General features: G+C 35.3%; 1 protein-coding gene across 1 annotated transcript; it reads right to left on the reverse strand.

The window, feature by feature from the left end:
- Positions 1 to 16,285: 16,285 nt before the first annotated feature.
- On the reverse strand, positions 16,286 to 53,299 carry LOC144436832 (CUB and sushi domain-containing protein 3-like). Its single transcript, XM_078125691.1, has 24 exons — positions 53,262 to 53,299; positions 51,909 to 51,983; positions 51,427 to 51,612; positions 50,073 to 50,252; positions 41,272 to 41,451; positions 39,886 to 40,065; positions 38,497 to 38,676; positions 37,241 to 37,420; positions 34,780 to 34,959; positions 33,616 to 33,795; positions 28,306 to 28,485; positions 27,786 to 27,965; positions 26,386 to 26,565; positions 25,166 to 25,348; positions 24,718 to 24,837; positions 23,923 to 24,035; positions 23,151 to 23,370; positions 21,408 to 21,519; positions 20,402 to 20,569; positions 19,654 to 19,849; positions 19,130 to 19,193; positions 18,194 to 18,293; positions 17,977 to 18,008; positions 16,286 to 17,220 (listed from the first exon to the last, which is right to left on the reverse strand). The coding sequence occupies exons 2-24, from the start codon at positions 51,979 to 51,981 to the stop codon at positions 17,033 to 17,035; spliced, it is 3,555 nt and encodes a 1,184-aa protein (XP_077981817.1). The 5' UTR covers positions 51,982 to 51,983; positions 53,262 to 53,299; the 3' UTR covers positions 16,286 to 17,032.
- Between the last annotated feature and the right edge of the window lie 1,957 nt (positions 53,300 to 55,256).

Consider the following 55,256-nt stretch of genomic DNA (forward strand, 5'->3'; position numbering starts at 1 on the left):
GTTTGCAACAGATATTTGTACTTTATAGTCAACAAGATTTTTGAAGGTAAGAATTTGATTGATTATTACATCGTTTAACGATGTTGTAATAATCATGAACTCTGAGAGTGTCAAAATTAAGTGTGAAAATCTGAGGTTTGACAAATTATATTAGATTAAGTGTAAAACATATAATGTAATTCAACCCTAATCAATCTTCCCCTAACAGGAGTACTGGTTGATAAAGCAGCATGACACATCGTAGCTTAGAGACTAGACAAAAAACTCAATAAATTATATATACTAAGTATGTCGTTCATTTTAAACTTACAGTAACAAAATATTCAGTGTTGGCCTCCAATCCAGTGAATTCATACGCAAGAATTGAAAGGTCTTGAAATTCGACAGTGTCTATTGTAGGCCCACCACCTGTTTTATATAGATGTAAATTGTACTGTTGTATAACTCCCCTTGGATTGACTGGTGCCTCCCACTCAACATACAGTTGTGAATCTGGCCGGTTTTCAAATCTTTTTATGATTGGAGCATCAGGTACTGAGGAGAGAAGTTATTATAAGAATCAATTTACAGCTATGTGAATCGAAAAGAAAATATGTTCCCTATAGTATCTTAATTGGAATGACTTCACCATAACACTTAATGTTGTAGTACAGAATGATAGTGGCAAGGAAAAAATCTACAATGCAAATCGTATGGTCGATTACAATGTTCGACGGTACAGTTTGACACTAAAGCTTATTTTTGTCGTCATAATTTGACTAAAATATGACAATGACACTCTAGTTCCTGCAAATAATACCCTGTCCATATTCAAAGCTTATAAACAAATAACATTTGGAGATGCACCTTGAAATGGCAAGCAGACCGTTGATGTCCGACTCAAATATTTGATATTGTTTGTTGATCAATGTTAGAATGAATGGTTGGTGTACGAGAAACAAGTCTTCTTTATTCGAAGACACCATGCCCGACACTAAGTTCATTTATAAATAGAAGGCTCACTCTCTAAACGTATGGATGCATGAACCTGAATTGTGTCTATATGTGCAAAACTCCAAAAATATAAAGTAAATTATTTCTAATTGCCCTGGAAGACTGGGGTCAAGCTCAAAGTATCAAAGGAAAATTTACTCTGATCTACACTGTTGAACTTAGTCGCTGTATATTCAATTTCGTGAGATACGGTTAGAAGACAAATTTACGCTAGTTGACATTGAAGGTGATGCCATGGTCAAAGGTCACAGTCTTGCTAGAAAGCTGTCAATTAAAAATATGTGGAGGGAGACACATGAATGGTTCATGTCAGCTGGTTAATAATATACAACATCTAAAGTTGGGAAAAATACAAGCAAGGAGAAAACGGCAACAGCTGAATATCGATAAAACATTCTCCTGTGAGAAAGAAAATCATGAAACTTTTTAGTTTGAAGATATTGTATGAGCGACATTTGAAAATATACAGAAATTGATCGTTACAGTGCTCACTTTCAAAATTAAAAGGAAAGAAAGTCTGAGTACACATAAAGACTATAAGTCATCCTGTAGTATGAATTTCTGCAACCACAGGGAGGCCAAAATATGTGCCCATGAAAGATTGGGAACTTAGCAAACCACAAAAACAAACCCAGGATTGACATTTTATTTGGCAACGTTAATCTGTAAAGCACACATATTTCATGGACGTATCTTTCCACCATTTAGCCTAGAAAGGGTAAATATCTCAATTCGACAGCTTTTAAAATTTACTGCCTATTTCCACTATGTGCTGATATGTTAAAATGCTCATACAGATTTGGCAACCCTGAACTTTAAAACAGTCGTGTGATTCGAGGTGTAAGTAGAAAGATTTAATTTTCGCTAGGACATAAGCCTTATGTTGGCTTACCTATGATTTCCTTTCTTCAAAAGTTTAATATATGATTTTGGTTCAGTGTTCCAGATCCAGAAAGAACTTACAATTTATCTCACCTTTCTCATACCAGGTGAATTTCACAAACTTTACCTTTAAAGGGTCGTGTGATTCGAATATATCGATATCATCTCGTCATTTAATTGTTTGAGTGTGGCTCTGTTTCTTTTTATCTTAAAGTCTGCAGATGAAACGATGACAAATTACTTTTTGTGCCAGTATTGTGGCAATGCTTCTTTCGTCTCGTATGTGTTCATCAATCATATAGTGTTAATCTGCATTATATAAATGTAAAGGGAATAATTAGCCTAAGACTAGTGTATTGTGAGATTTAATTATCAACAATCAACATACTTCCTTCCCATGTCCTAGCAATGGTACTATTAGATGGTAAACTTGTTAAGTCTCCCTCATTGACAGCAATAACTTCTATATTGTATTCTGTGTATGCCAATAGTCCATTCAGTAAAAGGCTTGTTTCCAAGCCATTAGCTGTAATAAAGATAATGTTCAGTAGTTATTTTTCTACTTAATTACAGTTTTCAAAGGAGACAACTGACAGAACTGAAATAACGTATTCCCCACTCTATTTGTCATCCACTCTCTCTGTTCAACCATGATAACTGTTACATGGTTGCTAAATGAAGTGAAATGCATATTATAATTGTTGACAATTGCACCAAGGTTGAGTGGAAATGAGTTGTAGGTGATACAGATGTGGCTGGTCAAACAGAGATGGATTGGCAAGCATGGGTCATTCATATGACCTCTTGTGCTGCCAAAAAGAGAGCTACTGTGATTTGATCATCAACATCACTTCAGTACTTGTGATCGCCGTATCATTATGTCATCACAATTTCAAACGTTACAAATTGTGTTATCTTTTGTAATATGCATTATACTCTATACTACTTTTTGGACTAGAAAACAATGTTTGCAGTGAAGTTTATAAAGGTAAGGATACAACATACTGCTGTCGCTTTAAATTTCTAGCTTACATTGTTTCTCTTGAGTCTCTCCATCAACTTCATTATACTGTACAAGATAGTGGATCAGAATTCCTCTGTGGTTAATTGGTTCAACCCAGGTTACACTCAATTCTGTGTCGGATAATGCCATAACCTCAACATCTCTTGGTGGAGTTGCACCTGATTTAGACATAAAATACTGTTCTTTAGGTAACTGTATGACACCACCTGTCAATATTGTGTTGAATGGATTTATTTTCAACAATATTATCTAGTACTGTTTAAATTATTATTATCAAGAACATATTGCAGACACCGAATACTTAGCACATGGGAATTACACACATTTGAAATGATTATTGATGTAGACGTAATACAAAGTACTACTGATTATCTGCGAGGCAGTCCTGGTTACATCGCTGATTTGATTAACAGTAAACCCGCAACTCGTTCTGTTCGCTCAAACGACAAAAATATACTATATGTACGCCATTGTAACACAAATCCATACGGTGAGTGTGCGTTCCCGCAGGCAGCGACCCCCCCCCCCCCCATGGACCAGTATACCACTTGAATTTCGATCATCAACCACTGTCGTTAAATTTATGTAGGATATCATGTCGCATCTGTTTGCAAGAGCTTTCTAACTTTAACAACGATCTACTGCAGCGCTTTAGAACATTATGCCGTATTGGATTTTGGCGCTCTCTAAGTGCTTTTGATTGATTGATTGATTGATTGATTGATTGATTGATTGATTGATTGATTGATTGATTAAAAGTGAAATAAGGTAAGTCATGCCATACCAATTATCCGTAATTGTGAATAAGAAATTTAACCATTTGCAACAACTTGTATCAGATTGTAAATCAAGATCAAGCATGTAATGTGATCTAGTCTATAATAATTTCAAATTAATAACCTAATCTTCATGATCTATGGCTTTACTGTTTCAATATGAAAATACACCTGTATAAAAATTGACCTATCGCAATCGTCAATGAGATTGATCAAATTATAAAATTATATCATATGAATACAAACCTGTAACCTTTGTTCGTATATAACCACTTTCAGTATAGGGACTCTTTCCAATGGAATTTTCACAACTAACTCTAACTCTATAATATGTAAATGGTTCTAAATGTTTTACAGTGTGAGAAGAAAGGCTGGAATGTTCATCTTCCACACTCAAAATCCAGTTTGTAGTTGCAGTCCTCTGATAATCAACAAAACACCTGGTAATGTCCCGGTTTCCAGTGAAAGGAATTGTCCAGGTGACAGTAATCCACTCAGAGTTTGTAGATTCAATACTGGAGATGATAACTGCATCTGGTTTTTCTATAGGATGAAATGAGACAGAAGGCAACAAATAATTAAAGTAAGTGTAATCATTAAAGTAAATAAATGTAATACTGTTCAAATGGTATAACTTATAGCATGACAGTATTATAGTAAGACCCTGTATACTCTACATATATAAAGTGATTTCAAAATATGCATTGGGTGAGAGATGGGAGGGGGTAAGTTTGGAAATTGTGGTCTTTAATAATGATAGTCACTTCGGCTTTGTTCATCGGAACTGGAGGAGGTGTCAGTTTGAGAAAACTCACGTTCAACTCCGTAACACCGGCCCCGTCGTGTAAAAATGACCGCCCCCTTAGGACAAATGAAAACCACAGGCATGGACGTTTTTCATCTGATAGCAGACTATTCAGCCATTAGGGCAAACACGGAGTCTATTCACTGTAGTTATTGTTGCTCAGTATAAAACCTTAAATTGAAGTGGCGTTATTATAAGTCCATAAAATCATCAACTTTTCAACCCAAATATTTTGATTGCAACTGTTGAATTCAATATTGTCAGTGCATTTAACGTCACTAAAATACCAAAATCTGTGTGGTATTCTTTAAGAACAGTTTTATATGCTCTTACCAAGTACAGTAAGAGCAAAGCTAGCTGAATCATCTCCATAACCATTATCAACCTTGCAGCTGTAGGATCCAGTGCTGCTCCGTTGGACACTGGATACAGTCAATGTTGACAGCATAGTGAACTGATCACTGCCATCGTCCTCAGTTACAATACCACTCACTATCTCAGTAATACCCTTGTACCATTTTACATAAGAAGCCTGAATTGGTTTACCATGTATTACACACTGTAATATTGCATCTTCACCAAGTTCAGGATCTTTGTTAGTATCGGAAGTACTTACAATGGTGGCAGGAACTTATCACCAACAAAGACAAGAACACATACATATCACATATCATTTTTGTTATACTGTCTACCGTGAAAACATGTTGACCTGTCAGTTTCGCTCCTCATATTTACCCCACAATATTATAAATTAAAAAGAAATCTCCAAATATATGTCATCTAAAAACCAAAATACATATTTCATTAATCACATGACAAACTTTCTTGCACCCGATTAACTACATTTACATAGTGTATTAGAAATAAATGACATACATGGTTGTGCAAATGTTATAAACATACACGTTTAAAACAACAAGAAATTTTGATTTCATTACATAGTGTAAGTCATCAACAAAATTAATTTTAATTCAAACATAAATATTATATTTAAGACAGGATAATTAATTACTCTGTACATTCAGCTGTTCTTTTTAGGAGTATCTCCATCTTCGTGAGAAAGAATAGCATGTCTCGTTTGAAGTTCGTATCATTACCATTGCCTTATCATATAGTACTGATGGTTTGGATAACGGCATAAGTTTAGAATGCCAAGTATTTTACTCTAACTGTACAATGATGTGTAATATCTAAACCTGTTGAATACAACATACCTTGTATAGTAACCTGTACATTTAAACGTATTTCATAGTACTGGACTGGCACTCCAACTATTTCCTTTGCCTTAGCTTTACAAGTATATGTACCACTATCATCTACTGGATGTGGAGTAGGAATTGTTAACAGCAGTTGTCCATCTACCAGTGTAAGTCCATCTGTTATACGTGTTCCATCTTTATACCATGATACATCTACATCTTGTTGTGGTAGGTTGACACTGCATTGAAGTTCAGTAGCTGTCTCATTTGTTGGAAAGTAGGGTTGCTGTGGATTTAGTGTTACAGTCAATGATCCTGCATAGACAAGTATAGAATCCAAAAAAGCCATGAAAATGGGAAGTGAATTAAATATATTTCTGATACTGTAACAACACTTGTGACTACATGTAGTCAAATGAAAATTGCACAATGTACACTTACATAACCAATCTTGATTTAACTTCTAACAACCTTTTGGACAATCAAAGTTTTGCAAAAGAACAATGTTGTTTAATTTATTCAGTGAATTAGACCCATATTGTTGACAATCTGGGAAAATCAATATCTATGCAACACAATGTATGGCTAACATGATTTCACAGGTTATAGGACCTTGTCACAACTTTCTTATTCTATATCCTTGTGACAGCTAGTGGTGGGATAGAGACAGGAGTAAAATTTTGAAACAATGAAATCATAACTAAGACCAGAAATTATCCCTACAAAACCCATAAGTCACAAACCAATCACCATGTGAGGGCACAACTTTCCAAAATGGCAGCATGCATTGAAGGGAAATCTTGTGTTAGTTTTCTTCTGAAAAATAGCATTCACTTTTAGATTTTATATCTTAAACGTGTTCCATTCAATGTCAAAATACATGGAGAGTATCAATGACAAAAATCATTACTAGGTTCAAGCCTATTTTGAAGAAAAATCAAATAAAAATAGTAGTACCGTACTGGAGTGTACATTCTCATTGCATGTGCAACGTACACGTATTACTAATAGAATGCAATTGGTGATACTGTTTTCATATTAGATAATATCTCAAATAAAAACAAAATATCACCAAAGGCATTCCTACTATTAGAACTACTACAGTTACTATACCGGTATTTGCATACACATACACCCCAGTTAGGACTACATGTTGGGCCTACATATTTTCTTAGAATTCGTTTTTCTTTGAAATAAGCTTAAACCTAGCAATGATTTTTGTCGTGGACGCTCTCCATGTATATTGACATTGGATAGAACATCTTTAAGACATCAAATCTAAAACTGAATGCTATTCTTTTTTTCAAAAGAAAACTAACACGCACGAGCAAAGGACTTCCCTTCAATTGGACTTTTGGAATTTTAGGAGATGATTCACTGTTTTAGTATCTGATTTAATCATTGTTTCAATATTTAACTCCCATCTCTATCGTACCCCTGGTGATGTTATACACAATACTGGCAATACTAAAACAGTTCTGCAAAAATACTGTGATGCAAATTGCATTGTATTATTCCAATTATAAAGTTAGTCATTTGTTTCAGAAATGTGACTATTTATCCAAAGATGAGGAAATTATTGAAGTGCACTTTTTTAATGCGTGTAGGTAAGGGTATCATCTTGTGACAAGTTTCCCTAAGTCAAAACATCAGTAGTAATTCAGTACAAGAAACAGCTTAATTTTTGACTAGTTTTGCAGCATGAGTGGACTTTTTCAAGTATTTTGAATTAAAGTGAATTAATAACAGAACATGCAAGAGGCAAACACGTGAATTACAAGTAGAACATCAATATAATTAGAAGAAAAGAAATATACTGGGGAAAATGAATTAATTATAAGTTTGCTACTAATGAAAAAAATTAAAATGGAAATGAAAAAAATTGTATCTGATTCAGGTAATAATGGCAAATACATCTGTCAAGTTAAAACATGGAATTGCATTAAATCCAGTAGCTTTCTTTCCTAATTTGTACATGATCTGTACAATTAATGGGAAAGGTATCAATGCAAATCAATTAAAATATGACTTCAATATACAATTGAATCTGATTAAATAATTGTCGCTCTTTTGTGACAGAAGTGCAATTTACCCAACTGTTACTCGTTGAAACTAACATTCGAAGCATTCAAATGTACTTTGCACTTTTTCTATAACTATACATAACTATACATGTATAATACCAGAACTACTACAAATGTACACATAATACCAGAATGTTTGTGTTTTTCATAAATGTTCATCAACTTTGCATTACCAGAGCACGGAAATCACCCACAAACATTTTAAAACCAGTCAGCTATTAAGGACTTTTTTGTGATACTTATAAGGTGAACAAAATCATATCATATCATATCACATCACATTACCTTAAATTATATCATTTTAGATCAGTACACTGGATACCATTTGTAAGTTTAAAGTGAGACTAATCCTGTACATTTTTAATTTTTGACTTTCAGTTATATACCTAATACCGATTCAGAATGATAATCTTACTTCATTTACATGATACCCTTACTTTTGTCACACACCATTCCTTGAAATGTTGGAGTACAGGAACACACTCCTGTGTTTCTATTACAAGGCAATGCACCAGTTACACATGTACAGTAGTTCTCACAGCTGATGCCATAATTACCATCCATACAACTACACTGGTATTGGTTTACTTGATTATTACATGTACCTCCATTCTGACAAGGATTGCTAGCACATTCATTAATATCTGTAAAAACCAATGTTGACAATGTATCAATGTTTGATCAAGATGCAGTCTCTTTGTTTTTCTTTTCTTTTTTGGCACAATGTGTTTTATGCCGTGATTAAGAAATCAGTAGATTCTGAATTTCTATGATACAAAAGATATGATATAGAAATTAAAATTTATACTCACAGAGAGTGGTGACAAAATGTTTTGCGAGTAGAAATTTTCATTATAAGCATGAACCAGAGTCCATGAACGTCCATTCATGCTACACTAAAATACTTAAATTTGGACCTGGTGGGATAGAGGTTGCATTGGAATGCTTTAATCCTATGCACTTATAGAGGCTGCAATGGATTGTATGTCATCAAGGGAGTGAAAGAAGCATAAAGGGCTGTTAATAATAATATAATTTTGAGCACCTTGACCTCTCCAGAATAAAGGCGCATTCCAAATTTGCATTATTATCACTATATAAAACCTTACTAGTCACGAACAGCATATACATGCATTTGGCAATTTTATGCAATACACAATATTATTGTTCAATATTTAATTTTAACATTTTGATCAAAACCAGAAGATAAATGTGTTCACACATCAGTGCATTTTGAAAGTTCATATCAAGGAAGTACATCAGTGTATAAGGATGAAGATAAGAGAGTACACAACACTATTGTAATTTGTAGTGAGTACTATTTAATTCTAATACTTGGACACATTTGGTTTAAATAGTCGCTTTTGGGTTTCTGTGCCACGTTTAGTCTGTTTACTCATTTGAATAAGCCCAATATTCATCTCTTCACATCATATCTGGGTAAATTTATATTCATATGACAATATATATGTAATGGGTGGGTTTTATTTTTCCTTTCAAGTTAAAGTTGATAAATGTAGAGTAGGTATACGTAAGATCCTATTCTGTAGTGGAAAAAGTCCCTGGCCTACATGGATAGGGATTCTTTTGCATGAAAAGTCTATGGGTTAACATTTTGATAAAAGCTAGAGGATAAATGTGCTCACTCCTCAGAGCATTTTCAAACTTTGTATCCATAAAGTATGATAATGAAGACTAGAAAATTGTTACAACACTACTGTGTTGAGTGCAATTTAGTTCCAATGCTTGGACACTAATTTATATGGGGATATCTAACGAATGGGTACATCACGTGAATGTTTATAAGTATTTTATCATCCCCCTACACCATTACTTACCAGTATTACAATTAATTGAACTAGGACTCCATACTCCAATACCTCCACAGGTGCTTGTAGGTTTTATAGATCTACTGCTTGTTTTATATCCACTCTCACAGTTGTAGGTACAGGTGCTACCAAATGCTTGGTTATTTGTACATGAACTCAATGTAGCCCTTGTCAAGGACGGAGATGCACTACAGGTTATAGCTAGAAATGAGGGAAAATATATGAAGATGTCAAAAAAGATTACACACATAAGTCTTTTTGAATTTATTAAATTAATTTGCATATAAGTTACCTTTCTTCGGATATAATTTGCAAAGAAGTCAGAATAATTCAAATGCACCAATTCATATAAACGAGGTTATGCCCCTAATAATAATTTCTATGACCCGGATATGGGTTTTTCAGACTGAAGTTGTATGGTGAAAGGGCCCAACTTTAGGTAAGCCGTAGTACCGAGATCCTCAAAACCTACATCTGGGCCGTAAATGTTTTTATCATATACTCTTTGTAGCATTACACTAACACATGAAACAATATTTGAATCACATAATCTCATAAATTGTTAGTAAAATATTATTTTATCTATAAAAACGTTTAAAAAAGTAGTGATGAAATTTACAAAGCAAAATCACTGAGCAAACATATCGACAAATGCATCAGTTGTCATATTTGTCCAAAATATGTCAACTTGAATGATACGGAAAATTATTGCATGGCTTTGATGTGCATGCTCTCTTTCAATTACATTGGAAGCGATACTTGGTATGTATGGTAATAGCAATATTTTGGTCTTTGATAAGGCAAGGTCATTTTTTAACTTTTGTAACACTGAAGCTATAACCCTTGGCTTTCCTTTGTTATCTAAAAATTTGGGATACATGCTAATTTATATGAGCTTTGAATCAAAACATGTGCATTTACATATATTTGGTTTTACAGTTATTTTGACCAAGCTACAGGCCAAAATGTATAAATGTACTGCTATATAGTTGCATGATAATTTCACATATCACAGAATTCTTGGATCAACAGCCAGAGTTATTTCTCGATCTTTTATAGTTTCAGGCATATTTAAATTTGAAATATTTTGACTGAAATAGTTCAAGGTTATTGTTAACACAAAATTACATCTCCACTTACCAACACATATAATTGAACTAGGACTCCATACTCCAGTATCTTCACAGGTGCTTATAGGTGTTATAGATCCACTGCTTGTTTTATATCCACTCTCACAGTTGTAGGTACAGGTGTTACCAAATTCTTGGTTATTTGTACATGAACTCAATGTAGCCCTTGTCATGGATGGAGGTGTACTACATGCTATAGCTAGAAAAGAGTGGCAACTTTACACAATATGTACGCCATACTGTGCAAAACATGTATAGACTGAAAACAAACAATTTTTCAATTTCTTAAACCGAAAAGTTATCAAATATTTTTTTCTTCAATTTTAAAGAATTGTTTGTCAATTCGCTGTGACGTCGTATTAGATCTAAGGTTTCAAAAATCAATTCGACAATTGTCTCGTGAACTGTTGGACTTAGAATAAAAGTATGAATGACTGTATTAATTCCCTGTAATTTAATTTTTTGTTTGTTATTTCTGCTGAATAATCACAACTTTTCTGGAAGATCTAGCCCCCCCCCCCCCCCACCCGCCAGATTATAAACAAATCTGCAAATTCGACGATAGGAAAAACAAATCTAAACAATAAAAAATTAACATTTAAAATGAATCCAATATGGAATCTCAATCTAATCGATGTATGTTGATGGATATATAGGATCTGAATCTGATTCCGAAAAAAAATCATCGTAGACCTAACGGGTACCTGACCTGGGTTGACCTGATCTGACCTGGCCTGTGTTTTGTACCGACCTCAATTCAATAATGAATATGTGGTCAAGAGTGACGTATAAATGTTATTTACTAAATTGCTACGCGAGGTTACCTCTAGTATAAATGTATAAGGTACTTGATCAGGAAAATGACCTTCCGTAGCAATACATGTAAAGGTTTCAATTACTTGAGATTTTGATCAGATTGGGTAAAATCATGATTTCCCGAACGTGAGATGAACATTAATTAAAAAATTAAAAACGGTTAGATCTGTTAGAGCATGGCTTCTTACAGTTTTGAATTTCATCGAAAATTTGATTGTAAGTTTTTTTATTGGGGGTAAGGGGAGCGTTTGTCTGAATTAATTGTAAGCATTCAATACATCTGCCACATTTCCAGTTCACTTGGGCTATTAATTTTTAACTACAAATATTTGTCTGAGAACGAACCACGTTTTATGATCCTTTCTTCGTTTTTTTGTATCACCAATTAAAAAAATGAAATAAGAAAAACTCATTTTCAATTTTCGTTTGAGCGTATGATAATAAGAAAACGAAAAAGGAAATAGGAATAGGAGAACATATTCAAATATACAAACCTTTTACATTTTGTGTGTGGACAAAGATTATAAGCACCGTGACGGTAACAACACGGCTGTAGTGTTTAGAAGCCATACTGCAATAGCATTCTCTGCAAATATATAAATAAATTAATACATACATACATACATACATACATACATACATACATAGATAAATGAATGAATGAATGAATAAACAAATAAATAAACTAATTACTAGCAGGTTGTAGGCACATTTGTGGCTTTGTACAAGACATAACACACGCTGCAGCAGCAGTAAATTATAGATAAACTTCTAGTAAATAAGATTGTGAGAACAGCTGCATTTCAAACGAATACGTATACCTCTGCCTATCAAAAATAGAAAACTTGTGTGTCTCATGTGATGACGATGATATGATAACCCCATGATGGATGAGTGAAAGTATGGATTGTTACAGCTGATAACGTAATAAACAACCAATAATGTTTCAACTCCATGATGTAGTAAAATGTACCGGTAATGTAAAACAACCGATCATAATTTACCAATTAACCAATAACGTGATAACAATGTCTGATTGATAATATAGTAAACATTTACCAATAAGACCGTTTGGGCTATATAGTGCACGCATACGAGTGGTTTGTATGCACATAAAGACAATAAGATTCAAGTTGAACACACGCCGAGTAACATACACGACAGACTACCTCATCTAGGTTTAAATTGACAAACCTATTACAATTGGTTGAGCACATTATAACAGTCAGTCGCTGGAACACGTTTGAAATAGTTTCGGAATACTTACTCACTTTGTAGAAAATTCAGGACGTATTCGTGTTTATAGAAACTGAGTTCCTTGACCTGAACTGCTAGTCTTGCCAAGTAGGACTGTTTTGCGTTTAATGGCTCTTAGCGAACTACAAAAACAAATTAACAACATAGCTTATATGAGACTCCCCTGGTTTACGATGCTTATATAAAGATATAGTTTTAGCATGTGGTTAATCCTTTATACGCTGTACCTCGAACCACAAAGATTGTTTTTTTTATAGTCTGACATACATGTGAACGCCCTCCTCGATGAACAATATGAATTGCAATTGACTAAACACAAATTTTGTTCATGGAGAGAAATTATGTATGCATCATATATTTCAGATACACAATACCCCAATTGTAAGTGCCAAGATTAGGTACATGGATGTCACACATGGAACGTGCAGTTTCACATATAATTCACGACATGTAGACCAAGTGAATCGTTACCTTTCTCGATGACATTTGTCGCGATAACCCGTTTAAATTTGGTAGCGTTTGTTGACATGGTCTACTATATGCCCGGCTGGACCTATGACGTTTTAACTTCCTTGACGGTAAATATATATAAAGTAACGCCGTATAGCGCAGTCGTGAAATTTCGTGACAATGACGCTAAAGTATATACTAATACATACCTGGTCCAATATTCACTCAGATATGTAAAATTTAAGTATTAAGAATGAGCCCATACGGAAATACACAGTTCAGTGCCGTACACCAAATGTCTCCAGACACAGGTGAAAGCAGCAATGTGACCTGGATTGAACATGTAAGGTAGTCAAGAGCGCCATCTTGCGGTGATAAAGAGAAAGTGTAGTGTGGCTACGACATGCGTGTACTCGATATAGTGCTGCAGCAGGGGCAGGGCCCGCATTTTTGACGTCAAGCACAACCGGAAAAATACCAGTATATATATATATATATATATATATATATGATGACAGAGCCAAAATTTATTACAAATTAAGTTCGAGCACAATATGTAACGTAGTGTAGGAAGACTAAAACCAACATTTGTTTGGATAATATAAAAATACTATGTGTTGTGTTTGTGGATCATATTATAAGTTTTAATGCGTTAGGGTTTAACATGTATATCCTTTTTAGTGTAATAGGTATGAGCAAGGACACAGGAACCATTTTCCCCAAAAAGTTGTTACCATGGAAACGGCCAACATTTGAGCCAAAATCACATTGTATCTTCCTGCAGTTCGGCAATTGAAACCCGGACAGTCACTTAATGTTTTGCAGGACACCTTTATCCTGACAATAATGAAAGGTTTCTATAATAAAAACCAAACTGTATGTTGGAGTCTAACAAATAAGAACATATATGATGACAGACCTGGGGATTGATGTAAAGAAAGTTTCCACACTTGTTGTAATATGTTGCAGGAAGACTAAGACCAACATTTGTTCGGATGACATATGGGGAGCATGCGTTTGATTCGTATATCATGTTTTGTTGATGTGTTTAGGTTGAATATTTATATATTATGTGTGTAACAGGTATCATACGACATACAAGACCCCTTCTTTCGAGAAAGTACGCATGTTTTGTGCCAGGAACATATTTTGTCTTCCTATAGTGCAACAACGGAAACCTGGAGAGTCACATAACGTTTTGCAGGACAGGTTTAAACTAAAAATGATGAAAGGTTTCTATATATCAAACACTAATATGGAAATATGTGATGACAGACCTGGGATTGATATAAAGAAAGTTACACCACTTTTTGTAACATGTTGCAGGAACACTAAAACCCGAATTTATTCGGATGACATACAGGTATTATGCGTTTGATTCGTATATCATGTTAACGATTTAACGTGTATAGGTTGAAAATTTATATATTTTGTGTGTAACAGGTATCCAACATACATGACCCATTCTTCCGAGAATATATGCATGTTACCATGACAACAGCCATCTTTTGAGCCAAAATATCATTTAGTCTTAGTGTAGTTCAGCCATGGAAACACGGAGAGTCATATAATGTTTTGCAGGACAGCTTTAATCTGAAAATAAAGTAAGGTTTTATATATCAAACTCTAAAAAAAAAGAATCTAAAAAAAAGAAAATATATGATGTTATATTGAATGTGTACATAATTTTGTTGATATAGATGTTAATCTGTCCTTAGAAATCATCATCTCAAAAATGTGACACCGCGACAAATACCGAGAATTTAGTAATGTCTAAAATCATTGTTCCTTGGGTGCCTTAGGATTTCGGTGTCACCAGAAAATTACAAAAAAACTATAGGTGATCTAGAATTTGATTGTGGTTGGTTGGTTGGTTGGTTGGTTGGTTGGTTGGTTGTGTGTGTGTGTGACAACAGAAAAGCACGTTTGATTCAACAAAAGGAAAAATCAAATCGAGGTCTTAATCACATGCTTGCTACTCCACGTGTACACACTGGGGAGTGGGAACGTCACCATTTTTGAATGATCTATACATGACCATATACGAAAGGACATATTACTCAGGCAAATGTGGCCAGGTTACGGAGACTTAAACTTGTACCTGACTGAAGGGAATGTTAGACTGTGAGCGTTTGGAGTTACCCAAACTTCATATTCATTTTTGGACAGCCCCTCCCCCAATCTCTCATTCGACCATAAACGACAGCCTGCTAACAAAGATATAGGAGGACTGGGTAGAAGATGTATAAACTGCTAGTCAATAAGATTTAGAAATAACTTGAAAATCACCACCACAACCACCACCACCACCACCACCATCAATCATCATCATCATCATCATCATCATCATCATCATCATCATCATCATCATCATCATCATCATCATCATCATCCCTCTAACAACCACCACCACTACCACCAACAACAACAAGAACAACCATCAACAACAATAACAAAATCAATATAAACATTTCTCTGTTTTAAACTTTTATACAGTTTTGCCAATACTGCAACATTTGTAAACATGAATAAACCACTCCCTTGTAAACAGTAATCGTTCAATATAAGTCTATAAATGTTCTCAATCATCCGGGTATGAAGTTAATAACGAAGTTATTATCCTAGTGGACTTGCTGTCATTTTGAATGGCAACAATTTCACGTTATCCTTAATTATATTATAGCATTACCAATTCCAGTGAATTTTGTGACGTCATCGCTGTACATTATTACTGATAATGTACTCCGTTATTGGGCATCGCAGCACTGGAACGAGCATAACAATACAAGCTTATGTACGTACGTGTGTCGCTAGGATTAGTATTCAGCTTCCGGGCCGAACATGGCAGACGATGTTCAGCGCTGTGTATATTATACGTTGTTTTGCGTTTCTCGGGCTACAAATTCACTTGCATTGGCAAAACTATAAAATAATAACAATAATGTATGCCCTCCCAGTCCATAATGGACTCAAGCAAACTTTGCACTCCATAATGGGCTCGGCTCTCGCCTCGCCCATTATGTCGTTCAAAGTTTGCTTTCGTCCATTATGGGCTGGGAGGGCGTACATTATTGTTTAATTATAAGTAATTTTTCATATTCATACATTTATTTCTAAACCTTAAAACTATCCCAATGAGATGGAAATACATTGCACTGATACAAATCGTCACTGCATTTTAATGTGCCTTGTACTTTTTTTTAAACCACAAGTTAGAGATTTGTTTATGCTGATATCAATCATCAGCAGTCCTGATAAAAAACTGAAATTTCAAAATTATTACTTATTACTTCTACATTTCAACATTGGCATAATTAGTTTGCTCCATTCGTTCGTATACGAAGAAATTAACAAGTGTTCTGTAGCAGGACTGTTCCCACTAGTACGTTATCTTTTTAGTCGTATTTGACATTACTAGTACCAAGTTGATAACTCATGAATTTAATACTTTGGCGCCTTTGTATAATAAGTGTAGCCGACGACAAAACAGTACGGAACACTAATAACTAACTACCTCAATACAGTTTCTGTAAAGATTGTAAAACAAACTGTCGATTTGACTGTAGGTATTAGTTCAAAAATAATTACACTGATGAACTTTCTTATTTATTAAAACGGGCATACATTGTGTTATCGAATTCAATTTATGCTTGACAATATGTCCCCCAAGTATGATGGCATCTAATGAATTGCGAAGCTAAACGGACGCAAATGCAATTATGTGTATATGTAACGTATATTATGTATTTTTGTCACACCGCGTATCATTACTATTAATTATTGATATCTACTTTTCAATGGTGTCATAATATGACTTGTCTGTATTTTCACCATCTTGGGTTGGATCGGCGTAATCATACTGTGGGACGGTGTCTTGATTGTTAACTTCTACTTGGACTTGTGTAGGTTGAAGTCCCATGTAGTCACTCTTATCTCTCATTTCGCCTAACTCTGTGTATGGCTTGTCCTCTGGATCTGAAACTATAGAATTGTCAATTTATACAATTGGCTTTTAAACCCAACTGAAGAGGAGGACATACACACATTTCCTACCCTGTATGTCCGTCTCTCTGTCTGTACGAGCACATGCATGCATGCACGCACGCAAGCACGTACCGTATGTAGGCACGTACGTACGTACGTACGTATGTATGTACGTACGTATATATGTATGTATGTATGTATGTATGTATGTATGTATGTATGTAATTATGCATACGCATGTGTGTGTGTGTGTGTGTGTGTGTGTGTGTGTGTGTGTGTGTGAACTAATAGATATTTTGTTATCACAATAGGGGCGGATGGATGGATGGAAGAATGGATTTTGTGTATTTCTCTTTTTTTCAACAGTATTGTTGTAACAATTAGTCTGCTCACGTCATAGCAGCTTGAGGGTGCCTGACGAAATCGAACAAATACTCTGTGACCAACGATTAAGTTTGCCAGCATAGATAGGACAGAAGAAAAATATTCCCACACGCCAACGTTCAATTATGTAATATCTCACACTTGATATATAGGGTACTTTTTGTATCTGCATGTCTTGAGACAAAACATTCCCTACTTGTGTAAGATAGTCCATCTTACGCCATTGGGAGTGTGGAATTCTATCAATGCCGTTGAAATTAAGTGTTAAATTTCTTCTTCTTTTTTTTTTTTTTAAATAATCATAGAATTGACAATTGACAATTGAAAATGGTTAATGTTAGTGAGGTGAAGTAGTGTCAATACCTTTACTTGTATCAGCTATTTTCTTTTTCATCCTGAAGTAGAAAAAAAACATTGAATTAAAGTGTATTCAGCCTGTTAATTCAACATATCCATATTACCACTTTATCTTTGAATAATAGTCTCATTGATCATGTGAAATTTTCGATTTGAGTTTGTTTTAGCTGTTTGAGAATGTATCGACATGATAAAACAAGAAACGAAATAAAATGATAATTACCTCATGTAGATGACTAGTACGGTAATTACAGCTCCTACTACTATGATGACAATGACCACTATTAATACAGTTACGACAGGGTTTGCAGACGACGTTGAACCTGTAAAGTGAAAAGTATAGTTCATCTCATTCACACGTCCTCGCATTGAATCTATAAGGGCGTACAGAAACTGAACATTTTCCAGTAATTGCATGCACAGTTAATACTTACTGTAAACTAATCTAGAATTGGTCTATTGAGGTTGTGTGCTACAAATATAATTAAAATAATCTTATTCTGGCATTGTTTCTCACAACAGAGTTGCGTGACGTTGTTGACGATGAGAATGAACAAATAAACTTGCCATTTTACAAACAAAAGCTTATTTCGCATTTTATTTTCAAAACCAAAGAAATTGTGAAGTGAAGTGAACTAGAGCTTTCTTTGTCAGACAACGTAAATTCAAAATGACTTTTCATTATTCCATTTGAGTTAGAGTTGAGATCTTCGAACAAAAAAAGAACTTTAAGAAAACATCCCATATATAAAATATGTTATTATTCCCTCCGTTCATACATTGTAAGAGTCATATTAATGCTTAGGCAAGTTTAAGTAGTATTAGAACATGTTTTTGATTTGAAAGAAAAAGACAAAATATACCCCCACCCCCAAGTACCAGACCATGTCCCTCTAAGTGAAAAGCCCATGAAATCACATACTAGGTTTGGTTGTATCAGATGAAAGTTATCGTTACCCATAAATGCTACCACACGCGGTGGAATGCATGTCGTCTTTCCGTAGATGTGTTTCAGACGAGACGTGCGAAATAAAATCAACGAAACGTGTGCGCTCCTTTCAAATATAAAATCCTAATAGACAATTTTATAATTATATTATTATACTCGTGTTCCTCGATTTCTTTCCACACGTTTAAGTTTCGACACAGTAAATTTTACCTTTAGTTTCACCCTGACCAGCAGTCTGATAGATTTCCATAAAGGGACTCGATGAAAACCATACCTGTAGGAAACAAAAATGTGACGTATGGATTTTTAACAAAACAAGAAAATAAACTAACCATAATTTTAATATTGTTTGTCATCACGCGAAGGACGTCTGCATGTCGGTTGTTCATGTCTTCAGTAATATTAATCTAATGTATTAGTTTTCTATACCTTGACATTTAACCTTGTAGTTTAGAAATATGTCTTTTATGTGAAGCGTCCCTGTCACGGCATATGTTGATTTTAATAAGCATGGTTTCCAAAATATTTTTGAATGGAGAGAGAGAGAGAGAGAGAGAGAGAGAGAGAGAGAGAGAGAGAGAGAGAGAGAGAGAGAGAGAGAGAGAGAGAGAGAGAGAGAGAGAGAGAGAGAGAGAGAGAGAGAGAGAGAGAGAGAGAAAGGGCGGGAAGAGGGAGGGAGGGGGAGGGGAGGGAGACTGAGAGAGAGGTGGTGGTGGAAAGAAATGCTTATGTACCTCGTTGCTGTTATCTGGATTATCGACATATGCCCTCAAAAAAGCTGTATACCACGTATTGGGCAACAGTTCACCATTGAGAACTTCACCATCGTAAGAATTGTGTGTAGTTCCTCTCTTTGAATTGCTGCTTGACATACCTCTACATGAGGATGTCTGACCATCTCCGACCAGTACTTCGCCTGGGAGTGCATTCCTAAGATCAAAATAAAACGCATTGGAAACTCATTTTATTCATGCTTGCCAGTATATACGTGGAAAAATACAGGCGTACGAAGAGTAACATTATAAGAAGCTGGTCGTTTGCTCGAAACATGGTCTTTTCCAAATATACAAATGCAAGAGCTGCTGAAATACCTGTAATAGATAATAACGTTAGCTGGATTCATGTGATATGCTATTAGACAATTGAACAATTGAATTGAACAAATTTGTTAGCATATTCTCGAAATGAATACATACATAACATTACAACTTTTTTGCTAGGATATAGCACCTTTAGTTGAGTGCAGCAGTAAGCAGGCTATTACAGTCTATAACACACAGGGATATGCAATGTCATTATTGTGTCATCATTATGTACCCCTAGTCATATGGGACAACTTGAGGAAAACTGTCACGTACATAGTAAAGATCAACGTCAATTGACCGTGTCATTGCCATACCCGTCATTTGTGCTAAAAATGAAGAAAACGTTATTACATGACTACAACAGGCTCTGAAGATAGATACACGTTAAACAATTTACCCCCTCACTCTTAGGGCAACATATGCAAAGCCAGGATATCCAACCACGTCTTCAAAGCCACGAACATCACTTGGTGGAAAGAGTAAATCCGGGTCTTTCGAGGTATCAAAAACAGGTAGTCCGTCGAGTGTACTCTGTGGCACTTGTACAACAATGACTTCATAGCAACTGAAAATAATTGAATTATACATAACGCTCTCCCGTTTCATTTTGTATCATCCGTAAGGGAAGGCTATGTTATGCGTCTGAGTGTGTTTGTGTGTGTGTGTGTGTGTGTGTGTGTTATGACAAATCTTACCTAGCCTCTGGTAAAATATAGACTCTTGAAAGATGTACACATATCCCAAATTTTCAAAGTTACAAAGTCGTTTTTGACCTTGAAGACGAAGAGTAGATTCACGGCAGTGTGTAGTTGAAGAACTACTTACATAAACAAATGCGTAGATACTTTACTGATGTTTCTAGGTTCAAATCTTCACATTGATGTTACTGAGCAGATTGACTTTGCACATGAATGTCAAGGTTAAGTCAAATCTCTGACGTGAAATTTATGAACATAGGTGCATCCCATAAACATTGGTGCAAATACTTGTATGGTGTATGTTGTTCAATTCATAGTCGACCTTAATTTTAAAGTCAAAGTCAAAAATCAAAGTCCAATACGAATGCTCTTCTCTCACGATGTGGATTTACATTGTCTTTGTGTACATTTGTATTTACTTTCTTGAGTTAAGACCTAAAGTATAATATTTACAAAAAATATGGCCACTGGTGGTCACAATGGTTAAGGCTGAGAAATAACTTAACATATATATACTATACCTCCTAGTGTCTGACCTTTATGCTTGTTTGGATGACATTTATTAGTTCTGGTCAATGACTAGACACACGATTATACGGAATAAAGTAAGGATACACGGATAGGAACGGGTTAATCTTATAGCCCCCCCCCCCTCCACCCTTCGAAGATACCTGTTGAGTACCTATTACTACTATATAAACTTACCTGATAGGCCCATGTCGTTGTGAGAAAGCTTTCACTTTTAACCAAAACCCACTGGAAATGATCTTTCTTCGGGCAAGTGTAACATATGGTGCTGAATTTGATTTGATTGGTTCTAAATTGTACAGAAAATAAATGAATTAAAGTATAATTATAGTCTAAGTGAAAGTGTGATTATTGTATCTTTTTTATCAAAATAAACCATTAGTTATCAATATTAACACTTTCTACGTGTTCTTTGTAGGCCAATTATTAATATTATGTTGGGCTTAGCACACACTGTGACGGTATTTTAATCATGAATTCGTGTTCCAGATATGAATCAGTGTCACTAGACAACATCGCATTAAATTGTGGCTAAAGTGTTTTAATCTGAAGAGAAATTATAAGTAAACATCCTTTTAAACATGATTTCGACTCGTTACGTTTCAACAACATGCTTTGAGAATCTAAAGTGAATCTAAAAGGGTTATTTATGTGAAAAGGAATACAATTTAAAAATGGATTGGTAAATTAGGAACGAATGTGACGTTCGATCCGTGATCATGCAATGATTTAATTATTCAGTGTTACTGTCTCTCTCAGAACTGGCAGAATGATATGTCCATAAATAAATGGTAGTTGGTATCCGTACGCGTGGTCCCTGTTCATAATGGATCTTCTCTGTCTGATGTAGATGACTTCCTCTACTTTGCATTTTAACCAGTCCTGTTCTTAGCTAGAACCTTCTTGATGTTATCCCAGGACATACTGTGGCCAGTCTTGTTGCAGTGTGCCCCAACTCCCGGTGGTCTTATCCCCTTTGTATGTTCCTGGAATCGGACGCTAAGGGGTCGTTTGGACTCCCCGACATGTGATGTGATAAATTGTGCCACAGAGATGTTCATTCGGTGTTTTGGCCTTGACTAACACTTAGAAATGGGTGTTGATAGGCTGGTGGTACAGATTTACGCTGTAAGATTGGAAAATTCTGAACAGTTGTTCAGAGAACCTCTGTAAACATTTTAGTCCTAGAATGACCCGGCTGGATGGGCTAGAATTGGAGGTATTGGTAGTTGATTTAGTATACTGAGGGCCCACTCCTCATAGTCACTGGCTGTCAACCCGTTGTGGACATGTTGTAGTTGGGGTCGATCTTAGAGGTCTCCTAATGTAGATACGTATTGAAGAGCTCGAGCTCGAATCGTCATCACTACATATCTCTTGTGAATCGGGAATGGTTAGACTGGAAGTTGAAATATTTGTTGGTGGGCGTAGGTTTTACTACAGATGGATATGTTGGTAGTGTTGTCATCAGTCAAGTCACACGGGTCAAGAAATGGTAGTTTACGGTTCAATCGTGAATTTGATATGTAGTACACGGAACGAAACGTAGTGTTCGTTTACCATTTACCGTTCCAAAGTAACTATGGTGTACTGTCATATCGATTATGGTACCATGAACAGTACATTTAATTTTCATGTATAAATATTAAATTGATGACGTTACCTGGATACATTATAGGTGATAATACAGCAATTGAAAGAAAATAAAAAAAATAAAACCAAATATTATACTGGGTGAACATTTGTATGAAACAAGTCCAAATAGGTTTTGTCAATTTTAGTAACCGAACTCAAAAATCGCGAAATTAAAGAACCTATGCCTTTAAGTTAAAAGGATTCGTTCATTAAGACAACCTTGAATCTGTGATGAAATGTTACATTTGATGCGGTAGACATAGATTTGGAACTTTCACAGCCTACCTCCTGGTTTTGTTGTACAGCTAACAGTTTCCTTACTGAGTTCTCCTTCCTCAACATGTGATGCAGCCCTCACTTTGATTTGATAATCAGAATAAGGAATTAGATCATTTTTATAAACAGAATGATTAGTAGCATCTCCTGGCACGATCCAATATCCACTGTCTTCAATATCAGACACAAAACCACTTTCACCCTGTCTTACGTGCACCGAGTATTCTACCTTCAAAAAAAACAACCCCAACAATTATCGATTATTTCAGTCGCATACATACCTAGTGGAAATCATTTCTAGATCATGGTTCTCAGGTTAGTGCAATTACACAGTGGTATCTTATATCTAATAAAAACATTCATTATCTTCGTATATGATAAAGATAAATCATGTGGCGTTATAACATAACACGTTTGACCAGGGTGTAATGATGTAATTTCGTAATTGGAGAAACTACATGTAGTAATCAGTTCCTGTGGCCATGTTTACTGTGTCTATTCTGGAATTCTCATTTTACGGACATGCCTACTTCTCCAGGCGGGCCTGTGATGCTTGGGTTAGGCAAATTAGAATTATTATAGTTGATAGAGGTTTATGGACATGTACCTATATTTCAATATGTCATATATTTAAATTTATATTTAACCAACACCTTCTTTGTTTAGCTATATCTATTGAGATAATCATGGCAGAAATTGTTGCTTGGTTCGTGCATCGGTTGCCATCACCCATCATCCACGAAAGGCACGAAAGACATGAACTGTAAATGATTTCATTTACCTTGTAATAAGCAATAGTTCCACTTGTTACACCATTCGGTCTTTGCCAACAAATATTACATGTTTGCGAGTCATTACCAGAGCAGAGACTCACTTGTTCTGGTTTCAGATGATCTAAAAGACGGGGGGTAGTCATTTTAAGTTAGCATGTTCAAAAACAAACAATTATATGTAGTGGGATACGTTTTCTGATTCGTATTACCGCATGCCTGCCCATGCGCAAACACAGTTCGAAGGCAGAGGGACAGATGTAGCATAATATTACCTTCGGACTTTCACTGTCATTTTAGTTCTGAATCTCTTTGTCAGCAACCGTTCTATATGTACTTAAACAAATCTTTCGTATTTGGACAGCACGATCATTTTACCTGGCACATTTTGATTTCATTATTTAAATTTATTAGAAGAATATTAATGGACCAATGAATATTTGTTGATTGTAAATATCTCGTTATTCTTGAACAGTCATATTTGTGTGGAATGTACACGTACCAACAATAATTCTACTGTGTTAGACCCTACAGCAGCTAAACCTTCCACAAGTTAAGAAAATGTCACTGTCAATTTGTGTGTCCTTACCAGTTGCATGAGATTAAATGATCACTGTGCTGGCGAAGTCATGTAACAATACATTTTTATTACAGGTCGTCAACATCGATCGATCAGGTGCTTTGTTTGCAGTTTAGAAATATTATTTAATCTTGTTACAAGGGGGGGGGGGGGGTGGGGTGAGGATCGGAGTTATATTTTTGCACAAAAAAATACAAACTAAAGGTGGTATATTATTTCTACTGACCTGTTTGACAGTTTATTCCACTATATCCAGTGCCATCACAGTTACAAGTGTACGATGCAGGATTGTTAATACAGATACCATTATGCTGGCATGGATTGACGGTTGAACATTCATCAATGTCTAGAAAATAGTACATATGTACGTATAAACTACTTGCGATAATTGTACCTCAAGACTAAAGCTTATGAAATAATGATTGTTGTTTTCCTCGACATATTTGTATGACTTCCAAGATAAAACTGACAGTTGTTTTATATGTAATTTGATTTAAACTTGAATGGTGTAATTTAAATATATTCAAACATGGCAGAATGTCGAATTGTTACATCTTTCTAAGCACTGGAAAGTAATGTTTTAAAATGTCATTTATATATAGGAATTTCGTTCGCATTTAGACTTTGTTATATAACAATATAAACTCTAATTTCCATAAATGGAGAGTGCTTACCAAAACATATAACACTACTAGAACTCCAAGTCCCACCGTTACATGTGGTATCAACTGTACTTAATCCAGCACTTGTATGATAACCAGAACTACAGGTGTATGTACATGTAGTACCACTCAGCTGGGCTGAATTACTACATGAACTTGATGCTTGTGTTCCTGTCGGTGGTGTACCACAATCAGCTTGAACAAAAGAGTAAAATAATATAATCCATATGATATAAATGTATATATCCAGCACGCCAAGTTCTAGTATACCATTACAAGTTATATCAACAGTACAACAGACTTACTTGTCTGTGACTGTACGTAATCCACCACTTGTATGATATCCAGTAATATAGGTCTATGTACATATATCACCCCTTACAGAAAGAGCTGAAAACATTATCTTGATGTTTGTTTTACTTAGATGGGGGACTGCAGTCATGAGAAAAGGAACAGTGAGATGCATCAACTACTGTGGATACGTATTAGCTTATACTGTATGAGTGTGACGTGTATATATAGTGAGATTAATATAGATAACTGTCTTCTCTGAATCTGTGTTAAATACACATTTTCTATTTAAAGACGTGGTGTACGGGAACTAATAAAAGTACACAATGCCTGTAATGAATTATCTGAACAGTCAATGAAAGGTGACAGAAATATAATACATACGTACATAAGTAAGGGAACGATGCAAATGCAAACATTCTAAATACATTTCATCCGTCAATCTAATGAATGTAATGGTTTAAGTTTGAAAACTGTATTTCATTATTTTGACAACTGTACGTATTTACAGGAAAACAAATCATCTACCAAAACACGTAACAGTATTACTACTCCAAGACCCACTGTTACAAGTGATATCGACTGTATTTGATCCATCACTTGTATGATAACCACTATTACAGGTGTATGTACAGGTATCACCATTTACATAGGGAGATGGAGAACATGACCTTGATACTTGTGTTCCTGCAGGTGGTGTACCACAATCACCTGAATAAAAGGAAGCTTGAGATGCAAGTACGTAACAGTGAATTTATACCAAATGCATGCGATAAGGTGTAACATACTGTAGACTAAAAGCCTTACCTTAAGTGAAAACATATTATTCATTACATCCGGATCCATAAAACATGTACCAACATATATTTAAGGGGCAAATTAAATTGGAAACATTTAATTTCTTCATAATTATCACTCAATTTATGAAACAATATACCTACCAATACAGATAACACTACTACTACTCCAAGTCCCACTGTTACATGTGATATCAACCAAACTTGATCCATCACTTGTATGGTAACCATTAGTACAGGTGTATGTACAGGTATTACCATGTAAATAAGGTGCTGTGCATGAACTTGATGCTTGTGTTCCTGAAGGTGGTGTACCGCAATCAGCTGAAAAGAGAAAAATCTACGTACATAAACTAGACAGTCTGTTTTTTTCTGACGCAGATGTATTAGTAAATATAAGGATATAAATGTTCAATAATAGCGGGTAAATTTGAGTGTCAAATAGAGTAGTATCATACAAAGTCTGAAAGTCCAAAATGTATATATGAATTAAGTTACAAATCTACTTTACAATAGAGAAAAGAGATATCATATTAAAGTTTTCTCCATGTGAATAAGGTGTTGTACATGAACTTGATACTTGGGTTACTGTAGGGTTACCACAATCAACTGCATAAAAACAATCAATAAATTATGTTTATATTATATCAGTATACAGTAGCAAACCAGCCAGTATAGAGATTTTTGTCAAACTGGCTGAAGAAAAAAGAATGGTCTCTTACTGGTCACCAAGTTAACAATTAGAGATTACCATCGATGTCTAAACAGATTACATGTTGGTGAAACCCTGGGTTGTAGAAATGTGAAATAGAAAGCATGAACTTGGGGGTAAGATTGGGTAAGTAGAACAACCAATTTAAAGTGTGAAAGTAGATTGTCAAAAATTGTGTTTAAATTTCGTTATTGTATTCGTCCTTGTAATGAGATGTTGTATAATGCCAAATAAAAAAGTCGTTTGGTTCCGGTTACCCTACCACACTTAGTTTTGCACGCCGACCCAAAATTTTTTTTACGTATTCGAGAAATATAATAACAAAATCGCGAAAATCGTGTGTGAAGTATCGCAAATAAATAGCGGATGCGGAAACTGACATCAACTCAAAAAGACAATATAAAACTATTCTTCCAATCTGTAATGGCTGTACATCTGATAGACCATTTGGAAAACAATGGAAAACCTGAAGTAGACACTCACACGTAAAAAAATATATATAATAACATAAAATAAAGAATCTATCTACCCCACCTATTTTAAAATTGAATGTAATTGGAACCACACAATTTAAATTACTTGTGTCGTATCTGTGGCATTGTATAAATTCATAATCACATGTTTTGGAATTTTAGACATGTTATTACGTTACTGCTTGTGACATCGACCGAACCTGGTCTACAACTTGCATTATGAGCACAATATACGTAGGTATACAAGTTTATTCTCCCTTCTTATTTACGTCATTGCTTATGTCGAAATACTTCATTACTTTATAGATTAAAGTACCCATTGTCAATAATATTATAAACAAGTAATCTGTACCACCTACCAATACATATCACTACACTTGAACTCCAAGTTCCACTGTTACAAATGATATCAACTGTACTGGATCCATCAATTGTATGGTAACCATTAGTACAAGTGTATGTACATGTATTACCATATGAATAAGGTGATGTACATGAACTTGATGCTTGTGTTCCTGAAGGTGGTGTGCCACAACCAGCTGAAAGAAAAAAACATATAAGACCAGTCTGTATTATATCACCTATGTAAGTGTGCCTCGCACTCCAAGTCCCACTGATTATTGTGATATCAACTGTACTTGATCCATCACTTGTATGGTAACCATTAGTACAAGTGTATGTACATGTATTACTTTGTAAATAAGGTGCTGTACGTGAACTTGATGCTTGTGTTCCTGTCGTTGGTGTGCCACAATCAGCTGAAAAATAAATATGACAGGCATCATATAAACTGATTGGATTGATCGTATATAAAATCCAATACCTATGGAATATCTAAGATCAAAAAGGAAACATTGCTAAATTACCAAAAATACATACCAATACAGATAACACTATTACTACTCCAAGTCCCACTGTTACATGTGATATCAACTGTACTTGATCCATCAATTGTAAGATAACCATTATTACATGTGTATTGACAGCTTTTACCATGTAAATAAGGTGCTGTACATAAACTTGATGCTTGTATTCCTGTCGGTGGTGTGCCACAATCAGCTGGAAAGAAATATGAAAAGTCCTTATGATATCAGTATGTAAATGTGTTGAGAACTCCAAGCCCCACCGTTACATGCGATATCAAATGTACTTAATCCATTACTTGTATGATAACCAATATTACAGGACAGTGTTTCTTTATGTAAATAAGGTGCTGTACACGAACTTGATGCTTGGGTGAATGTAGAGTTACCACAATCAGATGGGGCAAATGAAGTCAGTCAGCTGAATAAAACAATCAATATTTATTTAACTATTCTCTTTCCTATGGTATATTTCCTGACCACTCTAAATTTGGCAAAATAACGCCAATTTATATAAAAGGATCGGCCCTTGATGTTAGTATTTATAGACCAATTTCAATTTTACCTGCCTTCAGCAGCAAAATATTTGAATCCGTAGTTATCGAACAATTAGTTTCATTTCTTGATAAGTACAACATTCTTCTTAGTACCCAATACGATTTTAAAGTTTTCACAATAGAAAATATCGTGATTTACATAAACAAACTTAGTCAGTTGCCTGACATTGAGACAAGATGGAAGCATGGCTCCATGATGGAAGGGACGCCTTCCACAACAGACAACCAGGGTTCGAGAACCACACTTTTGAAGTATAAATCGATGTAATAAGGGTTCGGGAGGATTCATCAAAATATCAGCAAAGTACGAGACAAGATGGTCATATATGCCTAATGTAGAAGAGTTGCCAAAATGGTCTTCGGAGATATGTCCGTTGTGGAGTGAGCAATTGCCGCCATTGGAACTAAGAGGTCATGATAATTGAAATGGCGATCCTCCCAGCGATAATAAAAACTAAGATGTTTGATGCTTGTGTTCCTGAAGATCATTTTTATCCACGCCAACTGAATTTTGTAAGATATATATCAAGTTTGTTTCTCCATGTCCTCTACTGTACGTCGATGGAATTTTAGGTTATCCATTGCCAGTGTTATGGAAGGTGTACTTACGTCATGTATCCGAAAGTACATAACGTAAGTACACTTTCCATAACACCGGTAGACGATAAATAAGGGCTACGGCCTTTGTCACTCTGAAGCGGCTGTAAGCTTTATCCCAAACCACTAAAGTAGTCTGAGGCTTTATATAGCCTCGTTAGTATGGCTCGAATGAGACAGTCGATCAATGAAATATATTAATTTCCCCAGTCAATATGATAAATTTCACGGTTTAGGTCTGAACAATAAAGTATCTTTGCGATTGATTTGACGGTAAAATAAGTTCACCTATCTACCAATACATGTAACAGAACTAGTAGTCCAAACTCCGTTAACACATGCGATACCAAATGAACTTGATCCATCACTTGGACTATAACCAGTATTACAGGTGTATGTACAGGTTCCACTATGTACATATGGTGATGTACACGTACTAGTGGCCTGTGTTATCGTAGGTAATGGACTGCAATCAGCTGATAAAAATAGAGAAAAGAAATCTTATAAACAGTCAACAACGCTTAACATTAGTTTGGGAAGCAAGGCGTGTATCTCACATCACCCTAAGCTCAGATCGATGCCAGTTTAACAATTAGAGGGGGGGGGATGACCTCTACTGTTAACGTAACCCTCCTCCAATGTTACTTGGACTTTAGGGAATTAGCTTAAACTACACACAATGTTCATGGTTAACCTGGGTCATTTAGAAGTAGCCACGTAAGGGAGCACATGGACGCCCTTCGCCTAATAGACCGTCTTTTCCAAGGAAAAAATGAATCTAAACTTTATTATTCCATTAAATTCTCATAAACATAACATATACAATACTCAAATGATTGGGTGATAAAATAATCAGCACCTTAAATGAATAAACCGGAAGTGTTGCTGTTGCTTTAATTCATTGCAAATGATATTGACAAACATGAAAACTAGCTATAAACAATATGATCACGTCATTGTTCTTCCAACTGTCTGTAATCAGTCATTATTTGACACTGTTGATCTTATAATAACTTAACGTTGTCATCGCAGAAGAATATTATTCGCGAAATGCAAACATTTGTTCTAAGTATTAATTCATGACAGCAGAGAGTTCACGGTGACCTCGCAAAACATCAAAACTTAGCGAACATTAAAAAGTTGTATTCTGTCATCCGTTACACCAGTTCCATATTGTATGATATCCAATATTATGGTGCATATACAAGCAGTACTACTCTGCTGAACTGAATTACTATACAATATAATGCAATTGCTTGTGTTCCTGTAGGTGGTGTACTGCTGACTATAACAATCTACATATATCAACTGTATGATTGTATAGAAATTATATATAAGTATAGTCATCGCAGCTGAATTTGCATATCAAATACAGTAGTACTACAAAAGGTCTCAAAGTCTAAACTCCATATAGGAGGTGAGCTACAAATCTACATTACCGTAGAGAAAAGAGATGCACTGTATACACATGTTGATTATTTTCATCTTCATATATGAATAATGCATTGTACTTTACCGACGTTTACATACTGTTTGTCAACATGTTATGGCGCATACTGAGATGGTCAAAATTGACATTATGAGAAGCAAGCTCAGTAGTGGGTGTGACTTTATTCATATAAATGTACAATCCAAACAAACGATAGTAGAGAGACCTATATCTTTCGTATGGATTTACGGGGGGGGGGGGGCTTGGATCTGAATTTACAGCCGGGGCTGGGGGCTGGGGAGAAATTATTTTCGCAGCCCCCTTCGCGCTATCAAAATAAATCATGTCACCCCATAGTGAACACAATTATTTTCGTTGCCCCCCACCCCCTCCCGGCTACACACAGTTTAATGTATAATTATACCCCCCCCCCCCAATCCACTTTAATAACCTGTACGTATAAATACTTAGCCAGCAGGGTTTTCTCTTTCAATCTTGATTCTGGGTAGAAACAGCATCCCCATGATAGCTAGTGGGGAGGATGTGAGAGGAGATAACCCCAGTCACGCGGTTACCAGTTTTTTAAAATAAGGACATGTAGGAGGCTATTTAATGGCATAACATTTTAAACTATATACATTATTAAAAGCCATAGAGTGCTTGAAAAATGTCTTCAATACCCAAATTTTACTCTCAATGCATTATTTTACAACTGTACTGTATGGTTATATTGTCTACACTTTACATGTAACTTATACAGATATATGTTGGCAGACACACATTCGCTTGGTTATTGACTGCCTCATAATTACATGTAAGCGTAATAAATGAAGTGAACAAAGTTTACAAAGTACAAAGTAAACGACTGCTCCTGACGTTTGAATGTTCCCAAAAAGTCGAGATAGAAATCTAGAGAGAAAGAGAGATCTAGACACAGAAATAGAGAGAGAGAGAGACAGACAGACGGACAGACAGACAGACAGACAGACAGACAGACAGACAGAGCCTGTGAAACACTGGAACTCCCTCCCCATTGCATTAAAGAATATAGCTATTGTATATATAATTTTTTTTACTGGTGACATAAAGTTCAATTCAATAAAATTCAAGTAGTAACAAAAGATTTTGCGCTTTTGAAACGATTCCTCACATATAACTTTGACCATTTAAACTGAAGAAGGGCCAAGAATAGTTTATGTATCACAATCTCATAAAAACGAATTATAATATAACAATTGGTGAGTGGGACGAGGAAGGGTCACCGGTTGAGGGCGCTCAGGAGAAATATAACTCATAAATAATTAATACGGTAGACACAGTAAACTTGTTTATTAAAATTAGCTAAAACATGATTAAAATTGATTTTTTCTAAAGGTAACACCAGCTTCTCAAATCATTACTTTATTACATGGCAACTTGTATTGAAAATATATGTTTTAAAAGCAAAACAAGGAAACAACAAACAAAAACAAATATTTGTAAACAAATAAGACTAATTTCAAGCCCCTGTGGTCATATCATAGTACTTTATACATCTGTTACCTTTAAGATTTTAACCGTGTAAATCATTACAGACGTGTACTATTCTGGAAACTAATATCGCCAGTGGTTTTCCTAGTCATGTTATTTGTCTACTCATGGTTTGGTACCGTACCCAGACCTTCTGTGTACAGTGGGGCAATGCAAGATCTTCGAATTCTCTGTTTGCTGTCACCGATGTGGTTTCATAGGGTAGTGTTTTATCGCCACAGCTTTTCAACGTGCACGTACGTATAACGGGCTGAGCACCCGCTTGAAGGCGTGTATAAATGGGTTGTAACAAATTTAGGGGGTCTTTACTACAAATCATTTAATGTACGGTGATGACTTGCCATTACTGTGACCTTCAATAAATGGACTTCGTTAACTTGTTTCAATGTGTGAAAGCTGTGGTATTGAACACGATATTAAGTATCATCCTAATAAATCAACATGCATGCGCTATGTACCTCGTGAGAGCACCTTGAAGATCAAAAATGTATTATCGATGAGTCTGAGCGCGAGTACGTAGTCATCCTTACCTTGGCTATGCTTTGTCGGACATTTTTTCTGATGACGAAACAATTAAGCGTGAAACGAGATGTTTTCATATTCGTGCACTTACGTTGCTTCGTAAATTATTACATTTTGGTCAGTTCACGTTAAACTTTATCTGAATTAGAAGCTTTCGCACAAATATATATTGCTCGCAATTTTGGTCTGTGTACTCCAGGAAATGTTTCAATAACCTTTGAATCGCATATAGCAATGCCTTTTGCATCCTTATCGGTTATACACGTGACTGCAATGCTCGCTTTATGTTTGTCTCATACACGATTCCCACTCTTGAAGCTCTTGGATACAAATTTTTGTTTTTTGTTTTTTTTTGTTTTGACATAGTGAAGAACAGTTCTAATGTATCAATTTGAGTGGTGTTGTCCGATGACTCCTTTTACGCTCAAAGATAATTTTACTGTAAAGGAATTTAATGTTTTTTGAAGTTACTGTGTCAGTACTTTATTACCTTTTTATGTAGTTTTTAATGTCTGTATTGTTGTATCGTGTTTGTGTTTCTGTATGTGAGATTGTATTCTGTAACTTTTAATAATCAAGTCAAACAAATCAAATTAAATCTACATAGGATATTCTTTCCTACGCGTAAATTATCCACATCAATTTTTTGAACACTGAGAAGGATTCTTAACATAAAAAATCATTAACTTACCAATACATGTAACTGAACTACTACTCCAAGACCCACTGTTACATGTGATATCAACTGTACTTGATCCATCACTTGTATGATAACCATTAGTACAAGTGTATGTACATATATTACCATATAAATAAGGAGATGTACATGAACTTGATGCTTGTGTTCCTATCGGTGGTGTGCCACAATCAGCTGAAAAAAGAAATATTATAAGTCTGTATTATATCACCTATGTAAGTGTGCCTAGCACTCCAAGTCCCACTGATATATGTAACATGTGGTATTCAACTGTACTTTATCCAATTACGAAAAAATCCAAAATTACGTTGTATACAGTTGAGTACCTGCCATGATGAAAGGCATGCATGCCACGATCGACCAACAACAAAAATGTAATCAAAACCATTGTGAAACTGGGCATGAAACAGGTTTATGTAATGTTAAAATTGTCCAAAATTACAAATTAGAAACTTTAACACTATACTTCGATTCTAATAACAAATAAACATACATGTCATGTTCTAGCATTGTTTTGATACAGTTAGCTCACAGCTGTTCATAATCATACAGAACGAACTGTCTGTCGGCGAATTTTCTATAAGTACATCCTTGATGGAATCAAAAGCTTCCTGACAAATATTTTAGGTAGCATGGCCACAATCACCAAATAGAATGTAATGTTTAAGATATTGGGAGGAATTTCCTGGAGTCACTGTTGAATATCGTTGGCTTCTGCCATGAAATTGTACACGTACATTACAGGAACCAGCAAGTTTTGAAACATGCATAGCGATGCCCATAGCAATGGGAAAGAAAGTAGTCCAAAATTCATGCAAGTGACCTTATTTGGGAAACTGGGCCGATCTGTGAATGTGAAAATTACTACCCGGCTAGAGCTCGCACTTTCTCCATAGCAATACATGGGACCTGGTATATGATAAAATCTAATACGACCACCAACTTGTTCATTAGATCTGAGCTTCATTAATGATAAACCACCTCATTAGTTCACATTGTTAATCAATCAAATTACCCAATGAGTGTATTATTCAAATCAAATGAATCAAATCAAATCTATAGTGTAGGATATTCTTTCCTGAATTAATATTCCCCTCAAGATTAATATCTAATATTTTCACCACTGAGAAGTATTCATAGTCATGATCATTAACTTACCAATACATGTCACTGTACTTGAACTCCAAGTTCCACTGTTACATGTGATATCAACTGTACTTGATCCATCACTTGTATGATAACCATTATTACAGGTGTATTGACAGCTTTTACCATGTAAATAAGGTGCTGTACATGAACTTGATGCTTGCGTTCCTGAAGGTGGTGTACTACAATCAGCTGAAAAAAGAAATAAAAAAGAAATATTATAAGTCTCTATTATATCAGTAAAAACTATGTAAATGTGTGTAACTTTCCACGCTCCAGTGTTACATGTGATATCAACTGTACTTCATCCATCACTTGTATGATAACAAGTATAACAGGTGTATCTACAGACTTTACTGTTTGTATATGTGTGTGCAGTACAGGTACAAGTTACAAAATGTACTTGTGGCATTGCGGGTATACTGCAATCAGCTGTAAGTGTATCACAAATAAAATACCTCTTTTAATAGCCTAAGCTTTTTTGCAGAATGAGATAAAGGTCTACATGACTCGTACAGTAATTTGTTATATATATCAAGTTTTAGATGAGTATTTGAGATCTAGAGATGCCAATGTCTTCAGTGACACACTTTAGTACTGTCTCTTGTCTCTAGACATGAACATACAATCTAATAAATGAGCAGTATTACATAATTTGACACATGCTTTCTCTATTGATCGCATCTTTTTTCAAAGTTAAAGGTCAAAGATGGCACTCTTTCATAGGACAGATGTATAGCATAGTTTTCAAAATTACCTGTCTTTCATTTTCTTTTCATCCTTTAACCCAATGAATCATCAAAACTTTTCATACTACAGATAATCACTTTGCTGACACGACGTCGGATATAACAGGGGCAATAATGTTTTGATAGTTGGACTACTTAATATTACTGAAAGGGTTTGACAAATCACAGCCGCCAACAGAGAATCGAATCGATTTTGGGAAATAACCAATCACAGGACAAAATATAATTATCTACATTGTATATCACTGTAACGATATTATAGTTCTTTTACACCATTTATCATATTTGTCATAGGCCTCCATTGATCATTCACTCTAGTTTACATCATGATTTCCTTCAATTATTTCATAAGTATGTAGACTGAGCTGTGATTGAAGGCCTGGGATTATAATCTTGAAATATCAGCTTTTTTTTCATTGTACATGTATTTCTTTGGACCAAGGGATATTTGATCTCACAAAGTTGTAACCCCAGTACCGGTACTTTCTGGTTTAAAGTGTTCCGTATGCATGATCAGAACATGACAGTATTAACAGGGTTCGTACACTTAAAGCAAAACAAAATTCCAGGACTTTCCAGGGGTTTTTCGTCAGTTTTCCAGCGGTATTCATATTGATTTTGGCCATTTTCCAGGGGTGTTGACACTAAAATATATTTTTTGAAAGACATCTAATTGTCTGATGTGGACGAGAAAAAAATTAACAAAAGTTCTCATGATATGTTACAAATTTTTTTAAAGACAATCGACACTATGCAAGATGTTGGTTTCAAAACCACATTTGCACGCTAAGATTAACGGAGAAACCTCTGTCATACCCCCTAAGTAGCAGTTTCGTCAAGCTGGTGCATTGATCGTGTAAGATTGAGTCGCAGCATTCGTCAGTCTAATTCAGACATATCCAGAAAAATAAATTAAAAACTAAAGTTTGTCATCGTTATTGTATGGTTTGATGTTACTAGATTTATAAGTTACCTAAAATATTTTTTTTTCTTCAAAATTTAGAATAAAAACGTCATTTACGTAACGAAATTTCGAGCTATGAATAACTGAATACATTCATCGCTTGCATCTCGATGTTTATGTACGGATGCCACGAGTTGCAGAACATCGTAATTTCTCAACTCAACTTGACCATTGACGAATGTTACTGTACCGACAACATAAAACAGTAGTTTATTCTTTTAGAACATGTAACACAAATACCCATTTATCGACGACATAAAAGTCACAACCCGGGAATTCAACTGCACTTCCCGAGGCCCTAGCCCTAGTATTGCCATAACATTATGAATATAGGCTCATCTACACACCCCCAGATGCATTCCCTTTGAATGTCAGGCCTATCTGCTCAGTAGTTTTGGAACTATATATTATTGACAAAAACACACATTTTAGCCCTAATTTGCATATCACTAATGGTATCATTTTATGAATAATTCTTAATCTAAACACCTCTAAGACCATTCCAACCAAATTTCAAATTGATCTGCGTAGTAGTTTTGGAGTTTCAGTTTTCTTACCAAAATTCCCTTTTTTTTACCCAAACCACACAACGGTGGTGATTTGAACAATTCCCCTACCAGACACAGTTAATATACCCACCAAATATCATGGCAACTGGTCCAATGGTTTTTGACTTTAAGTTGTCTACACACACACACACACACACCGTGGCACACACACTTATAGTTCAGTTGTGCTAAAAATTAATTCATATACCTACCAATACATGTATCAGAACTAGTAGTCCAACCCGCATTAACACATGTGATACCAAATGTACTTGATCCATCACTTTGACTATAACCAGTATTACAGGTGTATGTACAGGTTTCACCATGTACATATGGTGATGTACACGTACTAGTGGCTTGTGTTTGTGTAGGTGGTGTACCACAATTAGCTGAAAAGACATTACAAATAACATAAATTATGTTACATTGTTTATTTTTGCAGACACATCAAATTTGTTGATTTTGCAGAGATTTTAATATACTGTCACCGCATTCTCCACCACCACAACCTCCAGCAGGAGCACCATCTTTAACACAACCATCACAACTACCAACACCACCACTACTTTCAGCAGCTAATTTAGTCTTGATGGTCAGAAAATGGACACACGTTATCTTTGTATCTGTAGCCCTTGTACTAGCTCCTCTATCAACTTGGAGGGATATGGCCAGCATGTGAGGAAACACTAACTCTCAATGATATGGCAATAGAAATTCCGGGAGATTATATTCTCGGTTATCATTCTTGACATTTGTGATGTAAAATGAATCTTGTCATTCCTTAATATTCACAACTAACAAAGTGGTTCTATTTCCTTTACTTGTGACACCTTAATGTCCACCCAGTATCAAATTCAAAGATGACAACCTTTTGGCGATAACTGGCAAAATGTGCTTGTTTATCATAAACACGGCTGCCATTTTACTATTCAGGTTAAGGTCATAAAATTAAATGATGTGCATGTGCCTCACATATTTAAAACCAAGACATGATTAAAATATCATTACTTGAAATATTTTATTCAAAAAGCTATGAAGAAAACCAAATTTGGCTATCTGACGTTGGAAAATACTTTCATGGTCAAAGGTCAGGGTCTTAAAAGAAAGCTCATGAGTCACACATGATAATATGGGTGTAGGCACTTGAATAATGTCACTACGTATTATATTACCTCCAAAAGTTATGATGCATATTGTGGAACTAAACAACAAATGTGGCCACCATTCGGGCGTATTTGATTCAGTCGTAAAACAAAGTGAAGTGCATATGTCTCACACAGTATAATACCTTTGTGTTGTTTGATTGAAATCAGTTGGTGCATGCCAGAGATGAGGGTGAACGCACTCATGCACAGACAGACAGACAGATGGAATCAAATGTATAAGTCCCCTCTATAGGCACTGCCCATTGGGGACCAAAAGCTGCACACACTAAATCTCATTATTTATTTATTCAAATACCTACCAATACATGTAACAGAACTAGCAGTCCAACCAGCATTAACACATGTGATACCAAATGAACTTGATCCATCACTTTGACTATAACCATCATCACAGGTGTATGTACAGGTTTCACTATGTACATATGGTGATGTACACGTACTAGTGGCTCCTGTTATTGTAGGTAATGGACTGCAATCAGCTGGAAAGACATAGAAATGTATAATTATGCATTATTTTAGATGGACAAGGTGAACCCCCAAATGTTGTATTAGGTGAGCGTTGTCTAGCAACAGTACAACTAAAATTAAGAAAAATAGCGTCAATGGTGTTGTAGCAAACTGTACAGTTTTTAAAAATGTTTACCCATCCATGCTACATATAGGTGTTCATTTACTGAATGGTTATCCAGTTGCCTATTCACTACTGTTGTTATCTTTGCAATATACGTGATCGTTTGGCTGTTGCTATGGGTATGGTCTTGTTGCTAGCTATATTCGCATACATTTTTTTAGCTCCCATATGGGAGCTGATGTAATGACGATGTCTGTCTGTCAGTCTGTCTGTGCAGAAATTTTGTTCCACTGATATCTCAAAAAGTACTGTAGCAAATGTTCTGCAATTTACTACGTGGCATTGTCAGGCTGTAACTTAGTGCTGATTAGTTTGTTTTTGGTGGGAGTGCATAATTAATGATAATTTCCATATGATTTTATAAACGGGGCTATACATGCAGAACGGCTGCACCAAATTCAATGACACTTGCTACATGTAAATCTATGGATCATACAAAGATATAAAACCACTAAAAATCGTTAAGTTGTGCAAGTTAATTAAGGGCTAATTTGCATATAATTAATGAATTTTTGTAACTTTGATTTGAACAGTTTTCCAACTAGACACCCAAGGTAATACACCCACCATATATCATGGCAATCAGTCGAGCAGTTTTTGACTTAAAATTGTTTACACATGAACATCAACACAGACAGACAGACAGACAGACAGACAGACAGACAGACAGACAGACAGGCTGACAGACAGACATACACTTTGCCATGCCTATAGCGCTACTTGACCTTATCAGCTCATATTTGATAATATGGGTGTTGACACTTGAATAGAGTCACTACATATTATACCTCTAAAGTTATGATGCATATTGTGAAATTTAACAACAAATATGGCCACAATTCAGCCATATTTGATACATTTGTAAAAGAAAGTGACATCCATATGTCTCACATAATATCTTTAATAGTTGGTGCATGCCAGAGATAAGAGGGTGAATGGACACATGCACACACAGATGGAACCCGATGTATAAGTCCCCTCTGGGTGGTGCCTGTTGTAGACTTAAAGCTGCACACACCAAATCACATCTATTTATCTAATTTATTCAAATACCTACCAATACATGTAGCAGAACTAGTAGTCCAACCAGCATTAACACATGTGATACCAAATGAACTTGATCCATCACTTTGACTATAACCATCATTACAGGTGTATGTACAGGTTTCACTATGTACATATGGTGATGTACACGTACTAGTGGCTCCTGTTATTGTAGGTAATGGACTGCAATCAGCTGGAAAGACATAGAAATGTACATGCATTATTTTAGATGGACAAGGTGAACCCCCAAATGTTGTATTAGGTGAGCGTTGTCTAGCAACGGTACAACTAAAATTAAGAAAAATAGCGTCAATGGTGTTGTAGCAAACTGTACAGTTTTTTAAAATGTTTACCCCACATACTGATCCCTGCTAGGTATAGGTGTTCATTTGCTGATGGTTATCCAGTTGCCTAACCACTACTGTTGTTATCATTGCAATATACGTGATCATTTAGCTGTTGCTATGGGTATGGTCTTGTTGCTAGCTATATTTGCATACATTTTTTTAGTTCCTGTATAGGAGCTGATGTCATGATGATGTCTGTCTGTCAGTCTGTCTGTGCAGAAATTTTGTTCCACTGATATCTCAAAAAGTACTGTAGCAAATGTTCTGCAATTTACTATGTGGAATTTCCAGGCTGTAACTTAGTGCTGATTAGTTTGTTTTTGGTGGGAGTGGCTTCGATAATTAATGCTAATTTGCATATGATTTCATAAACAGGGCTATACATACGGCTGCACCAAATTCAATGAAACTTGCTACATGTACATCTATGGATCATACAAAGATTTAAAGCACTAAAAGTTGTTAACTTGTACCAAAAGCTAATTTGCATAATTAATGAATTTTTGTAACTTTGATTCTAACAATTTTCCAACTAGACACCCAAGGTAATACACCCACCATATATCATGGCAATTGGTCGAGCGGTTTTTGACTTTAAATTGATTACACATGCGCATCCACACAGACAGACAGACAGACAGACAGACAGACTGACAGGCAAGCAGGCAGGCTGACAGACAGACAGACAGACACTTTGCCATGCCTATAGCACTATTTGACCGTATCAGCTCATATTTGATAATATTGGTGTTGGCACTTGAATAGAGTCACTGCATATTATACCTCCAAAGTTATGATGCATATTGTGAAATTTAAAAACAAATATGGCCACAATTCAGCCATATTTGATACATTTGTAAAAGAAAGTGACATCCATATGTCTCACATAATATCTTTAATAGTTGGTGCATGCCAGAGATAAGAGGGTGAATGGACACATGCACACACAGATGGAACCCGATGTATAAGTCCCCTCTGGGTGGTGCCTGTTGTAGACTTAAAGCTGCACACACCAAATCACATCTATTTATCTAATTTATTCAAATACTTACCAATACATGTAGCAGAACTAGTAGTCCAACCAGCATTAACACATGTGATACCAAATGAACTTGATCCATCACTTGGACTATAACCATCATCACAGGTGTATGTACAGGTTTCACTATGTACATATGGTGATGTACACGTACTAGTGGCTCCTGTTATTGTAGGTAATGGACTGCAATCAGCTGGAAAGACATCATAAACAACATAAATGATATTATATTGTATATTTTTGCAGACACGTATCAACTTTGTTGATTTTGCAGAGATTGTAATGTACTGTCATCGCATTCTCCATCACCACCACTAGCCGTTTTTATTTATTTTGCCATAATATGGGGACACAGTATTGTTGCATTTATACCCACAGACACTGACAATTAGTCAGATAGTGTGAGTAAATATCGGTAAATGTTGGTTAATAACACATGTAGACTGTAGTTTTTGATTACTGATGTCCATTACAACCACCAGCAATGTATTTTTTCACAATGCTGTTGAGTCTTATTCACCTAGTGTCTATGCTCGTCATAGCCTTAGTGTTAACGAGTACCCCTAATGACGTCACAAAATCCTGTGGTCTAGGTGGGACCGGAAATACCCAAAAAAACTCTCAAATTAAATTCGAAGGGAACTGACTGAAAAAAAGGTCATTTTAAGGTGTTTGCAGACGCTTTTTTATAGTTTTAAAACCAGTATACATTTCACAAACATGTCGTCTAGCAAAATACTAATAGTGAATGTGAAGATTTTGAATCACCTTAACTGTCCACTTAGTATCAAATTTAAGATGACAAACTTTTCACATTAACAGGCAAAATGTATTTGTTAATCACAAATATGGCCACCATTTTGCTATATGAAGAAAACCAAAGTTGGTTATTTGTCGTTGAAAAATACTTTCAAGGTCAGGGTCTTAAAAGAAAGCTCATATTTGATACAACAGGTAACATTGATGAGTAAAGCAATTTCTTTATGTGCTACACTCATTTATAGCATTCATATCAAGTGTACACTGTTTCAATTGGTTTATTTACAAGCCTAGCATGTGGTCTTTCTAATGTGGTCAATTAGCAAATGAAACAGTATACTTTACACTTGATATGGATGATGTAAATGATTGAGTTGTAATATAGTTGTAGGCACTTGAATAGAGTCACTATGTATTATACCTTATAATCATTATATAAAGTTTTGATGCATATTGTGCTCTTAAACTAAACACCCCTCGGCCCATAGATCCCTCCCACCTAATTTCAGTCAAATCTACTAGTAGTTTTGGAATTACAGAGTGACTAAAGACACTTTTTAAGCCTAATTTGCATATCACTGATGAGATCATCACATCAAGAATACATCTTAATCTAAACCCCTCTAAGAATATTCCCACCACATCTCGGCCTCATCTGCTCAGTAATTTTGGAATTATAGACTTCTGACCAAGAATTGCATTTTTCTTTACCCAAATCACAAGTTCAGCTGTGCTTTAGGCATGGGAAAGTGTCTGCCTGTCTGTGTGGATATGTACATTGTAGATGTGTGTGTGTAAACAGCCTAAAGTAAAAAACTGCTGGACACCGATTGCCATGATATTTGGTGGTTATATTACCTTGGGTGTCTAGTTGGGAAATTGTTCAAATCAAAATATGTAGTCTTGCTGCTAGACCCCTGCACTGCAGTTCAGCGTGGGTTGTTTTTGTCCTGTAATCCGCAAAGCATTTAAGGCAGCAATAGTTGATTGACAGCTACAATATCGATTGATTATACAATGTTGCAAAGTTTATAGTGAAAAGATTATCGATTTTTCCGACAAGGAGCGCACTGACCGTGGTGAGCATACATAAAACACATCACTGACCTTTTGATGGCATTATTTTTTGGGTTGAGATTTACGTAATATTTTGAAATTCTAGCTTTATTTGCCACGGAGGTTTGATAAAATCAAAGATTATTTTTTGTGGAAGCAGATGCTAAGTCAGTCTGTATGTATTACGTGTAATAGTCACAGAATAATGACGTTAGAGGTCCATATTTATATTTATGTAGGTTTTACATGGTAAAATGTGCTGGTTTATAATGGTTTTCTTTCTAGTGTGTATTTTTGTCAATATTAGTCAGTTACCACATAATTCTTCAAAAAGGAAACACAAATTTAAAAATTTAAAAACAGATTTTTACAAAATCCCTTCCGTCTCTATTTACGAATTTTCAGACAGATTAGTACGCATTTGAAAAAAATGAACCTGAGCAAAGTTTCGTAGTCAATATAATCAACACGGCCATTGTTTTTCTATGGGAAATCTGATAGTATTCAGATTTCAATATCAAGTTCGGACCCCTACAATTGCTTGGTTCAACATTTTTATCTTTGTGTTACTAGCAATAAAATTTAAAGATTTTCAGTCGTTTGAATCTGCTCTAAAATCGTATGCTTTTGATTTTTTTAAATTTCTATCACAAAATCGAGAAACTGCAATGTTATTGTGCCATGCTATATTTCATCTGTGTCATGACCTCTGCTACCGTAATTTCCATGACTCAAAAAATCAGCCCAAAATGTTATGAAAATGTGAATAAAAAACTATATGTTTGGATAGATATCAAAAATTGTAATATGGTATGTTTACTCCTCAAAAACGATTATCTTAGCTGGCAAAATTAGGAAAGACGATGCCGAACTGACTCAGAGCGATTTTTCACCTAGCACTCACAAGATTACAAAAACATGGACAGAAGTATTGGACACAGAGGGCACGTCCTGGACCGCAGTGCTGGGGCTATTATGCTCATTGTGAAGTCAACCAAAGGTCACTAGAGAGGGTGATACATGTAGCTATCAGAAGAAAGCCTGAGGTCTAGCAGCTAGACTAATTAAAATGATCTTACCATTGGTGTGGGATTTAGGTAAAAAATATAAATAGTGCCAATAGCATTGGAGCACAACAGTTTTTTACTGTACATTTTCTACAAATGTTTATCCACATGCTGATCAATGCTACATTGCTAGGTATTGTGTTGATTATCCAGTTGCCTATACAGCACTGTTGTTATCTTTGCAATATATGTGATCATTTAACGGTTATTATATGGGTATGGTCATGTTGTTAAACATATTTGTATATATTTTTTTTAATGTTCGTTCACTTGTCTATGATTCCCTGATGTTATCTTTCTGGTACACATCATCATTTGATTGTTGCTATGGTCTTGTTGATAGGTATGTTTGCATACATTTTTAGAATGTTTATTCACTTGTCAATTATTCTTTTCCCTGTTGTTATCTTTCCAATATATGCAATAATTTGGCTGTTGCTATAGGCATGGTCTTTTTCCTAGGCATATTTACATAGTATGTTTTGAATGTTTGTTCATTTGTCTAAGAATCCCTGTTGTTATCACTGTGAAATACACCATCGTTTGGCTGTTGCATACATGTTTTGAATGTTTACTCACCTGCGTACTAAGTGATGTTGTTATTTTAACAAATTATACTGGTATTTGGTTGTTGCTAAGGGCGTGGTCATGGTTGCTAGAGCCAATTGTGTCAAAATGTTGAAAACAAAATCGGCAGAATATCATGCCTAGAAACATCTCAATTAACTTTAGTCTCATAGGCCAAGTATTTTTGAGATATAAATTTTTTAACAAAACTCTCATGTTTACACCTAATTTGCATGTCACTGATGAGATCATTATATACTTAATATATTGTCATCTATACATCTCAGATGCATCACCATCAAATTTCAGCCCAATCTGCTCAGTAGTTTTGAATTAAAGATTTTTGACCAAAAATACACATTTTTAGCCCTAATTTGCATATTACAGATGGACTCATCATGTCATGAACAAATATTAATCTACACACCCCTAAGAATGTTCCCACTAAATTTCAGACCAATCTACATATTCTGACCGAAATCAGACACTAGGTCACAAGATCATTTTGATATGTGAGTAATTTCCATACTAGACATCCAAGGTAATACACCCACCAAATATCATGCCAATCGGTCCAGCGGTTTTAAGTTGTTTACACACACACACACACACACACACACACACACACACACACACACACACACACACACACACACACACACACACACACACACTTACATACATACAGATCAACAGACATTTTGCCATTCCTATAGTGCTACTGAACCTTATAGTTCAGTTGTGCTAAAAAATTTGATTTTTGATTAAAAAACTTACAAAACGTTCAAAAACTACTTGAGGTGAGCATATTCTTTAGGGTGTTTGGATTTTTTTAAGGTGTTTGATACCATCAGTGATATGCAAATTACATGTACAGTGTAGGTATGAAAATGTGACCTTTTGGTTAAAAATGTTTAATTCCAAAACCACTGAACAGGTTGGGCTGAAATTTGGTTGTAACATTCTTCAGGGTGGTTATATTAAGAATCGTTCATCAGACATGATGATCCAATCAGTGATATACAAAAATATGTCTTTTTGGTCAAAAATCTATAATTCCAAAATTAATTGTAATTATGTAGATTGGGTTGAAATTTGATGGGAAAATTCTTAGTGGTGTTTAGATTAACAATTATTCATAACACGGTGATCCCATTTGTGATATGCAAATTAGGTCTAAAAATGTGTTTTTGGTGAAAAATCTATGCAAGTTACAACAGCATAGCATAGAAAAATGGAACATGTTAAAGACAAGAAAAGTACATAGTAAGTGAATTGGTTTAACATCACTTCGCACATCATGCTAGAAGCACAGAGACACATCATGTGATAGGAGTGGTTTTACAGCCTCTTGACATACAAGTTACTGTAGCTGTTACATTTAGAATAAATGTCAAGTTCTGCAGGTATTTTCTGGATACGTTGAGTGGCCATATCCATCACATTGTTGATAAACGTATGTACATACATGAAACTGGTGACTGGAATAAAATTTGACAATGCATGGTCACAGCTAACACTTTGACATTCATTCTAAATCTAACTGCTATGTCAAGAGCTTGTAAAACCGTTCCTATTAAACGACAATGTCTCTGTGCTTCCAGCATGCTGTGCCAAGTGCTATTAAGCCAATAAGTGTGTACTTTCATGTCTATAATTGGTTTCATTTGTCAATGATATGCTGTCGAAAGTTGTAATTCCAAAACCTGAGCAGATTGGGCTGAAATTTAAGGGGATGCATCTGGGCATGTGTAGATAAGCTGTATTCACAACGTGATACCCATTAGTATTATGTAAATTAGGTCTAAAAATGTCAATTTTGGTCAAAAACTTACATCTTGAAACTGCATGGTGAATGGAGTGCAAACTTGGTTGGGATGTTTCTAGAGGCATTATTCTGCAGTTATTGCTGAATTTTTGTGACACAATTGGATCTAGCAACCATGGACACATCCTTAGCAACAGTGAAATGATGATGCATATTACAAAGATAACAACAGGGATGGGTAGGTAAGTGAATACAAATTCAGAAAATGTATGCAAATATGCTTAGCAACAAGACCATGTCCATAGCAACAGCTACATGATGGTTAATATGGCAAAGACGATAAGTGGGAAGGCCAGGCATGTTAATGAAGATTCAACAAATGTATGCAAATAAGCCTAGCAACAAGATCACATCCACAGCAACAGTCAAATACAGGTGTGCTACAATGCCATTGGCTCTATTTTCATAGTAGGATTGTAGTTTCCATTCATGTAAGGTCTGACATGAAAAACAAAACGTCATGCAATAGCATTGGTTTGTTAACGTAAAAATAACGAGGCTCAATGACAAGTCGCAGTTTGGTAGTCGCAGGTCCCAGATTTAAAACGAGATGTTTTCATATTCGTGCCATTACGTTGCTTCGTAAATTATTACATTTTGTTCAGTTCACATTAAACTTTATCTGAATAGAAGCTTTTGCACAAATATATATTGCTCGCAATTTTTGTCTGCGTACACCAAGAAATGTTTCAATAACCTTAATCGCATATAGCAATACCTTTTGCATCCTTATCGGTTATACACGTGACCAGTGTGTGAACTTAAGGGAAAATGACTACTGGTCATAAGGACCGACATGTAGCAAATGCTGCTGGTCCTTAAGGAAAACTGTTTGTCCATACTCAATGCAGTTCATGTTCACGACCTGTATCTACACCCCCCCCCCATTTACAGATTAAATGATTTTGAACTTTAATATGATACAACATATCTTTAGATATAAAAGTAAAAGAGAGTACAACGAATTGTTCACTATCCACTATTATTTCATACAATTTCCACTCACAGAGTCAAAAAATAACTTGGAAGTAAATTTTAGATTCACAACCAAGTAATTTTTGACTCTGTAAGTAGAGATTTTCATTTGTAACTATGAACCCACTAGACTATGAATATTCATTCTCGCATAATTTGTTCCTATAGACTATAGTGGTCTGAGACTGAATGTATTCATTCCACCATAGAAATACAGATCCATAGATTGGAGATAATATGGGTGAATGAATCAATAAATCTACATTATCTGCAATCTCTAAGAGATCACAGTCCTCTCCTTCCTCTCTGTACGATTCACTAAATTCTGAATCACATAATCCAAAGTCAGATTCATCGTCTGTGGCAACAGCGGATGTAGCTTTCCAACTCTTAGCGAACGTAGACCCACAAATTCATCATAGCAGAAAGTTTTGTCCCATAACTATCCCTCTTGAAAACTGTGTATTTGCTTTATTCCAATTTCCATCTACACAGTGACAAGGAGCGGTTTCGTCTTCGTTCAGTCTTTACAAATATGTAATGAAGCCCCCCCCCCCATAAAGCCCTACCCGTATACCCTACCGTCGTGTTTTGAGTATCGTCTCTGACTGTTTGTGTAAGAAATCTGACCATGATGAAGAGAACTATGGCTAAACATGTCTTACAGTGCGATTTTTTTGACGTGGGAACGTGATATGGTAACTGTACTGTAATGTGTCATCCACTACATGTATGTACCCGTGTTTGGCATGATCATGGAGGTATAAAATATTTTTATACCTCCATGGCATGATGCAGTAATTTTCCAGATACAACAATGGCAACAAATTTAAAATGCAACATTGCTAAGTCTATACGTTGATTACAACATGACAGGGCGTACATTATCATATGCATCAAATTGAAAGCAATCAGACTACTCATTTTTTTTACTGTTTTTACAAAAAAAACCCTATCGTACTGAAGATATTTTACGAAGTGTACCTGCCTTCTTTATTAGTTAAAACGCCATTTTCAGAGTAGTTGATATGTTCTCAGTCAGTTTGTTTTGATCATGGCCACAGACATGGGGAACTCCGGTAAATTGATCGGGAAACCCACTAACATTTACCGGCTTTAATACCAGCCTTTAAAAAACAGTGTCTGTTTCGTCTTCTTCTTCTTTGGAAGCTCATTGCCGCCTTCTAAATATCGCCACATACTTTATAAATGCAACGTGGAACTGTCTCAAACACGTTAAAAGTTTCATACACTTCGAACAGTAAACTTTACAACAATGATTAAATGATTACAATATCATGGCGGAAAAAGACGCATGCGCTGAATGCGTAAAATGAGCCTGAATGTCTAAAGACGTTCTGATTAGACAAAACAAAAATAATTAGAGAAATTCAGCCAATCATGTGTTTGCTAACATAATTTCATAAAGTAAATGCTGTATGCTATATCATATGCATATGTAGACATGATATCAACATTGGCAACAACACGTAGCGAGCTAGCTCTGTGATACTTGACTTGAACGAGATGTCGAGAGTAAAATAGGTAACACAAGATCAGATTCTTGTAGGTGAAATTGGATATATTTTTGAATAAATGTTATTATTTACTCCAAATTTCAATCGGTCATAAGGACCGATACGTTGTTGTAATTCTGAAAAACTATCGGTCCGAATAGAAATCTGTTGGTCTCGGTCGAAGGACCGGCGTTAATTTCGCACGCTGCACGTGACTGCAGTGCTAGCTTTATGTTTGTCTCATATCATATACGATTTCCACTCTTGAAGCTCTTGGACGCAAGTTTTTGTTTTACTTTTTTGATTTGACATAGTGAAGAACAGTTATAATGTATCAATTTGAGCAGTGTTGTCCGATAACGCCTTTTACGCTCAAAGATAATTTTAATGTATAGGAATTTAAGGTGTTTTTTGAAGTGTCAATAATTTATTTTACCTTTTTAAAGTAGTTTTTAATGTCTGTATTGTTATACCGCGTTTGTGTTTTTGTATGTGAGACTGTATCCGGTAACTTTTAATAATCAAATCCAACAAATCAAATTAAATCTACATAGGAAATTCTTCCCTACGCGTAAATTATTATCAACCGTTCAGATCAATGTCTTGACCATAGAGAAGTATTCACAGCCAATTCTCGCTATCTGCAATACAATTCTATGCATCGCTAAGGAGTCAAATGGAACATAGTCTCGCGACCGCGCTTGCATTTGTCGACACCTACACTTCCGGTCGCCTATGTCAATAAACGTGAATGTTTCTTCCAAACAGTTTAATTTGTAACAAATAAGATAAACGCAAGTTTTAAGCTCATATAATTATGGAGGTGGGAAATTTAAATATGTACAGTATCTTTCCAGAGCAAAATTACAAGAGATGTCTACAACTGAAAATGGGAAAGAAACATTCCTGTGTATTAGCATAGCCAACAGGAAGTGTAGTTGTCGACATTAGAACGCGTTGTCGCGCGACTTCGTTCCATTTGACTCCACAGTGATGTGTAGAATTGTATTGCAGGTAGCGAGAATTAACATAATCATTAACTTACCAATACACGTAACTGTACTTGTACTCCAGGCCCCATTGTTACATGTGATATCAACTGAATTTGATCCATCACTTGTATGGTAACCATTAGTACAGGTGTATGTACAGGTATCATCATGTAAATATGGTGTTGTACATGAAGTTGATGCTTGTGTTCCTGTTGGTGGTGTACCACAATCAGCTGAAAAAAAGAAATAAAAAAGAAATATTATAAGTCTGTGACTGTGTTATAGCAGTATGTAAATGTGTGTAACTTTCCACGCTCCAGTGTTACATGTAATATCAACTGTACTTAATCCATCACTTGTATGATAACCAGTATAACAGGTGTATCTACAGACTTTACTGTTTGTATATGTGTGTGCAGTACAGGTACAAGTTACAAAATGTACTTGTGGCATCGTGGGTATACTGCAATCAGCTGTAAGTGTATCACAACTGGCATGCCTCTTTTAATAGGCTAAGATTAATTGAAGAATGAGATAAAGGTCTACATGACTTGTACAGTAATTTGTTATATATGTCAAGTTTTAGATGAGTAATTGAGATCTAGAGATGCCAATGTCTTCAGTGACACACTTTAGTACTTTCTCTTGTCTCTAGACTAGAATATGACAATATTAAGCTGTCTCAATTATGGTCATTAATTTACGGTCATTACTTCCTAGAGTGACCCAAACTCTAGTTGAAAATGTGATATTTTTCAATTTAGGAATTTGTGTGTTACAGTTTTTCTAATTTCAAAGGTAACGTACAGGTAACGCTATCAATTTCAACTAGCCTGCTAGCTACACCAAGATGGTAAATACTAGCAGCCTGGCAGTTGTAAACGTGATGAAGCCCCTGACATGTCAGGATATAATGGGGGGGGGGGGTAGTAATACTATTGCCACGTGATCCAGGATTAAACTCGTCTGTGTAATTAATGTTCAATTGTTGTATTACATATGCAATATTTCCTTTGTGAATTTATTGTATACATTGGGACAAACTAAGTTTTTAAGGTTACACCAAATGATTTGTTATGACCCAGAAAAATTTAGTCACGGAACACTACGTCACACTTTTTGAAAGAGCCGGCTGAAACAGTAAATAAATTGTCAAATTCTCTAATCATGACCTCAATGTCTGAATAACATTCTTTCACTTATCATCGTTTTCATTTGAGGGTATCTCTCATTGTATGGCCAATATTTACAGATGACGATTTTGTATGAAATATAGCTTTCTATTTTAAAACACATCTTTCATTGTTTGAACTTAAAGTAATGTAAAAGATACACATTGTATTGATTTTATGATGATAAATTAACTATACTATACATAAATATTGTATCATTGTGTATATTACCTACCAATGCATACAACAGGGTTAATATTCCAAGTTCCGCCAGTATTACATGTGATAGTAACTGCATCTGTCCCATCTATAGTATGATAACCTGAATTACATGTATATGTACACTGGGTATTTTCCACTTGTGATGTGGTACATGTAGTTGTTGCTGCACCAATTAATTGAGGAAGAGTATTACAGACACCTAGAAAGAAATAGGTTTTAGAGTATACTTAGATTTTTATAAAACAAATGAAAATGTAGATATCAAACTATCATTATATAACTGAATTTTGGCTTACAAGAAGCATTATCACTACCTTTAGACCTATAAACAATGGAAACTATTATAATTCCTTGTAGGGTAAGCTTAAAGAATATACAGAATTACCCAAATAAAAATACTCTCAGAAAACATTTGAAAATTATTTGTCGTTTTTTTTCGAAATTTAATACAGCTATCCTGAGAAATCATGGTTATTAAGATGAAGACCAACCCACCTTGAGTTAACGGAATGGTTGTTAGCACAACTGAACATAATACATACATTGGATTAACCATGCTGTATTCCATGACTGTTGAAATATAAGAATAAAATCTACGTAGAGTTTACATCTATGGCAATTGCGATTGTGGGGTAAAGTGGTGTCTCGACAGAAGCTTTTCTGCCAAAGCTTTGGTGAGGTCTGCAAACTATGTGCAAAGGAAAGAGCTGCCTCAAAGCAGATTTTCCCTTTTCACGCCAGATCCCATGAAAACATAAACATAAACATAGGTGTAATAGATAGCACACATGTTTTCTTCCTGACTTTGTATGTGGATCATCGTTTCCTTATCATATAAATTTTTGAAACCTTTTTAGTTTAAAGACATTTTTATAAGCAGACTTTCTCAATACGAAGAAAATAGTTGGTCGCCGTGTTCATTTTCAAATCACGGCTGACTGAATACGTTCAAGTGAAAAGTAAGGCCAAGCCCAAATAACAAATTAAAAAACATTTTGTATCATTTCTGCTATATTATAGGGAGTTCAAATCTCTGCTGATCTTGAAAGATGTAATGATCACACTTTCAAAATGGCATAATGTGCAATTCCAGTGGCCGAAGTTCGTTACACTGTATTTTAAATACCATAAATTGTAGAGTAGACCGAGCTCTGATTAATTTAGTCCAAGTTGGGAGCCCGTGTTACAAAACCCATAAATTATACTTAAGGACGCTGAAATAAATCGCGATTTCCGAGTAGAAATTTACATAATTTATGAAAAATTCGTCATGAAAATAAGACAATTTAATTTAACGTGGTTGTCGGAACTTTGGATTGTAAGACCTGTAGGTATTGAAACGCAGTGCATTTGTCTGTCTCAGAATAATATTGTATAAAAATAATCTCCGTGGCATGCGTTATGAACTCTATTTTCGAGACCCGCAGCCTTGATGAATGGACGTTATAGCATCGATCAGTGCAATCTACTTTCGACCCTATTTGAACAATACAGACGTAAACTCACAGGCTTCGTTACGTTTTGCACATCCAATTTCTTTCACATCCAGAAGAAATGTTCACAAGCCCTACACGAAAAGCGTGAGTGCGAACAACGTGAATTGCGATCCTAATAGCCTTAAGTTTATGAGAAAGGTATATTCTGCATTGTGTACAACGTTTTAACTTCCTTGTAAATAAAGTTCAGTAGACCTACTTTACATATTACAAACATTGCATCGTATATCGCCTTTCTTGTCTTATCAGAACTCTTACAGCACCTTGGACATTTCACATATACTCGTGATTATACATTTAACTAAGATATTGAACTGTGTACGTGGCAAGGTTGATAACTACCTTCACCTACCTTAAGTAGCAACACAGGTAATAGTCATAGCAAGGGCACACCCCAGAGGGCACGCAAGGTCACTATTAGGGGAAAGTGAACAGCGCCATCCCTAGACGGAACTGTAATAAGTCTATGCCGTAGTGTCTAAAAGTAGCGTCTTTCCACGGGACTCACCAGTATTCGCCATATACAATGTACATGTAAATATGGGAAAAATCTGATCATGAGTTTATATTTTTAGGATGGATTTCTTTGTACATATTACTCAAAATGTTCTACTTACTGTATACATCACTTGCAACTGACTGAACTCAAACCTATAGGGCAATATTCATACGTTACGTATACTCCCTGTATAGACTCAACTTGTCCGGATAATATAACATGCTATTCTGTGTAGCATGACAGGACGTGTACAGAAACACTTAACATGCATAATGTACCCAAGCAATTTTTAAACAACATGTGCACGTATTTTCTGCACGTTTCTCACGCTTTTTATTGATTGGTTTGATTGATTGGTTGATTGAATGATTGATTGATTAATTGATTGATTGATTAATTGATTGATTGATTGATTGATTGATTGATTTATCCATTACATTTGTCAATCACGTATTTCAACTGATTCATGAATGGAAACAAGCTTTAACACAACACTAACGATTTACTGATTGATCAATTGATTGATCGATAAACTGACTGACTGACCGACCGACTGACTGACTGACTGACTGGGTCATTGATTGATTAATTGATTCACTGACTGAATGACTGACTGATTGATGAGTGATTGATTGATTGATTGATTGATTGCTTGCTTGATTGATTTATTGATTGATTGATTGATTTAGAGCACTGTGATGACTGTGATTTCTACAAAGACTTGTATTTTGTTGAAAAAAAGTCAATTGGATTGAATTGAAAACTTTTGAATATTAAAAAGATGAACCCCCGCCCTTAACCAATCATACATTAAATTGCAAAATAAAAGGGCGCGTATGTGGACATGGTAAAATATACAACTATATCAGAAAAAGGGACAAGGTTGGGACAAAGATTCTTGGTATAGGTTATTTAGATTTGCTACATTGCATCACAAATGAACGCTTATTTCCAACACAATATATGTTAGGCTCGTGATTATTTTGTTCGTAGGTTTCCTTCTTTGGATCAAACGACATGGACATGTATAAATCAAAGGATGCATCATTTTCCTTTCATGTAAAATCTTGTTTTCTGTACGTGTAATTAGATAATTAAGCTTATGTATGCACGAATGACTATCACCGATAAGAAATAGCGGATGTGTTGAACGAACGGTATCCTCCTTGGAAAAATCATGATCGACATACAAACTAAAACACCTATTTCAAATCTGAGAGGCGATAAAGCATTGTATTTAATGTTAGTATTCGTTCAGACATTTATTTTTTACAGAAAAAAATACAAACCGGGACAAAGGTAACTGTATACATGGCTACATGCTAGACAATTATTGAAATAGTTGACATTTCCTTCCTCACTGCAGACACACGATCCTACATATTCAATGTACTATTTATAACTTTGAGTAACAATAGACCCGGCTCTATGCAATAGTATTGGATACAATCATATACAAGTTGAAATGTATTCACTGTCATACGCAATGGATGTATGTGACGTGTCAAAATTTCATTCTTCTGCTAATTTTTTTTGTAGGAGTTAGATGAAAAAAGTAAAATTAGCACAAGAAAACACCATCTACACAAGCATCCAATTAAAAGGTCAAAGGTCAATCACGGTCAAAGGTCAATACGGCCTTTGTCATTAGAAATTCCCCCATAATACCATTAATTACAAGGGAATGTCGCTTTGTGGGATGCAAAATAATACGGCAACTATATAAATATATTTCTGATTATTTATAAAGCTAAACAATTACCCTATATAGATTTAGATAATAATTTGAATGCTGATTTATTTTAAATTACCATATTGTGTTTAGGGCTGTAAAAATTTACATTTACG

The sequence above is a fragment of the Glandiceps talaboti genome, chromosome 6, assembly GCF_964340395.1.
Source record: "Glandiceps talaboti chromosome 6, keGlaTala1.1, whole genome shotgun sequence".
In the NCBI taxonomy this organism is placed as follows: Eukaryota; Metazoa; Hemichordata; class Enteropneusta; family Spengelidae; genus Glandiceps; species Glandiceps talaboti.

Coding starts and splice junctions, on each gene's coding strand:
- LOC144436832 (XM_078125691.1), bottom strand. CDS start 51,981: ATGGAATACAGCATGGTTAATCCAATGTATGTATTATGTTCAGTTGTG. Junction 51,613..51,908: donor AACCATTCCGTTAACTCAAG/GTGGGTTGGTCT, acceptor ATTTCTTTCTAG/GTGTCTGTAATACTCTTCCT. Junction 37,421..38,496: donor TAGTTCTGTTACATGTATTG/GTAGGTATTTGA, acceptor ATGTCTTTTCAG/CTAATTGTGGTACACCACCT.